At 40.0% G+C, this 72,089-nt stretch overlaps 1 protein-coding gene across 3 annotated transcripts; it reads right to left on the reverse strand.

Annotated features, from left to right (window-relative positions):
• Window positions 1–19,648: 19,648 nt before the first annotated feature.
• On the reverse strand, window positions 19,649–46,043 carry Rgmb (repulsive guidance molecule BMP co-receptor b). 3 transcript variants are annotated; one of them, XM_087180902.1, is made up of 5 exons: window positions 45,915–46,043; window positions 44,555–44,630; window positions 41,299–41,489; window positions 35,800–36,308; window positions 19,649–22,998 (listed from the first exon to the last, which is right to left on the reverse strand). In XM_087180902.1, the coding sequence occupies exons 2-5, from the start codon at window positions 44,557–44,559 to the stop codon at window positions 22,330–22,332; spliced, it is 1,374 nt and encodes a 457-aa protein (XP_087037028.1). In that variant the 5' UTR covers window positions 44,560–44,630; window positions 45,915–46,043; the 3' UTR covers window positions 19,649–22,329. The 3 variants fall into 3 exon arrangements, with proteins under 3 accessions (XP_087037028.1, XP_087037027.1, XP_004841784.1); XM_087180901.1 differs by lacking the exon at window positions 45,915–46,043 and adding an exon at window positions 45,548–45,679; XM_004841727.4 differs by lacking the exon at window positions 45,915–46,043 and having other exon boundaries at window positions 44,555–45,442.
• Between the last annotated feature and the right edge of the window lie 26,046 nt (window positions 46,044–72,089).

A 72,089-nucleotide genomic window follows, 5' to 3' on the forward strand; every position in this document is an offset into this window, starting at 1 on the left:
TTGCATATCTTCTCTGAATCTATCCTTTTTCCTCCTTTCCCAGTTTAACAAGATTCATATTTTGATGTAATCAGATGTACCAAACTTTTCTTCATGTACAGGGTGTTTGCTTCTTCTGCTCTTAATGTATTGTTTAAAAAATCTTTACTTAATTTAAGGTCACATATGAGCAAATACATTTATTCTTTCTTCTAATGTTTCAAAATTTTTCCTTTTGGCATATCTTCAAACCTCTGGTTTATGATCATGTAGAGTGAGGTAAAAATACAATGTTACATTTTGCATACCTGCAAGAGTTCAAGCACATTTTATTAAATAAGCTTTTATTTTTCCACTGATTTCAATAGTCAATTTCACCAGTGGCACCGTGCCTGTCTCGCAAGCTCAAGGTCCTGAGTTTGAGCCCCAGTACTAAAAAAAAAATCAATTTCATCATATATCAAGTATTTGTGTACATTTAACATATATAATAGTTAATATATATTCCACTAGTTTAGTTTTCTAATTCCATGGAATATGCCATTGTTTCAATTATTATGTATTATATATGTAATCAATACCTAGTGAGATGTGTTGTTTGGATATGATTTTTCTCCAATATTCTGCTCTATCTCCAATATAACATTGGCTTTTTTGTTTGGTTTGAAATGCTTCAGAGTAATATGTGTAGCAAGTGTGTAAATCTGAGTATCAGTCTAGTTCGTCATATATCTGTCTTCAGAAAAATAATTGAACAATTGTATATTGAGGACATGGTTTTGTGTAGCTTTATAAAACAGATTGATTTTACAAGAAGAGTCATGACAGATGGGATCCCCTGGGGCCATATGTCACTGCCGAGAAGTGTTTTTAACAGATATGTACCAGGAGGTGGCAGTGGATCAATTTTCCAGTGAAGTTCATTTATCTTATATTTGTCATCATACTTAGCCATCCTTCTCTTTTTGGGCTGTTTATGCAAAATCATTACACATTTAGATTTATTTGCTTCTGCTCATGCAGATTCACAGTCTATACACACTGGAGAGCTGCTCTTTATCTTCCAGTTTAATTTAAATATATTTATCTTTAATCACTCCTTTTAATCTTTAATGAACTACTTTTGAACTGTGGATATATTTTCTTTGAATTGTGATTAAAATGCAAATATAATATGGAAATATACAAATTATATGGAAATATACAATCAAGTATGTAAAAAATGCAAATATAACCATTGCAAGTGATGATATCCAATTTCCCAGAAGGTACCATGAACCAAGACAATATTGCAGTTTAGGTGAATGGTAAGCAAGAGTTTCTGATTGATGCAGCCCAATCTCTAAACACTTAGAAATTATTAGAATATAATGAAACTTTAGCAAAAATACTATTAATCTTAAATTTCTAATTTATGAGATATGTGTGAAACTGTATTGGAAGTTTTTATTATATTTATTTATTTATTTACTTATTTTTGCAGTGACAGGGATCGAACTCAGGACCTTCCGGTTGCAAGGCAGGCATGGCGCCACTGAGCTAAATCTCTGGCCCAAGGAGTTTTTAAAACATTTTTAATTGCTGAGGGTCCATCACAAACCACAAAGGAGGGACCATCCTGGGTATGAGGAAGACATTTTGAAAAACACTGTCCTAAGGCATTTACTTCCAAGCTTCACAGCTTTGTGTATCTCATGTTTCAGAGAAGTAGAACTTTAAAAATCTGATAAACGTAAGCAGACAGAAGAGCAATAAGAATCTAAAGTGTAGCCAGATCTAGATTCTGACGTTTATTACCTTCAACTTCACTCTGTTGCCCAAGAAATCCCCCATGATGTTTTATCCTACTTTCAATATGCTTTCAGCGAACATGGACATTTTTCAAAGAATAGTCTTGGGTAGGGGAAAGCAAAGAAGGGAAAGGACTAAATAGGAGAAAAGGAAAAAAATGGAAACAGTCTTTCTAAATAGGGAGGGGTGGAGGGGTTGAAGGGAAGGCAGGGTAATGGGGAAAAAATAAGAACCAAGATACATCATGTAAAGGTACAGATTCCCAATAATGAATATCATCATATTGTATATATTAAAAAAAAAGATTAGCCTTGGTTCGTTGTTGTTGTTGTTTGCTTGTTTGTTTGTTTTTGCACTGCTGGGGATTGAATCCAAACCCTTGTACTGAGCTACATCTCTAGCAATATTTATCTATTTTGGTACTGGGGATCGAACTTGGGACCTTGTGCTTATGAAGAAGCTGCCAGAACCACTGAGCTAAATCCCCCATGAGACAGATTCTCTTTTATGACTTGAAATGTTTGTGTAGATGTTTTCATCATATTTTTAATCTTTCAAAATAATTCTGCTTTCGGTTTTAAAAATTTAAAGTACTGAGAGACTTTTTAAAAAACTCACACAGTTCTCCTGACTCTTTCATTTGAATCTTACTTCCCAAAAGGAACCACTTTAAACTTTGGGCTTTTGTTCCCCTGTGTTTTACTTTCATATAAATGTAAATATAAATGTAAATGTAAATATAAATATACACACTTTGAGTGTTTGTTCCCTTGCAATGGAAGATATTTCAAAAAGTATTTTAATGGGCCAGGGATTTAGCTCAGTGGTTCTGCCGCCTGCTTTGCAAGTGCGAGGTCCAGAGTTTGATCCCTGGTAACCAAAAAAAAAGTATTTTAATCACTTAACAGTTTACCCTGAGTGTCACTCAGGCAGTATGTTTGTTTAGGTACTGACTATTCTGAGCATCACCTGGGCAGGTGTCATTTCAACTGGTCAATTCTTATATTGAATAAATTTGATAAAATTGTCATTTTTATATTTTCTGTGATATTATCCTATAAAAATTAATGAAAAATGTATGCAATTTTTTGTCATCTGGTATTTAAATAATTGGACTGGTAAGTGGTTAAATTAATTTTTGTGAAAGCAGATAACTTTTGCATTCTCATATTCTCCCTCTACTTCTTTTTCCAAATATGGTGTTAACACAGTTTTAATTACATTCATATGGCATTCTCATTGGCATTGTATATTCAAGTATTTCTCTTCAATAGACCAAGTAATGCACTACAACTTTTCTTACACAACTTTTTCAATTAATTATCTCATATTTTTATTTGCTTGACATTCTTCAGATATCTTCCTGTAGACTTTTTAGAAGTTTAGATTCTCTGTAATTATTAAGTCAGTATTCATGTCCAAGCTTGATACTGTACTGTAAATTTTAAAAATGGTAATTTCATTGCTGGGATGAGATGCCTGACACTCACAAGTTAAAGAAGGAAAGGTTTCTTCTTAGGTAAGCTCAGTTTATAGAAATTTCAGTCCATAGTCAGCTGGTTCCAAGGCAGGGCAGCATGGCAGAGGGGCATTGCAGAGAAGAAATAGTTCATGGCATGGCAGGCAGAAGGAAGTGAGGAGTGAGCCTCCCTTTCCCTTTTATCCCATCCAGGCTATAAGCCTATTGGATGGTACCACCCACACTAAGGTGGGCCTTCTCATTATCCAGACCTAGAACTATGCTAAACCAATCAGAGGACTAGTTTAGTTACTACACAACCTTAGTCCATATTCACACACCCTAAATCCAACCAACTCCAAAAAGCCCTACCTATGAACGAATGAGGCTTTGGGGGAACATCTAGCTAAAAGCCATAACAAATAACAAAACCTATTTTCTCCCATTGTCTATCACTGTACTGATACCTTGGAGATTTCCTTCTTTTCCTATCCTTCTAGCGAGATGTGTAATTCTGTTATCATATATTTTTAATTTCCAAGAGTTCCTTATTCATTCTTAGCATTTAGAAGAAAAATAGTATTCCCTAATTCCTTGGTTGTGGACTATCTTTCGTCTTTTAAGATGGCCCCTTCTCCCACATCGTCTCTATTTGCATTCTCTTTTTCAGTGGGGAGAGCTGTGGGTTTGTCTCATTCATGCAGGGTATCCTTTGATTTGCTAGTGATCTTAGGTTGCCTGTTCAAGTTTAGGACCCTCAGAGACGCACTGAAAACTCCATGTGCCTGGTGGATCTTACTGACCAGGGAAATGAGCTTTATGGGAAATCCCTAAGGAATTCAGTTGTCATCTTTATTGGTCTCCCCAAACTGCAATAGGTTGCTTCTCTGGGCCCGTTTTTAAAGTTGAGATTGGGAATCTTATTGTTTTATGCACAATTTTCCTATATGCAATTATCAGAATCACTCAAGTCTTCCTTGGCGTCTGATTCTTTCTGTTCCTGAGCCTTTCAGAAGTGTGTTGGGGAAAAATGACACACTCCTTACTTATTCTGGTAGGTGAATGACCATTTTCCTACTTACATGCATGGAATTTAGGGAACATGATTTCCTTTAGTGCCATCAAAATTTGATTTCCTACTTCTTTTCTGTTCTCATTTTTGAGGCTAGTTAAAAATGAATTTCCTTTGCCATTTTGTACCTGACTGTGAAATTAGTCTTGTTTGAACTGATGATGTCTCTCATTCAGCCTCTGAATTTTCAAGAGACAAACTCAAGGCTGAAATATCAACTCGAGAAGAGCATTGGGCTCTGCAAGAAAAGGACTTATTTGAGTTTACTCAGCTAATTTACCCAGTTATTCCATGATTTCCAGTAATTCAAGAAATGATTTACAGAATGCTGCACTAAAAAACCTGAAAAACAATCCTTGAAACAATCATGAAAAAAGTGTTTTATGCTAATTCTTAGGTGCTCAGGAGTTTTTAGAGACTTGGCGTACTTATTCTCAGTCAGCTGCCAGTACTGTTAACTAGTAGGATGAACAACTGGGCCATTCAAAAAGTGGTAGTTCACTCATTACATCACACAATGGAAAAGTGGACATGAACACTGGTGCTAGGGCCTGGACAGAACTACAAACAGCTCAATAAAGGTGTGAGAATCATCCCTCAGAACATCAGGAGGAAGCTTACTGTGTAGTACCAAATCATTTCAGTGATTATCCATCCAGGTGCTTTTGGTTAGGTCACAGGGCATCTTAAAGTAGTTTAAGAATGAGAAAAATACTTCCAAATCATTTAAATTTTAGCACACACCAAAATACCCTGATATAGTTGACACTGTTGGCAAATGAGGATATACATATAAGTAAAATACAATTTTTCCTACAGATGTTAAGAGAAATAAATCAGAACCAAAAGCCTAAATATCACATAACTTCTCTTACATAAAACCCCCAAAATATAAATAATTAACAAATAATAAAACCTAGACAATAGGAAAGAGGGAGACAAATCTTTTGCAAATATGAAGAGGATCCAGAGACAGAGGGAATGGGGAGGCAGAAGAGGAGAATGGGGAATAAAAATACAACAATATGTTAAGTACATGTACCTACCTTCTAAGATGAATGTAAACAGTATATATACTGCAAACATGTACTAATAAAAAAGCAGATTGCTTATCTTCCAGGCCCTCATTATCTAAAATTAAAAACAAAAGGCAGGTTGTGGATATTGAGTTTATCAAGTAATAAGAACTCAATATTTATTTAATAAATGAACAAATGAAATTCTTCATTTCAGCCATTTTTATTGATAAGATTTACAGCACAATAATACATCTTCTGGGTTCTAATTTGGTGAATTAAAAAAATAATTAAACCTTTTCTTGATGACATAATTCCATTATAAGAAACCTCTCTGATAGCCTTCAGGGATGTTGAGATGCGGGAGCCTGTTTGCTTCTGCACTCCAGCTTTAGAATGCTGTGTCTTGTCTTCTGATGTGCATTTGAAGTCCTTTGTTCTGCATCCAAAGCCATTGTCAGGTTTATTTTTGATTCTTGATTCTATTACCAAAGTGTTCCTCCTACCAGCCTCCTTTTTTCTGTCCGCGTGCTTATTGCTTTTCCTCTGGTAGAATGGGATGTTGTTTGAATAAGAATTAGTTCATTAAGCATGTAAACATTATATCTAAAACAAAGTAAATAAGTCCTAAATAATAGCCAAGGAAGATTCTCCTGTAATATTCTGTAAGAAACTTTTCAATCTTCCTGTTTGCTATTGGATATATTCTGGATAGTTCAGTTTTTTAGATAACTCATCTTGGGACAGATGCATTATTTATTGACACATTATATAATATGCTGAGTTATACATCAAAGGCAGAACTTTCATGCAAAATACCTCAGGAGAGGTTGCAGAAGTGTTTCTGGGAAATTCGTCTTGTTATATGCAATAGACTAGTTCAGCAAGAGTTCTAGTTGAAGAGGCACTAGATAAACCAGACTATAGAAATGAGTCATCCAAGGCTGGGTGACAGAGGTGTTGGAGACCCCAACCTGGAAGGTCTTAGGCCCTCATCTGAAACATCACCCATTTGCCGTTAGAGCCTGGGTTTAGGGGTTAGTCAATGCCTTTATTATATTCACATTCCAAGAGTGAAGGGAAAAGAACATGTTTTCCTTTGAGTATGGTGCCTCAAATTTTTGTTCAGTAATTTTGTTATTTATACTAAACATTTTAAGTACTTAGAAATACTTGGAAATGGCAGAATAGAAGGCTACAGACAAGAACAACTCAGGTCATTTTAACTTTTTAGTGTGTTGGTTTACTGTGTTGGTTTAGCTTAGGAAATACAATAAAAGATTCTCAACAAAACAAGGAATATGGAGTCTGTGAAGAAAAAGCAAATCCTTGAGATTTTATTTTTCTGGAAAAAATACACAGCAATATAGTCCAAAAAGAATGTATTAAGAATATTTTTAAATGAGCATAAAGACAATACTGAGGACTTCCAGGAAGATGGTAGAGTGGTGAACAACAGAGAAACAGCCTCTCAGAGTTTTGGTGTACAGACCCTGGAATATAGCATGGTGAGGAAGAGAAAGTGGGAAGAAAGGATCTGAGGTGAGAATTGAAGGCCATGGGGAGATTAAAGAGCGTGATCTCAATACAGAAGAAGGGGGTGGCAAGCGGCACTTTCTCCCTGAGCCCTGACTCACTCTGTAGGAGGGACAGCTCTAATCTGCAGAAGCATGATGACTACTAACAACCCCAGAGGCCTCCACAGAGAAATGCACCAGTGGAAGGGAGCAGTGGACACAGCAGACAGCAGTGGCTGGTGAGTTGTTCGGATTAAGACATCTCCCAGGAGAGGGCAACTGGCTAGTAGCCATCTAGGAGAGGAGTCAACTGAGCTCAACTTAGAGCAGTGTGAGCTGGCTTGATCTAGAGGTTCCCAGTGTCAGGGTGAAGTGGAATCAAGTTCAAGTTGGCAGGAGGTCAAGGAGCTGAGTTGAAGCTAGCAGGAGGCACATAGAGAAGTGCAACTGAACAAATCGGGTTCCAGCCTCACAGCCAGAAACCAGCATGAACTTCAGTGAAACTAAAGGTGCAGATAATCCCTTGCTGGGGTTATCTACTACCCTGCTGTGAATCTATGGAAGGCTTGTGAAATTATTAATCAACATGAATCTAGGCTCTGTCTTCTCATTCTACCAGTGATGGCAGAGACACACCCTGAAATGAACATTTTTCTTTCTTCTTTTCTTGTTGTTTTTCTTTGTTGTCTTGTTTTGTTTCGCTTAGTTTTGTTTTCTTATTTTCTTGATTGTATTTTCTTATTTTTATATGATTGTGAACATTGTTTCTAGTTTTCTTGTTATTGTTTTATTCTACTCCTGCTTTTTAAAATTAATTTTATTGGTACATTTAAGGTATACAATATAATGACATTCATCAATGGAAATTTGGACCTTTACATAATCCAACTTGGTTCTTATTTTTTCCCCATTCTTCTGCCCTCCCTTCAACCCCTCCACCCTTCCCTATCTACAAAGACTTTGTTTCCATTTTTTCATTTTCTCATATTAATTCCATTCCCTTCTTTCTTTTCCCCTACTCCTCCCATTTCCCCTTCCACTTTGCCCCTTTTCTTCCTATTTCACATTATCTATTATATCTTTTAGTTCTTATTTACACTTTCACTTCCTCACACTAGAGAAACTATTCGGTATTTACACATGTGTGTCCTATTTTTTGCACTTCAGAGTATTGCCTCAATGTGCATCCATTTAGTTATAAAATGTCTCTAGCTTCTCATTCTTTATGGCTGAGTAGTACTCCATTTTATAAAAAAACCACATTTTCTTTATCCAATCTCCAGTTGATGGGCATTTGGGCTATTTCCAAGTTTTAGCTATTACAAACTGTGCTGCTATGAACATGGGTGCACAAATATCACTGTGGTATGATTCTTTTAACTCTTTGGGGAAGATCCCCAGCAGGGGAATAGGTGGGTTAAATGGGACTTCCGGTCCTAGTTCTTTGAGGTATCTCCATATTGATTTCCACCATGGTTGTACCAATCTACACTCTAACCAGCAGTGGGATAGGGTTCCTCTTTCCCCGCAGGCATGACAGCATCTGTTATTGGTTGATTTCATGATGGCAGCCATTTTTCTGGGGTGAGGTGAAATCTCAGCTTTGTTTTCATTTGCATCTCTCAAATGACCAGTGATGTTAAACATTTTTTCATATTGTTTATTTGCCATTTCTACTTCTTGTGCGAGAAATGTCTGTTCCTTTCAGATGCCCATTTTTGGAATGGGTCTTTAAATTTGGGAGGTCTGGTTTTTTTAAAGTTCTATATATCCAAGATAATAGAACTTTGTCTGAGGAACAGCAGGTGAAGATTTTTTCCCACATTATGGGTTGGCTCTTCACACTGTTGGTGGTTTCTCTTGCTGTGCAGAAGCATTTTAGTAAGAAGAGGTCCTACTTGTTTATTGTTTGTGCTGGTTCACAGGCAACTGAGGTTTTGTTCATAAAATCTTTTCCTACACCCATGTCTTCAATAGTTCTTCCTAGCCTCTCTTCCAGCCGATTTAGTGTTCTGTTCTAATATTTAAATCTTTAATCCATTTTGATTTTAGTTTAGTGCATGGTGAGAGATATAGGTCTAGTTTTAGTTTTTGACAAGTTGAAACCCAATTTCTCCAGCACCATTTATTAAAGAGACTATCTTTCCTCCAGTTAGGGCATTTGGCTCCTTGGTCAAAGATGAGGTGGCTGAGTGTGTCTGGAGTTGTTTCTGCATCTTCTAATCTGTTCCACTGGTCTACAGGTCTGTTTCTTTGCCAGTACCATGCTGTTTTTAACACAGTAGCTTTGTAGTATAGTTTCAAGTTGGGGGTTGTGATACCCCCTGCCACGTCTCTTTTGCCTAGAATTGCTTTTGCTATTCCTGGTCTCTTCTTTTTCCAAGTGAATTTTTGGATTGTTTTCTCCAGGTCTGTGAAGTATGCTACTGGGATTTCAACTGGGGTTGCATTGAATCTATATAGTAGTTTTGGCAGTATGGACATTTTCACTATATTGATTCTTCCTACCCAGGAGCAAGGGATGTCTTTCCATTTTCTGATATTGTCTTCAATCTCTTTTTTCAGAGTGGTATAGTTTTCAGAGAAGAGGTCTTTGATTTCTTTTGTTAGGTTGAGTCCTAGGTATTTCAATTTTTTGGATGCTATTGTGAAAGGAATTGATTGCACCATTTCTCTCTCAGTGAGACTGTTTTTCATGTAGAGGAAAGCTATTGATTTTTGTGTGTTGACCTTGTAACCAGCTACTTGACTGAATTTGGTTATTAAGTCTAGAAGACATTTGGTGGGGTTCTTGGGGTCGTCTATGTAGAGTATCATGTCATTTGCAAATAATGACAGTTTGACTTCTTCTTTTCCTATCTTTATTCCTTTCATTCTTTCTATTGTCTAGTTGCCATGGCTAATGTTTCCAGAACTATATTGAACAAGAGTGGTGATAGTGGACATCCTTGTCTTGTTCCTGATTTTAGTGTGAAAGATTTCAGTTTTTGACCATTTAGTATGATATTGGCTGTTGGTTTTTCATAGATGGCTTTTATCAGATTGAGGTAGAATCCATCTATTCCAATTTTTTGTAGGGATTTTATCATAAATGCATGTTGGATTTTGTCAAATGCTTTTTCTGCATCTATGGAGATGATCACATGGTTTTGTCCCTGGCTCTATTCATATAGTGTATTACATTGATTGATTTGCGTATGTTGCACCATTCCTGCATCATTGGGATGAATCCCACTTGGTCAGGGTGTATGATCTTCTTGATGATCTTCTACATTCTATTTGCCAGGATCTTATGAAGTATTTTTGCATTTATGTTTACTAGTGAGAATGGCCTATAGTTCTCTTATTTGGTTGGGTCTTTCTCTGGTTTGGGGATCAAGGTGATGCTTGCTTCCAGGAATGAATTCGGAAGTATTGTGCCCCTTTCAATTTCATTGAAGAGTTTAAACAGTAGTGGCAGTAGTTCCTCTCTAAATGTCTTGTAAAATTCAGCAGTGAAGCCATCAGGACCCGGGCTTTTCTTAGTTGATAAGTTTTTAATTACATTTTCAATTTCACTGATTGATATTGGGTTGTTTAGAATTTTTAGGTCATCTTCGTTCAACTTTGGTAATTCACACTCATCTAGGAATCTGTCCATTCCTTCTGTATTTTCCATCTTATTGGCATATAGTTTCTTGAAGTAGGTATTGATGATCCTCTGGATTTCTACTGGTTCTGTTGTAATTTCACACTTTTCATTCCTAATTGTATGGATTTGGGCCTTTTCTTTCCTTTTTCTGATAAGGTTAGATAAGGGTTTGTCAATTTTGTTTATTCTTTTGAAGAACCAACTCTTGGCTTCATTGATTTTTTGTATTGTTCTCTTAGTCTCCAGTGCATTGATTTCTCCCTGATCTTTATAATTTCCTCCCTTCTATGGGCTTTGGGTTTGTCCTACTCTTCTTTTTCTAGAAGCTTGAGGTTCAGCATCAGGTTGTGTAATTGAGTTCGCTGTTTCCCTAATGTGAGTATTCACTGCTATAATTTCCCTCATAAGACTGCTTTCATTGTGTCCCATAGAGTCCAACATGTTGTATTTGGCATTGTCATTTAGTTGTAGGAACTGCCTGATTTCTTTAATTTCCTCTGTTACTCATTGGTTATTCAGACATGTGTTGTGCAGTTTCCATTTATTTATGAAATTCTTGCAATTTCTTTTGCTCTTGGTTTCCAATTTCATCGCACTATGGTCTGATAATATACAGGGGATAACTTCAATTCCTTTGCACTTACTTAAACATGTTCTGTGAGTAAGTGGTCTATTTTAGAGAATGACCCATGTGTAGCTGAAAACAATGTGTATTCTGATTTTGTGGGTGTGTCCAAGCCTCTGGGGTCAAGGCCGAGCCCCAGCTGGGATCCTCCTGCAGCTGCACTGTTCTGGGTGGCACACCTGATCCCCGGCTTTTGCTCGCACTTAGCGATGGAGCCCTAGTGCCCCTGCAGTTCCTCTCTTGGCAGGCTTCTGGCCTGGGGTGTGTGCCTGAGCCCCTGGTGTCTGGGCGGACCCCCGGCTGGGATCCTCTGCAGCTGTGATGGTCTGGGCCACACAGCTGCTCCCTGGGCTCTGCAAGCACTCACCGATGGAATGGTGGGCCTCTGGCGGGAGCCCACATGCCCTTACAGCTCCTCTCTTTCTACTCCTGTTTTTTTTTTTATTATTATTGTTCTTTTATTGGTACATTGTAGGTGTACAACACAATTACATTTCTCATTGGGAATTGTACCTTTACATGATGCATCTTGGTTCTTGTTTTCCCCCCATTCCTAGCCCTCCCTTCACCCCCTCCACCCTTCCCTATTTACAAAGATTTATTTCCATTTTATCCATTTCTCATCATTTTTCCTTTCCCTTCTTTCCTTTCCCCTGCCCCTCCCACTACCTCTACCCCTTTGGACCTTTTCTTCCTATTTTTCATTATCGATTATTCATTCTAATCATTGGTACATTTTAGGTATACAATATAATGACATTCATCATTGGAAATTTGCACCTTTACATAGTCTCTCTTGGTTCTTATTTTTCACCCTTGCCCAGCCCTCCCTTCAACCCCTCCATTCCTCCCTATTTACAAAGATTTTGTTCCTATTTTTCCATTTTCTCATATTAATCCCATTCCCTTCTATCCTTTCCCCTAGCCCTTCCACTTCCTTCCCCTTTGCCCCTTTTCTTCCTATTTCACATTACCTATTATATATTTAGTCCTTATTTACACTTTCAGTTTCTCACACCAGAGAAACTATTCGGAATTTATTCACATGTGTCCTATTTATTTCACTTAAGAGTATCGCCTCAATGTGCATCCACTTAGGTATAAATGTCTCTAATTTCTCATTTTTTATGGCAGAGTAGTACTCCATTTTATAAAAAAACCCACGTTTTCTTCATCCAGTCTCCAGTTGATGGGCATTTGGGCTGTTTCCAAGTTTTAGCTATTACAAACTAGTACACTGTCTTTTTAAGAAGGCTAAAAACACATGGAGAGCTAGAAAATGTTATAGACATTGAAGAATATTGGGGGTTGGGGTTTCCAAGCCTACCTTATGGCCCTATTCAAATATGGAGAATTACCAAGTTTCTCACATTAGTTTATATTTGTTAGTATAAAAATTATTCAAAGTGCTCTTTTATGTGGGGCAATAGGGAAAACGTAGACTTTCGAAGTGTTTCTTTTTCTATTGATGGGCAGGAGATGCTAGGCACTGTTTCTAAAGAAATGGAGATTAAAGGGTAGGATATTCATAGCTGATTTTTTATCTTGTGCACCTTATTCTGGTAGCCATATTTTGAGAGGGTGGGGCTACTCAATAATAAAAGTGTCACTTGTAAATGGTAATCTTGAAGGGTTAATATTTCTCTGCCCTTTGGGATAGGTTGTAAGTTCCAAAAAAGACCTGATTTCTGGCTTGTATATAGCTGAAAACACTTAGCAATGCCATTTGTATGGTTTTTTATAGATTAATTTTGTTGAACTGATAACAAACTGAAAGGATATAACCACCCTGAGATAAGCATTGGATTTATCATCACTAAATACTGTTTGGACTTATTATCTTGCACTGGATGTTAAAAACTTGTTTCTATACTATAAAGAGTGTGGGTGGGTGTTGTGTACAAGTTGGACTTGAACTAGTACTTGTACTACCATTTGAGGGGATTTCCTTTCCAACTGAGAGATTTTTTTCCATAAGAAAGTGTAGATAAGATCATCTCATTTGCTAGATAAGAGGTGATTTATTGCATCTAAAAGTTTTAGTACTAGGTTATAATTTGATGTAAAATATTGTTGAAAAGTTACTTTTTTTTGGTGCTGGGGATCGAACTCGGGTCCTTGAGCTTGGGCAGCAGGTGGTGAAACCACTGAGCTAAATCCTCGGCCCTAAAACTGAGTTTTTAATCTGTGGATGATGGTGTTTTCCAAAGATGTCTAAAGATACTTCTAATTCTATTTCTTTTTGCAATGTGACCTGAATACATCCCCCCTCATCAAGAAGTAGATTTTATTGTCTTGATTTTTGACTGTGGATAAACTTTACTTTAATCAATAGAACATAGTAGAAACACAAAATATAAATAAAGAGCAAAATAGATAGATTATGGGAAGTAGAAAGATAGATATTTCTCAAATGGGAAGGAGGTCAAGGGATGGAGAGGGGAAACAAAGGGAGGGAAAGGAGATTTTAAAGAAGGAATTGAGATGTGTTATGTATGTGTAGCAACTCCCCACAAGGAATTTAAATATTATGTACTGCAAACGTACTTAAAAATGAAAAAAGAACATAGTAGAAGTGACACTATACTCATTGTTGGTATAGCCCTTATCTACCTTTATTATCTCCCTTGTTCCTTAATAAACTGCTTCTGCTTCATGCTCACTCTCAATATGCTCCCTCTCAGAGCCACCATGCTATGAGAAGCCCAAGTCAAAGTCATACTGAAGATCCAACATAGGTACCCCAGTTCATGGCCCAAGCTGACTTCCAGTGGAGTCACCATTGGCTGACAGGCATGGCAGTGGCCCGTCCTGAATGTCCAGCCCAGTAGAGCCTTCAGATCCCTGCTGCCCCAGGTACTTCTGATAACCACCGCATGAGAGATCCTAAGGAAGAACCACTCAAATGAGCCCAGCCGTGCACAAACCATGAAATAAAGTAACTCATTTTGTTAGAGTTGTTGGTAGACATTATGGAGAATTACACTTGATGTATGCAGACTGCATTAACCCGTTTAAAAATATTTCAAAGTTGAGCACTGAAGGTAGAACATAATACTTGTTTTTGCTAGATAAAGCAATATGGTGCCTGTAAGCCCAGCTACTCAGGAAACTGAGGCAAGAGGATTGAGAGTTTGAGATCAATGTCGGGTAACATAGTGAGAACTAAGCTTCAATATACAAACAAACAACAAAAAGGGAAAAGGAAATGTAGTTATTCTGTATTGAATCAGTACGTGCTCAATAAATATTTGTTAAATGAATGCCTCTTCCTTTTCTTGTTAATCTCAGCCCAATTTTCCTACTCACTGAAATCCTTGTTCAAATGCAGTGAGTTATTTTATAAATTGAATTCATAAATCTATCTCATGATTGCCAAAGAATGTGGTTTTGATGAATGGACAGGTTACAGCACATTCTTATGATGGGATTAAAATGCTGAAACTTACATGAAGCTTTATCAACATTGTATATACACATAGGGGTGTATACAGAGGCTTACACACAAAATAGACTAAATAACATGTAGGGGTTTCCCAGATTTATTTAGTATAACCGACAAATAAAATCATATATTCAGGTACAAAACATGATGTTTTTAGATACAAATATGTTGTGAAATAATTACTACAGTCTTAACTAATTAGTACATCCATCAGTTCGCATACTTACAGCAATTTTTAATTTCATCTGTTTAAATATTTTATACTGCCCAAGTCAAAGAGAAAAATGTGCTCAGCACCTCACATCCGGACAGACTGACCTAAGTGAACATGATTTTTTGATATCCATATGTATAAATGCACCTTTGAATATAAAAAAATTGGCATGCCCTATTCACTGTTTCTTAATGCTGTTTCATTTAATAGAGTATAGTGGGCACATTTTCATCTTAATAAATTCATGTCAATACCATTATAACTTAATGATATAATAACTCTTCTTTCCTTCCCCAAAGAATCTCCCTTACACCCCTTTCCTTGCCCCCCTTATTTGCTCACTGTTATCATTTTTTAGATTCCACATATCAAGGAAAATATATGATACTTGTCTTTCTGAGTCTGGCTTATTTTGTGAAATATAATGGTCTCCAGTTCCATCCATTTTCCTGCAAAGGACATAATTTTAATTTTCTTTACTGCTGAATAATACTCCACATTTTCTTTACCATTCATCCTTTAATGGGGACCTAGGCTGGTTCCATATGTTGGCTGTACTGACTTTAATTCATTTGTGTGTATACCAAGGAATGATAATAGCTGCATCATATACCCATTCAATTTTAGTGTTTTGAGGAACCTCCATTCTGATTTCCATAGTAGCTATATTTACATTTCCACCAGCAGTGTAGAAGGGTTCCTTTGCCCTTGCATCCTAGCCAGTATTTATTTATTTATTTTTGATGACAGAATCTCAATATAGTTTTAATTTGCATTTCCCTGATGGCTAAAGATGTTGAACTTTTTATATATATTTACTGGTCATTTGTATTTCTTTTTTCCATTAAGTTTATTGGTACATTTTAGGTACACAATACAGTTACATTCATCATTGGGATCTTGCACCTTTACATGATATATCTTGGTTCTTATTTTTCCCCCTTCCCCTGCCCTCCCTTCACCCCCTCCACCCTTCCCTATTTACAAAGACTTTGTTTCCATTTTTTCCTTTTCTCATATTTTTTCTTTTCTCTTCTTTCTTTTTCCCTCATTTGTACTTCTTTTAAGAAGCATCTGTTCAATTCATTTGGCCATTAATTGACTGGACATTTTGATGTTTTGGGTGTTAAATTTTTTGAGTTCTTTATATATTCTGGATATTAACCCTCCATTGAAAGAGTAGCTGGCAAAGACTTTCTCCCATTCTGTAGGCTGTCTCTTCACTGTGTTGGTTGTTTCCCTTGCTATGCAGAAGAGTTTTAAGTTAATGCAGTCCCATTTGTTGATTCGTCCTGTGATTTCCTGTGATGATCGAGTCCTACTCAAGAGGACTTTGGCTGTGCACATGGGTTCAAATATTTCCCCTATGTTTTCTAGCAGTTTCAAAGTTTCAGGTTTATGCCTTAAGTCTTTGATCCATTTTGAATTAATTTTTTTTTCATTTACAAGGTAAGAGATAGGGATGCAGTTTCAGTCTTCTCCATATGGATATGCAGTTTTCCAGCACCATTTGTTAAAGAGGCTAACATAAACTTTGCCTCTTTGGAATCAGATGGCAGTAGTTGTGTGGGTTTGTTTCTATGTTCTCTACTCTATTCCCATTGGTCTCTGTCTATTTTTGTGTCAGTCTCATGCTGCCTTTTTTTTTTTTTTTGGTACCAGGAATCCCCAGTCCTCATGCTGGTTTTGTTATTATGGTTTTGTAGTATCATTTGAAACTACGTATGGTATTGTGATGCCTCCGGGTTTGCTCTTTTTGCTTAGGATTGCTTTGGCTATTCTGAGACTTTTGTGTTTTCATATAAGTTTTAGAATTATTTTTCCTAATTCTATGAAGAATGTCACTGGCATTTTGCTGGAGACTGCGTTGAAATCTGTAGGTCACTTTAAGTAATATTGCCATTTTAATAATATTAGTTCTTGTGGTCCATGAACATGAGAGGTCTTTCAATCTCCTGGTGTCTTCAATATCTTTTTTCACTATTCTGCAATTTTCAGTGTGGAGGTCTTTCACCTCCTTGACTAGGCTCATTCATATATATAGTATATAACTACACTATATATAGGCCTGCTGCCTATTTTGTTATGCTGTTTTATCTAGCCTAAACTGAGCCAGGGAGAGTCTGCCCAATGACTATGAACTGTCTGAGGTAGATAGAACCTGGCCAGGTTCCGCCCAGAGTGCTTGTGAGGCAGAGAAACTGGCCTGCAGAGTGAGAAAGAAAATGTTTAGAGAGTAAGAAAACCCTAACAGCTTCCCAGACTTGGTTCCCAGCTTCGTGAAATCCTCCTTTCTGTTGCCACCCTTCCTCTCAGCTTCTAAAAAAACCTTCCCCTCTTTCATCAGAAGGAAAATGAGTATTCACGAGGAGACTGAGGCCCAGAGGGGGTCTCCCCAACTTTGCATTAGAGCCAGCTAATCAGTAAGTATCCCCTCGGTCCTCACTGCACTGATGACCAACAGTGCACTGATGGCATCAGAATCTAGCAGCTCAGGAGGTATCACTAGAAAATAAATTTGTTCTCCCACTTGTTCTCCCCCTTCAGTGAATCCTACTTTACTACTTCCTGTTAGAAGGCTTTGGAGGCACTCTGAGTTGTCAAAATAGCACAACTTTTCTTACGGTTAATTATTGATTGAAATGATTATTTAAAAAATGTTAGACTGGTGAGACACTGAAAGTGTAAATAAGGATTAAAATGATTAAAATGAATAATTGATAATTTGAAATAGTAAAAGGTCCAAAGGTGTAGGAATGGTGGGAGGGGAAGGGGAAAGGGAAGAAGGGAAAGGGAAAACTATGAGAAAAGAAAAAAATTGGAAATGAAATCTATGTAAATGGGGAGGAAATATTATGAGAAAAGAAAATAAAAGGAAACAAAGTCTATGTAAATAGGGAAGGGTGGAGGGGGTGAAGGGCGCACAGTTAATGGGGGAAAAATAAGAACCAAGATACATCATGTACAGGTACAAGCACCCAATGATAAATGTAAACATATTGTATACCTAAAATGTACCAATAAAAGAAGCTTTTAAAAAATGTTAGACTGGTGTAATTCTACTTGGTTAATTATCTGTGGTTGGTCTTGTGTAGTCAATAATCTGGTAGCAAATGCTTAAATTCCCTTGGAGTTGGCACTTTCATTATTGAAGTAAAAGACGGATCACAGGAAATATCAACCATGAAAAATGCTCAATTAGAATACACTGTCCACTGCTTTCTTCCTGTGGAAGTTTGATGGACCTACTTTAATACACTCTAGTTGACAGTTGGCTTCATTGTTTGAACATCATTTTGTTGTTGCTTTATTTTTTTGAGACAGTGTCTATGTAGTTCAGGCTGGCTCTAAAGTCACTATATACCCAAGGCTGGCCTCAAACTCAAAGTGATTCTCTTGCCTTAGCTTCTCAAAGGCTGGGATTACAGGCATGCACCACCACACCTGGTTTGAACATCATTCTGATGAGGCTGAAGTTGTAGATGGTGGCTCTGAAGAATGCTAGTGTGTCATCCTGAGTCTTTGACAACCCTATCCCTATAATCTGCACTCTTTAGAAGAGAAATGAGCCACAAAGACATCACCACTCCAAGCACATGACTTTGCAGTTTGGTACAAAGACTGGTGTTTTATTTCACCATTTAGTTAATACTGCAAACATCTTGTTTATTCCAGGTACTTGGGGGAAGAACAGTAAGTTCAAAGGAAAATAACATCTAACTAATAATGGTAGGAATATGACTTGTCCATTTAGATGACATACAGAGAAGGGATGGAAGCTGAAAATAAACAATATGAAGTAATACAGAATTGTGAGCGGGAAGGATATGTTCCTCAGTCCACACACAAATAGAGGTTTATGGAAACAGGAAAGAGCTGCAGCAAGGTAGCTGCTCAGAAAGTATAGCAGCAGCCTGACAGTTTTGTCCTGGCTGAATTCAGACAATCAAATACTGCCAATGCTGTGTCTACCAAAAAAACCCCCCAAAACAAAAAAACAAAAAACAAAAGAAAAAAGCAGATAACTAAGATTCTTAGGGTTAATGTCATTTGCTGTTTAAGAAAATGATCTCCCTTAGGTTTTTGGAGTTGGTCGTTTCAATCCTTGAAAACCTGGAGGTCTGGGCAGGGGTAGAGTTATGTTGAATAACTATTTTTGACTTTCAAGCACAGACCTCATAGCGACACAGACAGACATGGGCACCAGGTGCTCAGTGACTCCGTCAGTCTCCTGTTTTGTGTGGTTCAGCTCAAATGACTTTCCCTTTACTTGTTCTGAATTGCTACACAAACACAAGGTGCAACTGCTCAGGCTTCTATTTAAGAACTATGGGTGTACTTTACCTGCACTCAGCATCCACTCCATTCGGGATTCTACCCAGGAACAGCAACAGTGCTTCTTTGAGCCTTTAGTTTGGGCCTAATTTTCCCACACTTTTCTACCCTTTGGCATTTTTGAATAAAGATCAACTTACGATTTTTGTCCCTTTTTAGAACCCTCCAAAAGTGAGAGTTTACAAATTTCCAAATCCAGAAAATCCAGCCCCCAGAGTGCTCCCCACCACGAGTAAGCTGCTGCAGTCCACACTGGCTCAAAAAGAACTCGGGGGTAGCGGGCTGGGGCCGCAGGTTGCTTACCTTCAAGGGAGCGAGCTGTTACGGAAGATGGACTTTTGGGACAACATCGGCGGAGCACTCTCACAGATACTGGCTTATCTATAATTGCTCCGATTTTATAAAAGGAAAAACTATAGTAGTAGTAAAGCAAATTAGTGGGCAGGTGGTAAAACTTACTGTCAGTACTTGTTAGGGATTGTGTAAACCCCTCCCTCTTCCGCAGCTGTTCCTCAGCTCTTCCAGCAGGTGTCACTGTAACCACAGAACAAACATTCCACAGCATGGTATGTAACTTTTATTTTTCTAGCATAATAATTTAAAGTATTTACACACTGCACACTCACTGTTGTACACAGAATCTTATTCATATATCTATGGACCACATCGAAAGGTTTCTTTGTAAAGACCCCATACACTGGGCTGGGCGGGGGGGCGGTGGCTTCCAAGCACGAGAGGACAAAAATGTTGAGTCTTTCAGACAGCCATGTGGAGCATCTGTGAAAACCAGTGTTTCTCCCCAAGTTTAAGCTCCCCCAGGAGACCCGTGAACAGGTACAGCCTATCCACATGTTGGTATGACCTGAAAGTCTCGATGGACTTTATGAACCAACATGTGCAAGCAGCATTCTCTCTAGAAACCCTCAAGAAAATAAATCTTCCTAGACATACAAGCATCATCTGGTGATACTTGCACTGTGTTTGTAAAGATTTTACAGGGACACTGATTAAAAACGGAGAGTAAGGGAACACACTGGTACCAATACTAGCGACACTGGGTGTTTTAAGCGTCCTTTCCAGCTAACTGACGTGGCAAAACCACCGGGTTTTTTCCCAACTTAGTAGAATAGCCGTTTTGTTTTCCCTGAAAAGGACGAAGGTACATTAATCATACACGCTCTAAACCCACATACTGTAGAAACTTCTATTATTGCTTTGACTTCACTTTTATACTATTTGCACAAAAATAGTGGTCAAAAGTATCTTTAGTATTGTTTCTTCCATGTTCTACTCAATTACAAAATTACAATAGTTTCTGAAATTGGCACACGGCTCGAGATGAACAGAAGCAGCCATGGCTCAGAGGGGATGGTAGGTAGGTACCTAGTCCAGCTTGTACAACAGGATGACAGAATAAGGTTTCATCCTGGAGTTGAATTCCTGAAAGTAGCAGGGGGCCTTCATTATTGACCTACGCTGCCCAGGATTATTCTTTCATACACCAGAAGCAGAGAGGTTTGCCACTCCTGAATGAACGCACAACTGAACCCTATAACTGGTTGGTACCTCAGTGCATTAACAACTTCACAAAATGACATCTTTCGTTGCCAGTCTGGGTCTCTGGCAGAGCCACTGGTCAGTAGGACATAGTAAAAGCTACCATGTGGCCAACTAAAACTAAGCATAAGCTTGGCCTAAATTACAATGGTATTTCAACTTTATCTTTTATTCTCAATTATTTAAACTTGAATTATTAAAGTACAAGTTATCAGTTCTTAGAACCAAAATTTATATTGAATATAATATAACCTGATCTATCTTGGATCTAACTTTCTCCATTACTATTCTTGCCTTTTGTTGCAGCTGTTTTTCCTTTTCCAAAGGCTACCAAGAATGGATTGGAAGAAGCAAGGAGAGAGATCACTTTTATTATAGAGACTTCACCAAGTTACACGAGCAATTACTATTCAACTACAGGTGTTAAGAGGGAGAGTATCTGAATTAAAAGAGAGTACTTGGGCAGCACAACATTCAGTGAATATTTGGTCTCATCAGCAGCCACTGTCAAGCGTATACTGAGTCAGGCCAATGAAGCTCTTCCGCCATTAACACCCTACTCCCTTTCATTATGCATAAAGTCACAGTGAGAACTGTGAAGACCAGGGAGTGGAGGGCAGGGAAGAATGGAGAATTTCTGTGGTAGGACCTGGGTCTCATTATCAAAGACTGACTCTTAACTCTCGGATTCATTAGGTGAGGCTGAGGACAGTCAACTGTGGTGAGACAGGGAGTTGTTTCTGGGTCCAAAGAGCCAAGAAAGAGAAAGCTAAGAACGTGGGCTTCCAGAAATTACACAAAGAACAGGTCATGATTATTACTGTTTGTGGTTTCATGTTTTAATGAACTGAGTTAAAAGAGAAAACTTACAACTTAAACTGGGGCATGGGATGAGAAAAAGCAGAGCTACTAAAATCTAGCAAGATGCCTGGTATTTATCTATGAAGCTGCCATCACTAGACCCCTTTTACCTCCAGAAAGCAGTTTTCTCAGGTCCAACCTAGCACACCAGGTGTTCAAATATGGCAACCGGAAGCAGGGGTGCTAAGAACTGTAGCAATACTCTTCACCTTCCAAAGAAGTGACAGCTATTATTAACGAGAGGGCTGATTATTTAGATCAGTGTGCAGGAGAGTTGAAAGAGCCTGTAAGGGAGGAAGGAGCTGTCTTTTCAAATTGAGTGAAGGCAGGAAGATGCGTGAGGGCATACTCCCAAGCAAAGAGGCAGCCCCACCAGGGTGTGGCCAGTGAAAACTGCACACTGTGGCAAGTGGGAAAGGGCAGGAAGGGACAGCCAAGAATAGCTACTACTGGTCACTTTCGAGGAGAACATTGAGTATGGTGTCTGTGTATATGCACTATACATATTAACCAGGTACACACATAAATATTTAATATATAAAAAATAAAGTGCTTTCTAACAGGTCCCCAGCAGGGACGTTATAAAACATTTCACAAAACTGCAAAACAAAATTGATACAATCAAAGAACACTACATCCAATGCATGTGAAAACAGCCAAGCACAATATGTACAATCTGGTGGTAACCCAGGACAAACATCCTGTCATATACATGGTATATACATATATACTCTTTTTACTCAATATATTATGACAATATATATTTTAAAATTTTGTTATAGACAAAAAAATTAAAAACAAAACAAAACAAAAACAAAAGACAAGCCCTAGAAAAACACAGCAAGGATCAAGGCCGCGAGTCCCAGGCTGAGGGCCAGACTGCCGTCCCCTCTCGGAGGCCAGGCTCCACTGCTGGGGAAGATGTGCCAGCGCTCCTTCCTTGGGTGCAGTGCCTCCACGTCGTCCAAGGCACTGTGGGCTGCAGCAGTGAAATTGGCATCACCAGTGGTGAGCAGGTCGAAGACACAGGAGTGGAAGTAGATGTCCTTCACTGGCATCTTCTCGTGGCACTGAGTGTTGGCAGCTGCCAGTGTGTAGCCCGGCCAGGCCTGCACCGAGGAGGTGCGAGGCAGGCTGTGCCCCAGGATGGCAGACACCTGGCCCTGTGTGTCGTCGATGCGCTCGCTCAAGGGGCAGCCATTCACACACAGCTGCAGGTCCTGGCTTTCCTCGTAGGACATGGCCAGCTCCTCAGGCATGCGGATGGCGAGGGTCAGGTAGCGACCCAGCTGCCGCACGAACACTGTTGTGCCTATGTAGTGAGCGTGCATCTCCACACAGCGGCCGCTCTCCCTTTCCACGATGCGCAGGCTCTTGGCGTCACCGTCCCCGCCGCTGGTGGTGCCATCCACAAAAGCAGCTGGCAGGTCATCTGCCACGGCTTGGTACACTTTCTGATCTGTACACTCATGGTGCGCTTTGAAGATGATCGTGACCTGTGGGAAGCAACGCGACCACAGCTTAACACAAGGGCAAGGGAGTAGAGCAGTGGAGCAGAACGGCTTGGGACAGACTCCAGACTCACCATGTCTTGCCCACAAATGAGCGGTAAAAATAAAGTACCATGCACTAGGAATTAAAATTTAATATAATCCCAGGGAATGTGCATTAAAAGAACTTTCTTAACTTACTTAAGACGGAGAACAGTGTTCTTCTTGGGAAAAAGGCAATTTTATTGATAGTGTACATCTGTGTTCTTCCAAAAATGGAAAAGGGAAGGTACAGCTCCGAAACAAAAACAAAAGTTCCTTTCTAAGTTTCTATCTAGAAACTTGTAGGGGCTTAATTAGTAATATATCTATTAGAACTTTGCTTTCTGAAAAGATTCTTCATTGGACCATCAGCATATATTCCACGACTCTCACTACAAACGTAATGTAAATGCTGAGAGACAAAGCAAAGTCCAGAGGGAACCCCAGCAACAGCTACCAGTCATGTGCCTCAGGAAAGATCTAAATCTTCACCAAATGTTACACATGACTGGCTATTCCGGCAGGGAAAACAAGTACAGCTCCCAAGCACTGGCAAAGAGGTATCTACCCCAACCTAGTTACAGCACACATTTTCACACCACACCACTCCACACCACAGTCCTTCAGCTTCTTAGACCTTTTCCCAGGCAACTCTCAATTCTCCAGTCCAGCACACACACAGTTCAGGGAGAAAAAAATACATAAATAAATATAAATATAAATAATATAAATATAAATGTAAATATAAATATAAAAGCCTCCCTTTGGTAAACCCATTTTCTCCCTGTAAAATCTTTTAATTAGAGCACACACACACACACACACACGCACGCACGCACCGTATGTATCAGTCAATCTATCTACCTCCATCCTGAACCTTCAAACAATGTGGCCTCTGACATACGGTGCAAGTGGAAGAAGAAAGGTAACTATGAAGAGATGGGGTTCTGTCCTGCATAAGATAGGAAAGCTGCTGCAAAGAAAAAAGGGCCACATTTTAAGATCTGTATTACTGTCAATAACTCAGGTATAACAGCTTATTCTTTCTTTCCTTTTGAGAAAAAAAAAAAAAAGTATCAGGTGACTTCAGTCAAGGAAGAGGGCAGATAAGCCAAGCACTCTGAGAGCTGCTCTGGACAAAGGGAACCTTCCAATTGCAAGGAAACTAATCAAAACAACAGACCCTTGTTAGAAGGCCAGAAAATGGCCCCAAGCCCTCACCCTAACCTCAAGTTTACGCCTGAAGTTTCCCCACCTCAGCCACCTTTTGCTCACGTTACTTAATTCCGCGGGTTCCCACTCGTGTTACCTTACTGGCATTTTCCAGCCATTTCATTTTACTGCAGCCAGTTATTAAGCCAGATCTGAACCAGCTGCACTACAGCAACTGGTTAAATTCATATCTGTTGTTTGCAGCTGCAACTAAAATCAGACAATGTGCTATGAAAATGCTGGGCTTTCTCCCCTCCTAATTACCTAGAGCCACAATTTGATTTCACTACCAGGCTTCTCACATTTCAACACCCTCTTAACAACCCGAATGAGGTATACCAGAGATGATTTCAGGAAACGCACTGTGCATCCAAGCAGAGGGCCTTCCAGAGTGAGTGGGAGTTCTGAGCTAGATATCTAATAGCACCATAAAAGAGATTTATTTGGTGGCTCTAACATCAGTTTGACAAGTGCTTTTTTAAGGCATGCTAGGATTCCTTGGAGGTGAAAGATCAATTCAAGTAAATTCTGAGCCTGAAAAGGCTGAAAGTTAACAATACAGATGGCTAAAATAAGCCAGTAATAGACTTTTTGTATAATCACTATTCATTTTCAACTATAACATTCACACTCAAGGATTAAACAAACTTCCACAACAGCTATGTAATTTGTTTTTCCAGACTAACAAACCTCAAGTGTAAGACAACTTGGCATTATATGCAAGAACTATGTATCTTTTTGTTCACATTATGAAAAGCAAAGAGGAACTACTTTTGTTAAGACAAAAAAGTGGAAGTATCTAATTCCAAGCAAGTTTCCAAAAAGGCAAGTAAGGGTCAATATTAGGATGAATACAATAGTTCCATATGTCCCACAAGTTTGTTTTTTCATTAAGCACATCAATTCCAACTCAAAACTCAGGAGTCATTTCAAACATGATGCATGTTCTCTTCCTCATTATGACTATGACACTCACTCCACATATCTAGATCAATAAAAGTTTGATTTTCTTAGTATGTACACCTATAAAATATTCCCATCTCACAGATTTTTGTCTATTCTATTTGCTAGAAGTGGTTTTATTTATGAGAAAATTATGGTGATATTGCTCTTTCTTTCCCCTGTGAGGTGAGATAATTCTGAAGTGATGAACTGATCCTAAAGCATGAGTGAGATTTCCTGAGAGGTCCTCTGGAGTTTAAATCCATATTTAATAGGTACTCAGATATATAATCAATGTAAATGTAGAAAATTGGGTAGTCCCATGGCTTGAGCTTTGGAATGCAATTCACTCCTCAGAACCATTTTAACACGATCTCTTAAAAAGCAAGTACTCAGCTGTGAAGGGCAACAAATTCATTTTCAGATTGTCTTCCTCTTCTGTAAAGTAAAATTTCTTCATCCTTAATAATTCTTCCTTCAAAGATATTCGCAATTTAATTAAGAGTTTTTAGAAATTCCAAAGTTTTGATGGGGATATAGCTCAGTGGTATAGCACTTGCCTAGCATGTGGAAGGTCCTAGGTTTGATCCCTAGAGTAACAGGAGAAAAAAAAAAAATCTCTATCAAATAAATCTCAGCTTAAAAATAGAATTCAAAATTGTGTTCAAAAGCTTTCACACAGCATCAGAAGCACCAGACATGCTTCCTCCCCCCGCCTCCACAAACTGATTCATCTGCTGCAGTAACTCACTTTGGCACATTTGCTCTATGCCAGGCCATGTATTATTGATGCATGGCATTTCTGTGCATTTAAAACATTGATGTCTTTTGTTAAGCCTCTCCCATCTAGTCCCTCTCAACCCACCTTAGACAAACTACTCTAGTTCTCCTCATTCATTTTTAATGTTTCACTCCCTAAGATCTTTACCACCCACAAGGTCTATTAGGAAGAGAAAGATAGCAGCTACAAATCAACCCGTCCACACCTAAAAGGAATCAAGAACCTAAGATGGCTTGTTGTGAAGTATAAAAATTAGTAAGAGCTACCTGCCTCTCCTTTTCACTAGGAAAAAACCCCCCAAAACTGAACTAGCCCAGAATGAGGAACTCAGGCACTGCCTAGCCAAGAAGTAGAAAGCTATCTTCCCAAGGCATACCAGTCTCACAAATGCTGCACTCAGCTTTTCAAACAGCAGAATTCCCCAAAGGCTGTGGGCTTAACTATTTGTGCATACTGTATTTTGGAAGAAACATTTATCAGCGTTGAATTAGGCCACATGACACTGCAAATGCAGGACCTTTCTAGAACCCTCAAATACCAGAATTGGGCTTTTCTAGATGGAGGAATTCATAGCTCTTGGCTTAAGGTGCGTCTGGAAACTAAATGGTTGGTCACAGAAATTAGCTTGAAGCATATGAATATATGATTTTGATAAGTGTCTGGTTAAAATTCTGCTTAAGTCAAAGGAATAAAGAGAACTTCATTTAAAATAATTATGTGATATACCTACTTGTCACATCCTTTAGGTAGAATTACAGATTTAAAAAGCAGTAGACTCCAAAGGACAATAAAACTGTTTTCACAGCCCCTTTCACTCTTTTTTTTTGGTACCGGGGATCGGGATCAAACTCAGGTCCTTGCGCTTTCAAGGCAGGCGATGGAACCACTGAGCTAAATCCCCGGCCCCTGTCACTCTTAATATATGAGTGGCATACAGCCTGGATGATCAGTCCTCTACAGAGAAAATGAAGCCATTCCAACAACAGCACATGATTCAAAGAAGAAAAAAATATACATACTTTATCCCTAACACAGCCAAATTCTACTTCTGTGAGTCATCTGCGCGGGGGGGGGGGGGGCAGTACTAGGGATTGAACCCAGTCCTTTGCACTGACCTATACTCTCAGCCCTTCCTATTTTTCAGTTTTAGACAGGGTGTCCCTAAGGCACTAAATTGCCTAGAGTGGGTTCAAATTGTGATCTTCCTGCCCCAGCCTCCCAGAGTCCTGGGATTGCAGTTAGGCAGAGAATCAGAGCCTAGGAGCTCTGAAGCTCCAAAGGAAGCATCGGCTTTTCAAGGGGCCCTACTTGCCAATCCTCTCCGGCCCCACCTTGCAGGGAAACCAGGAGTACAGACGTCAGCTGGAGTGGAGCGTACACTGGGAGGCAAATAGCTCTCAGTTACAAAAACCGGGGAAGAGCTCCGTCTTCTTTTGTGGAGCAGTAACAAAAACAACAAAGCACATTAATTTAAAATAACTTACTGTCTGAACAATTTCATGCAAAATCCAGCAGTTTTTAAATATACCATACCTAAGGAAAAAAAAAGTTAGGTCTGAAATATGTGATGTCACTGACAATTTCCCTACAAAAATTAGGGAAGACAGTCTGTTAGCAAACTCTGATCTCAATGAACTGAAATGTAATTTTACAATCAGCCTATATATCAAGAATCTTACACACAGAAAGCTGAACTTAAAACTTAGGAAAGGAGAACTTGTTAAATAATTTTGTTGGACGGGGAATATAGTAACAGCTAAGATAGTGTGTCTGTTTATAAGGTCAGTGGTAGATTAAAAAAATCTTACCCTAAACTCAAATGCAACAAAGAAACTACCACCTTAAACACAGGCATTAGAATGTAGGTTTCTAGTCTGTTTCCACAGAGCTGTATGCTTGGAGCACTTACAGGATGCAGAGAAATGGAAAGGGTCACACCTCTCCAGCGTTGCCCTAGGTAATAAATATATGCAGGAACAGGGGCTGTCTTGGCTGCTGGAGGGGTATTTGGCAGCACATGGAGAAAGAAGCAGCCAAACCAGAAGGGAAGGACACCCACAGCTGAGGCTGCTAGGGTGGTCTGGGGAAGCATCAAATTCAGTGGCTAGAAAGAGCACTCGAGAATGGAAGGGAAGCTGGCCCAGTGATGACACATGAACAGAAAAGGCATAAAAATGCTGACTTTTAAAAGGTAATTTCTATGCACTTAAAACAAGGGAAGGCTGGAAACATAAACAGGCGCAGAGACAGGGAAACCAGCCAGCTTTCTTCTGTACACCAGAGCAATGCTATGCTGAGCACGAGGAGGAAAGGCTTACAAGCCGGAAAGTCTCAGCTCGTCCAGACACTCGGGTTCTCGGCTTGTCTCTTGTGTTCAGACTTTGCCCTATAAGGAGGCGGGTGTGCACAGGAGCTCACCTCTGCCTGAGATGCAAAGGTAATAAGCATGTGGACAGCAGTACAGGCCTCAGGTGTGTTTCACACCAGAGGCTAAGTATTTTGAAAGGTGAGCACCTAGGCTGGAGGGGTAACTCTAGGCTGGCCAGAATCCGCCCCAACAGGCCTGGCCTTCAGGCTCCCCTCCTGATGGGGTGAGGCCAGGCCACTGCTCCTACAGTCTGCATGGGAACGTGGGGCAAATGCTCAGGGTTCAGGAAAGCTGTTACCCAAACTGATGGGGAACAGGAAAATCACTTTTTGGGAAGTGAGCAAAAAAGTAAAATGGCTTGAAGGTCTTCCCAATATACTCAACACAGAGCTCAATTCAAGTTCAATTTCAAGTTCCCTGGGCTACCAAAAAACCAAAAATGTGGCCATGAATTTCAAGAAGCCAATTAGCTGGAAAGTAATGCCATATCCTTCTGTCTACTTTCCCTGGACAGGGAGAGAGAGAGACATCAGCACCTCATGCATGCACACACCTTAAATGCTGTGTTTGTTGGGTTAAACCCCAACCCCCGTTTCAGAAGCACGTGCGGAGCAGATGAGAAGGCACTGTTTAAATGCTGTCAGATCAACTCTACCATGGTATACCATGCTCCACCCACATCAAAGAACCCTACCAGAATCAGCCAACAGCGTCTCTGGCTCCAACTCCGAGTAACCAGCCAGGTGGAGCATACAGAACTCCCTCCTCCCTTCAGTTTCACCTAAAGTCCTACCTGGACCCAACAGCACCATGTTTTTACAGGAAGGCTGTCCTGGGAAGGTCAGTAGCCTCTTAGAGGCAGGTCAGCAACTCCGGTTACTTATCACTGACAAGTGGAGCAGTTTGAAAGTCCTTAAGTCACCCCATCTAGGAGAACACAGAAGTCCCAGCAGTGGAAGAGCGAGTTCCACTGCAGTCAAAACAAACAAAGGCAAAGTGGGTAAGGTCGAAGCTTCCATTGTTCAACACTGTAGGTAACTCTTTTTACATGCCACATTCTGTACAGGCAGAAACTGATTAGCATTAATTGAAGCCAACAACAACAAAAAAGAAAATACCAGCCATCCAGTGTTTCCCTCTTGCCCCTTTCCCTCAAAACGTTGACTCTAAGAAAATTTAACAGGGCAGAGAGAGACACTTGGAAATGTGACAGGAAAACAAGTTCTAACTCTCAGCTGTGTATCAGACTTGGCCTCCTGCCTCTGGTCTCAACTACGGAGGAGTGCGGATTTGTTTTAAAGTGGCAGAGGCCCACACCACCCTCAATCAAATCCTGCCTGAATCCTGCCTGGCTAGTGGGGAGCCTCAGGTTAATTTCACTTACAAATGGAAGGATTCTAAAGGTCACCCACTACTTCTTCCAAACCACACTGGGAGCCAAGGGAGTGGTACAGTCAGGAAGATCAGAAAGATGTAAGACTCCTTACCCAGGTTATTTTAAAGCTTATGGAAAATATAAAGGTACCTCTTGTTTGAAAAGTATAAAGAACAACCAAGGAAAGCCCACTGATCTTACACAAAGGATCTTTTACACTTGCAGGTTTATCATAACAGTGAGTAATGTCTCCTTTCCCTTTCTTTCTCCACATGTATTTAGAAATCTTTTTTTTTACCCCCAGGTACTTTACCGAAACTACATGAACTAAAAGTTGAGTAGTTCCTGGGCCTAAAACCTTATAATCCAGTACAAACACAGTTATGCAGGAAATAGAAAAGGACAAATAAGAACACTGCCACCTGGAATTACAGCTCATTTTTGCTCTTCTAAAACCTATTTTTTAATGTTTCAGAATTGTTTCTACGATAAATAAAGCAAGGAATGTCTAACACATGATCTCATTACAGTTGTAAAGATGACATGGAACCCTGAAAAATGAATTTAACTAAGAACAGATGACTACAAAAATACAGATGCAGGTGAGTCTGCCCTGATTGTGGGAAAAGCAAAGAGAAACGGTGCCAAATCCCAGAAGGAAAAACTGTGACTTGTGAAGGCAACCAAGGCAGGGATGGGTGTGCCTTGGGTAATGGCGTGGGACCAGCAGCCGACCTCTCTATTCTCTTTGCCCTTCTAGACACGTGTCAACTTGCTAAGTCATCTCTCAGAACCAGCTTACAAATGCAGTTCACCAATGTTCTACAAAGAAACATTGAAAATAGCTGGGTTTATGCACAAAGTCCACACTTTTCCACAGATTGCTGAAAATTTGTTATGTGCTTATGCTAAGGCAGAAGCTACATCCACCCCTGTATCTCCCACATATAGTTGGTCCTTTAATACTCAGGTCTACTAATGCCACACCAAATTAATCACACATCTCTTCAGAGAAATAATACTGAGCAGGGAGCTTTAACTGCAAATTCCTTTCCACCTGTGCCCAGTACACTTCCACCAGTCTTAGAACTTCTTAGCATCCCTGTAAGGCAGAGGATCACGATAAGGAATAAATCTCAAAGAGATGGCAAGAATGATCCACATAACATATATAATCATAATACAAATAAAAGTGTCAGATTTTAAGGATTAGCTACAATATATCTGCAAGACAGTTTGTGGTCTCTGAAACGAAAATATATTCCCCCCCAAAATACCATGTGTCCTCCTATAACACCACATGCAAGAACAGTGCCCACACATTCAAGGCATCATTCTGCCAGTGGGAAGAGGAAGCACCTTAGTCTCTCAAATAAAAGGGATCACTACCGTGTAGCTCACATGGTCTCCGCAGAGACACTAAAAACATGTGTTGCAAAAACTTGGCTGTAAAAATGTCCCAGGCCCCTGGTCAAGAGAGGACAGGTTTCCAAACCTTGATCCAGAGGTATATTTAAAATGACAGTCGAAAGTCTTTGCAATGCAGGCTTGTCTAGCTCTGATTTAGTAATCAAAAGAGAATGACCCAGAACATTGGTTTACATGCCCATATGCTGTTGTGGAAAAATACCTACAAGCTAAGGGGCATCAGAAAGAAGCAGAACCACCTCCTACCCCAAGAGCCTAGGAAACAGTGCTGAATTACAATGGAAAACTTTGTGTTCTACAGTTCCAAGAAGACTTTAACCGAAAATGGATAAAACTGAAATTCTCCACATTTCTAGTGAATAGTTTCAGGAAGTGCCTAGAAAGTCACTATAAACCTTGAGACTCTAGGATGATTATACCATCATCCACTCCACCCCCACCACGGGTAGGGCTGCCTTCCGTCTGCTGGACAGGCACTGGGTGCTGCCCATGGGATCACAAGCGCTGGTGGGCCAGGCAGGAGCGAGAGCACCGGGCCCCTCCGTCCACTCACATCACTCGCCAACAGGCATCGGGTTTAGGTTGGCACCACAGCACGCCCCTTCCCCAAACGGGAACTGCTCTGTGGTAAACCCTTTTACTCAACAGTGAAGCATGGGAAGATGTGTAGCACAAGACATTCAACAGGATCTGCTGTCATCTTTCCATCTTTCCTCCCACTTAATTTGTTTTATTGAGATCAAGAGCAATATAAGAAAGCTAGAAATACAGCAAAAGATATGATTACATTAAAACTAAAGGAAAAATAAAGTGAAACCATTAATTGCTTGGGGAAATCACTAAAAATACTGCCAATATTTGGGTGTACAATTTAATAATTTCTGAAATTAAAAAAAGGAATAATTTAAAATATACTTGGGAGACACTTTTTTCCCTTGTGGTGTTGGGAGATCCATCTAACCCAGGGCCTTGTGCATGGTGGGTAAGCACTGTACCATTAAGCTATACCCCTAGCCCTGGCAATCTAAATATATGCTACTAGGAATGCACTGGTAAAGTACAGAATCATTCTCTAAACTGAAGAATGCAGTACTCCCCAAAGAAACACCTTCTATGATCATGGCATATAGTTCCTTACTGAGCACCTTTGTTTACACAGAGATACACAGAGTGAATTCAAGTCGAGACTGGACAGGTGGCAGACAATGTGGAAGAGGAGGAAGCCAGCCACCGTCACACACAGGTGAACTGGGTCCTCTTCAGTGTGTAAGGCACAGTGGCCACTGACCTGCGTCCTCTCTGGAATCCTAGTTTGGGCTCTTCCAACCCTCTCCTGCCACCCCCCAAAAGAAAAATGTGCTTTTCCTCCTAGTGTAGCTAAGTCTGCCAGTTCCAAGGCTGCTCCTCTCATCTTTCCCCAGTGCCTGCATGCCTGCAGCCGCCCTCACAGCTCAAGGTGGGGAAGATGGCCCAGAGCTGATGTGGATGGCAGCCGAAGTGTGTAGGAGTGCCAGAAACCCCTGCAGCCCCGAGGGGAGAGATGAAAACCCAACCCAGCTTCCCCTTCCGAAGCACGTCTACCCGGAGCACTGGCCAACTGATGCAGACTCCTCCAAAGAGCGGGAGCACAGCAGGCTCGGGAGGCCCGAGCAGGCACCCAGTCCACACCAGGACCACGTGGAACACAAGCTGTGCCTTTCCCAGGGAGGGGGCAGAGAACAGCAGACGGGAGACAGGCAACATCACAACGCAGGCCACTCTGCCTGAAACTCACGGCCTGTCAGAATAAAAAAGGCAGCTCAACTAATAAATGGCCTGTGAGTACAGATGGATTTTGGTTTCTTTTATTGTTTAGATTTTTTCCCCCATCATATCTTTTTGTGATGAGAGAAGAGGGGGTACTTAGGGGCAGGTAGAGACCCCCAAGTTAAGCCTGAAGAGCACTTGCTTTACAGAAGCTAGGCTCCCAGAACTGAGTCATCTTAGTGACCTCTTTGAGCAAAATTCTCCAGTCCTAGCTAGTCCTGCAGTGCAGAGCGGAAGGCAGTAAAATGAATGAATGTTTAAACATTGCGACTTCTGTAACAGAGCTGGCCAGCCCGCCTCCAGTGTGCAAGTTCTTACTGAGGCTGAACTTAACTTTGACAACCTTTGTTTTTGTTGTTTTTTTTAAAAAGAAACCATAGTGGTAGTAAAAAAAAAAATCAGTTCTTGTCTGAAAACTTGTTTTGTGAGTACTTTTTGCCTCATATTGTTTTTATTTTCATTACTACCATTTTTTCATATTTAGGGTTGAGAAAGGTTTTGTTTTGGCCCTGGGTGGGTGAAAGGAGATCGTTCTGCAAGACTTTAGGCCTTTGCTTGGTCTCACTAGCCTTGGTCATACCAGACTTGAAATAGACCAAGAATAACCTTCCAGATTCTTTCGGGGGCTCTGGGGAGTTACACAATGAAAGGGAAAAAAACAAAAAACAAAAACCCCAACAACTACGAAAGGTTGTGAAACCACTGAGTAATTTGCTGCTGAGCAGCATGGTGACCAGATGCAGCAAAATGCTTTCCAACAGGGCAATTAAAATCCACGCGCTCTCCTCGTCCACCTAATTGATGTCAGAGGACTGCTTTCTTCCCTGCCTTCTTGGAATGGGTAAAACCTTTGACCCTCACCAAACAGGGAGAAAATAAAGTTGCACTTTTTGTTTGCTACATATTATGGGAGTAATTAACTGGAATCGAATGATTTTAACTTCGGTGTACACTACTTATATAATATTAGTACTCATCAGGTTAATGGTTATCCCCCTAATATTTTCATCACAATCAGTAAAATGAATGGGATTTTGAAAAGTTGAGTAACAAAACAGAAATGATGACTGGACGGAAGACATAGAAACTTTGCGCTTGTGAAGAGAACCACTATCTTCCCATGTACACAGCTCTGCTTAGCCTCTGTGGTCCTGCGAGAAGGGGACCCCTCAGAGTCCTCCATGACTGCAGTAACTGATGCTGGCTTTCTCTATGCCCATGAGACCGCTCTCCTGCATTTTCAGTTAGTCAGTGATAATCCTCAGGCTGTAGGGACCCCATGACCGGACCAGTGAGTCACAGCTGCATTTAACTTAACAGCAAGCAGATAGTCGGAGGTCCACGTGGGAAAAAATTATTTGCATACATATGAAAACCAGAAGAAGAAATGTTTATTTTAAGATGAAGGCAAAAGGCAAGCTTGCACTTTTACTGGGAGTTGAAATGAAAACATTTCAGCAATCCCCTAAGATGTCTAGACCTGTGTAACAGTCTTCTCTGTTCAGAGCAATCATTTCTAATCTTAAGATTTGTGACACTCCTGGGTGTCTCCAGATATCTCGAGGCACTGTAAAATTCCCTCCACAAAATGCCAAGTTAAATAACGTGGCATGTTAAATAACTTAAATTCATTTAAAATATAACACACATGTTTGGTGGCAAGGGAGGCTGTCCTGAAATCAAAGAACAGTCATAATTATTTCAAAAGCTTGACCCCTGTCAGTTGTATTTTGGCCTAAACCAACTTATAAAGATATAAATACAGAAAATTAAAGCAGGATGCGATAGACTGCATGTATGGTTTTGTGACTGGAGATGATGGTTAAGGAGGTGGTTTACTAGGGACACAGTTTTAGTTTAAAATTTTTTTTGACTTTATTACTGCTAAGTGAATTAGTGCTGCCTGGCAAGAGGAAATCCAGTGGCTCATTCTTCCACAACACTCCACGGCAGGCAGTGGAAGCATAACTTAATTTTGCCAGCTCTTCTCTTAGTTTCAGACTTAAAACTATTAACCCGAGGGCCTGATGCTAAAGGAGAGGTTACAGGAAAGAAGGGAATGGAATTAACATGAGTAAATGAAAAAATGGAAACAAAGTCTTCGTAAATAGGGAGGAGTGGAGGGGTTGAAGGGAGGGCAGGGGAAGGGGGCAAAAATAAGAACCAAGGTATACCATGTAAAGGTGCAAATCTCCAATGATGAATGTCATCATATTGTATACCTAAAATGTACCAATATAATTAATTTTTAAAAAGTAAGTTTGAAATGTCAGATCCTAAAAAGAGGGGTTATATCCGATTCTTAATTTCCTTGGTCACCAAGAGGTTAGTAACTAACATACCACGATGAATTTGTCCTTCAGGAGCTTGGTTTATGACCATTATTTTTACTATAGCTTCCAAATCTCCAATAAAATGTTTTCTGATGGCTCACTGCCTCAGGCCCAACAACTTGCTTTATTCAGAACACCCACTTTGGTCACCTGGTGAATCTGAATGCGGATTTCTTCAAGACACACACACACACACTCTCAAAAGACAAGGCTGAAAAAAAAAATCACCCATTTTTTCATTCAACAGGCCTACCTTTCTACCTGGAGAACTCAATTTTACTGGTTACTTTCTATTCTTCATATCATTGCCTATTTAAATTTAAACTCATATTTTATGTAGCAGAGCAAGTAGCTCAAAAAATAATTTTTATTTGACCCTTTATCAATTGTTATTGCTTTCCAAGAAGACAAAAAGAGATTCCTCTACACTATGCCTCTGGTACCACATTTCAAAAATTGTCTGAAGAATCAAACTTCTGAGAGTTACGAGTAGAAGGAGGAAAAAAGAAAATACACTTGCCTTATTTGTAGCAGTAGCACTGGATCCAGGGACCACGGGCACGTTCGTCACTTGAACCGAAAGATAATTGTTATCTATGAGTGGCCAGGCCCCTTCCACTTTGCATGTTTGAAAGTGATCCTTGAAAGTTCTAAGGTGAGGATCTCCAAACAAGCCACAAAAAAGGTAACTGGGAGGGCTGTGGGCTCCTCCCCTGTGTTCTCTGGCACCTGCGTGGCTGTGATAGTTGCAAGGGTTGTGGGTCACTTCAGGGTTAGTAGAGGACGTGGGTCCATCCTTGGAGCAGTTCCTCTGGCTCATGAGGTCACTGATGCCCAACACAGCAGAATGGTACACCAGGTTGCCACGGCAGGCCTTTGAAGTCTGCTGGGTGCAGCCAGCATAGGCTCGCAGCGCCTTGCAGAACTCAGAGTCAAAGCCATCAATGGCAGAGTTCAAGTGCGAAGTCAGGGCCACAAAGTCCGTGGTACATTTCTGGATTCGACACTGGGCCGGCTGTTGGCAGTCACCTGTGGGAAAGAAGATAAGGCCAAACATATAGTGCTTCATAACTTCCTGAGTTAAGTGAGAAAATGACACTTGCCTCTGAGAACTGTTGGCTCTATTTCATATACTCCTATTTTAAGAAGCCTTCAGAAATAGGGTTGCATTGTGCTCCCGGATGTTTCTCAAATTAAGCCACTAGGAAGAAGCACTGTGCCATTGGTTAAATTAAAACTTCAAAGCATGAGCCACTGTGCGTGAACATGGCAAAATTGCATGGGAACAGTAAGTGAAATAGTTTGTCAAGGTTGCTATTTGGTTATAGATTTTAAGAAAGATTGTTCTGCTCTAAAGCAAAGCCACAGATATGAACTTTGTTTTGATTTTGAAAACTGCATGAGTAATTTGTTTTTGGAAAGCACTTTATGAGGAGCAGTGTGCACAAAACCAAGATTAAAGCTTCCATACCCGAGGCAGGGGTAAAAATCCTAAATTACAGCATGATTAGTTAAAACACGTTTACCTGATTTTAGTATGACTACAGGGTAATAGTATCACAAAATCATCCGGGTACTAAGTTATTCTACCCTTCCTGAGGCAAGCTATACATAAACAGACACAATATCCTATTTTCTACAAAATGTAGAAGCTGTTAACTTACTTGACTGAACAACAAATTTACTTCTCCCTTAATAGCCATCTGTTGCCCTAAGGATGCCAGCTTTCAAACAGACTGGAAAGGACAAGTACCCGAAATAATGAAAGTACACAATGCTGAAATTATGCTGGAGAGAGAGATGATCCCAGTCACGTTTCTTTCAGAAAGAAAATCAGAACTATAAAGCATAGAATTCCTTAAGAGTACATAAAACTTTACTTTCCCCCTTAAACCAACAATTCATATGCATCTAATGATTTAAACAAAGCTAAAATGAAGTAATGAACAGTCAAGTATTACTGCCTTGTATTTAAAAAATCAATTTTCAAATTCTCCTTTTTGCCACTAGGTTCTCAAATGATAATTTATAAAATCTCTCAAAGCTCACATACACACACCTCAGTAAGAACTGGCAATGCTAGGTTGGTTATGTGTGTCAATCAACTTGCTCATCTGTTCCATTAAAGTGGGAATAAAAGACTTGCTGAAAAGAAATGCTCTTTTATCAATCTCAAAATCTGCAGAAATGAACTGTAACATCTTGGTGTTAAAGTTCTCTATGGGTCTGTGAAAGCTGTGCAGGAAGTATCAGTCTCTTTAAGTCCCTGGTTTCTCCTCTGAGAAATGAAGCGTTTGTTCTAAGATGAGCTTTGTGATGACCTTTTCAGGTTGTCTTATTTGTACTCCAGAAGAGCTGTCCTCAGCCCCACCCTCCTTTCTAATTCTGAGACAGGGTCTCATTACAGCCACTCAACTGCCCAGGCTCGGTTCAAACTTGAGGTGCTTCTGCCTCAGCTTCCCAGAGGGCTGGGATTACAGGCATGAGTCACCATATCTGACTAATTATTCTTTTCTTTTTTTTTTTCTTGGTACCGGGGATCGAATTCAGGACCTTGCACTTTCGAGGCAGCCAGCGGCACAACTGAGCTAAATCCCCAGCCCTCTGACTAATTATTCTTAAAAATGCAATTATTTCAAGTTGTGGACCCAACACATTTCAGGGAAATCAAGATTTAGTACTTCATCTGATAAAGACACAAGATATTAATCCTAACACTGTTTTAGAAAGATGGTTTCATAATTTTAGTAAAGTGCTTTTAAATATGAATTAAATAGACTGTAATCTCTGTGACTCTACTTGGGAGAGAAAAGGGGGAAGTGACAACCTCTAATGACAACTGTGTTACCATTGTTACATTTCAGACCAAAGGAGGAAGAATAATGTAGTCTATGCTGTGTATTCATTTTAACCTGAGTGAGATCATTAAAATTATTTTAGAGCTATGGATTTACAGCAGTCACTAAATAAATTTTCAAAACCCCCACAAAACCATCTTCACGTGTTTGGCCTACTTTATGCTTGCTCAGTCCACCCTTAAAAGCCACTTTAATATTTATAAGGTTCTGCTCTCCAAACCAGGTTAAGTCATTTTTTCAGCTATTTTTTGCAGCAAAAACCAACCAAACAAAAACCAAACAAAATTCCAAAAGGCCTTAAAGCCATTTTACAGATGGGAAAATCAAAGCAAAGAGCTATCCGAGGCCTTGTCTGGGTTGCATCTTAAGCCAGGACACGGTGACTTTCCTCAAATCTTATTTCTTTTCCACTGCAGGTCCTGTCTCTCTCAAATTCCTGGCTCTGGAACACTACTAGTTGATGGCTGAAGAAAAGACTTGGATAACTATTGTACTGCTTTTCTTTTAAAATCAGATTCACAGCAAGTAGAAAGCAAGAAGAGAAAATAGGGCCATGATCAGCCAGGAATGAACAGTTCTTAAGACTACAAATAAATGACAGCACAAGAACTTTCCACTAAGCTCAAAGTGCCTACTTGTCCTTTTTACGGTCTATAAAATCTATCCAAGCATATATTTACTTATAATTATTTCAAATAGTCATAAAATACCAAAAGTAAGAACAGCATGGTAACACAGACATGACCACTCAGAGGGGAGGGAAGCAAAATTGAGACTCCTAGCCTTTTCCACTTCCCTCTACTTTTCCATTTTCATAGCAGTAGGTGCTGACTGCTGTGAGAAATCACTCAAAAACCCAACAGAGTTCTTTTGCTTCCGGCAGGGTTCTAACAGCCTTCTGCTATGAAGATGATGGGGAGGAGGGGGAACTACAGAGAAAGTGCTTTTGGGTCAGCAATTTCCGCTCCATAATGACTAATTTGTAGCATACACCCAGAAATATCTAGGCTTTATAGTTCATGACAGTGCACACTTTCCCTGCTACAGGCAGTAAAGTGCGGCTCCTGTCTGAGCACCAGGAAATACGCAGAGCAGAAACACCTCAGGGTGTAGCCATGAAGCACATGAGCAGGCCAGTAACTCCCGAACTAGCTCTCTGTACAGAAACTGCAGGGGTCTGCTTTAATACACAAAAACCCCAGTAAATATATGTATGTTTACATAAATAAACAAAAGCCTTTTCCCAGGGGCAGAATTCAAAATCTGCAGTTACAGATTTCTCTATTTCAGGGCCTGATAATCTATAACGGTATGTCAGTATTTTCATGCCAGTTATTGAAAGTGCTGAAGGATTGATGAATCTAGAGCTTTCATTTCATCATCTTTTTAATGAATCAGACATAAAGGTCTCACCATTCAAGACAGTTTTCTCAACACCAGGCCTGCATGTGCAAATTTGCAGCACAATTACCAGTTTACAATAATAGAAACGAGATATGCTGAAGCTGAATTGGGTGAAGTGCAGAGCCATATGGGTGCTGAGGCAAACGATATGGATCCGGACGTAAAACACATGGCATACCATCTGCAAAGAGCACTTGCTAGGCACACCTCTCCGAGAACAACCCCTGCAACTCAATAGCACCGCTCTTCAAAGCGACCTCTCTCACCAGGAGCCTCTTTCCTTTATAAGATCCACTGCTCCATTCCTACAAGTGGACGACCCCAGAAATCAAACCCCACAGCGCTTCTGGGCTGCACTTAACGGTGACATTACCATGGACACACTGAGATACAGAGAGTAGCTCCACGTTCCAAATTCTTAAACTGAGGCAGCTTTTTTCTAAATCTTTAAACCAATTTCTTAATGCCTCTCTTGGGCAAAGAAATCTTCAAGGCCACATTCCAATCTTGTCATGAGACCCTGTGGCCACCCCGGGGAAACAATATCCAACCAGCCAAGGGGGACACAGTCAAGCTTAGCACTTCCAATTTCCATTCTATCAAACACACACTTTGGAAACACAAGTGCTTCACACAAAACACTTTCGACTACATCTTTTGGCGTGTGAGGAAAAGTTTTCCATTCAACTGAACGTAGATTGATACTTTCTAAGGTTTTAAAGCTACTAATTTAAAGTCTTAATCATCCTAAAACTTACTACTACACTTCCTGTCTGTTTTCCCAAGTGACAATGTTAAATGCAGCTGTTACACCACAACGTTAGAACTAAATTAAGTCGTCTCCTCAAATATCAGACTTCCCACATTACTTAAACGACCTCCATGTTTACTACAGCTCCTACGACCTTGTATTTACTAAATAATATGTGAAAATTTCTCCGCACAGCTGTGTGGCAATAGTTTTGGATACTCCAGTTCAGAGCTTTGTGACTGCTGTCGCGTAAACACAGAATAGTGAGCATCTCAATTAAAAAAAAAAGTCACCTAATGCTCTCGCTGTTCTCACACTGAAAGATTAACTCCCCTTTCCAACTTGGCATTACAAAAAGTCTTTCTCTTGGCGAACTCTTAAAACTAAGTGACACTTTATTTGAAAAGAGGATCCTGGATTGCAGTGAACTGTTTATTAAAGAAAAGCTGGTAACGCTGGTTAGCAGGCTCCCTTTGCCCCGCACCCCTCCTCGGCGGGGGCTCTGTGGGGCCAGAAAACTCTCGGCTGCCCCCAGGCCCGGGCTCCGGGGGAGGCTGAGCTTTGAATTAAAACCTGCCCAGGCCTCACCGAGAAAACCCCGCTCCAACAAGCCAAGTTCCTGTGAGATGAACCCCCAGGTTTATCACCTGGGGAAAGACCTTTCCCTCTGGTGCGACGCCCTCGCCTCGCCGCCGCCCAGCGCCCGGGGAGCAGCCAGGCTCAGTCTCCCTCCGAGGCGGCGGCGACCCGACCCGCGCTGCCTTCCAGTAAACACCACGGCGGGGAGCAATGAAACTCCCGGAACATTTGTCTCGGGAGCGTGGCCCCCGCCCGGGCATCTTTGATAAGCGGCAGGGGTGGGGGACTTCATCAACGGTCCGCCGCGAGGGCGGGAGGAGGGGCGCGTTCCCGCCACCGCCCGCCGCGCGAGGTGCGAGTCGCCGCCCCGGGAGGCCTCTCCCGCCGCGCTTCCGCCCCGGGAACAAAGCCCGCGCGCGGCCCGTACCTGCGTGGAGCAGCCCGAGGCTGAGCAGCAGCAGGAGCAGCGGCGGCGGCGGCAGGCCGAGCCGGGGGCGCCGGCGCTGCTCAGCCCCAGCGGCGGCGGCGGCGGCGGTGGCGGCGCAGGAAGGTGCTGCTCTCAAGCCCATGCCCGTCCATGCAGGTCTCGCGGTTGCGCCTCGCTTCCTCTTCTTCCTCCTTCAGGCCAGCGCAGGAGACCGGCGTCCGCCACCGCCGTACCGAGCGGTGCGCCGCGGGCGGAGCGAGGAGGCGGCGGCCACGGGGCGCGGAGGCATCGCAGCGGGCGGGAGAGAGGGGCAGGAAAGAAGACACAAGACAGTGAGCGAGGGCCGAGAGGACCCCCGAGCGCGCGGACGCCCCGGCCCCGACCCCGGCCCGCGTGGGCCCTCAGCAGCTTTGTAGCCGAAGCAAGCAGCCGCCGGGCCCGGATCTCTCTGCGGGGCGGCCCCACGGTCAATCTCAGCCCCGCACTGCCGCCCCGCCTCCTCCCGCGCCCACCAACCCGCGACGCCGCTACCCACGGCCGCACCCCCTCTGGCACTTCCCATTGGCTGCGAGCGCGCCACCGCGTCCCGCCCCTCGGGGGGCTCCTAGCGCCGGGCTCCTAGCGCCAGTCTCCGCGCCGCCTCCGCCTCCCGTCTGCGAACTGTAATTCGAGTTCCGCGTCCGCGGGCTGCGGCTTCTTTTGCAGCGCTTGGGCCAGGCCTCCCTCCCTCTTCCGCGATTTACTGTTTCCTCGCACCCAATAGAAATCGGCGACGGCAACTCTCACTCTCGCCGGCCGCTCTGAGGACCGGCCTTTAACCTTTCCTTGGATGAACGCGATCGGATTCGGCGTCTTCCAAATTTTGTTCGCAGTCGCCCCTCCCCTCCGGCCTACCCCTCCGTTCAGCTCGCCGGAGGACGCCGGCGCTGCTCCCGAGCCGGTCCTGCCAAGCAGCGGGACCCCTCACGGCCAATCGCTCGTGCCGAACCCTGCAGCGAGCTGCTGGCTCCAGCTTAGGGACGCGACCCCGCGGCTCCGAGCAGCTCGGAGGGGCTGGAGGCACCTGCGGGCCCCCGGCGGGGTAGACCCGCAGCTGCAGGAGGGGCTCAGAGGTTCTGGTTTCTTTGACATTTCCTCGCCAGTGGCAGTGGCGAGGAGGGGTCTGAGAGTGGGCGAACTTCAACGTGTTCGGTTACAGCGTAATTATAGTAATGAGTGGGGAGTTTTTATGCAAGATAATTACGCCACGATTTGTTGTTGTTCAGCGGCGTTTGCACAAATTTCCACAGTCTATTAGGTTAATTCAATGATAGATCGTTTTCTACTTTTGAGATTGGAGGGGTCCAAAACTGAGGAAAACACCAATGTCTGCCAGGGAAAAGACTAGCCAGTGGAGATGGAGAAAGCAGTTGTGAGACTGATGATAGGTTGCAATTTGTTATCACTAAGTGTGAAGTGGTATCTCCTTAAGGCCAGGACCACTTCATACTTTTCTGGTGTCTGTAGTTGCACCAACCGCTCAGGGCTGCCATGTTAAATCCACTTACTCCATCCAAATTGCAGTCTGCAGCTCGGTCCGCTGTATTAGTCATAGTCTGGTTAGGAATTTCGTATCAACCACCGACATGTGAATATTCCACATTACAGCGTGCTAATCAATGGACCAGGATAATTGGGCGCAAAGCTTAGGTCTTACCAGCTTACTCATTAGACACACTGTAAATTGCTCAAACCACAGGGTCCCTAATGAAGGACACATATCTGTTTTTACTGTAACTTTTCATTACTTCATACTATGATGACTCAAGTGGTAAACACACCTTTCACTATCCTCGATATAATCCACACCTTGTGTCTATCTTTAATATGCTTAATAACAGCTCAGAGTTGCCCGGAGAAATGACTTTTGAGGGCAGGGTGGGCGTGGGTGGGGATATCTGATATTTTTAGATATCGTGGTGGCCTAAATACTGAAGCAAAAATTTACTATTGCAATTGCTAGATGTCATTCATAAAGTTCATACAGTATTACTGTCTTTTTAAAAAGCAATCATGAGATTGGGCTTTTAAAAAATGTTTAGGTGACAGACTAACAGCAAATTGTAGAGGCTTTTTCTCCTCTTGATTTCGATCCCTATGAAAAAGCATCCCACTTTATTAATCATACTTCAAAACATAACCCTAAATTAAGGATCAATAAATTCAATTTGGTTTAGATCTTTCTGCTAGTAACTTTTTAATTTTTCTTTCCCTTCGCCGCCTCAACCTGTTCCTTACAGAGGCACTCCAGTTTTTTTTTTTTTGTAATCAGCAGAGGGCGGCCTCGAGTCACTGTAAATCCTGGTGTCAAGAAACAGAGCTGTTCTTCAGAGGAAAAACTTCATCTCCTCTAAGGTGCTTTATTGCTCTGCTGTTGTAAAATTTGACAAGCTCAAGATTTATAAGCCTAACAATTCACTTTTTTATTGCTGCTTAAGTGTTCAGCCGCTAGAGGAAAATGCTAATTTTCACAATTAAACCGCAAGGTGGTTCCTATTTTCATGACATTAAGCCAGTTGACACACTTGCGGGTAAATTTGGACTGCTGGCAAGATCTGGGATCAGCTCCGAAATCAAGAGCTTGCTGAATGGTCGTTTATAGTTCAGCTGCTCCCTCAAGCTTGTGGTCTGCAAGTTAAGGAGGATTTTGGATGCTACAAATAAAAGTCTGGTAGGGAAGCTAGGACACAAACATAAAATTGATAACTTGTAAAGGTTTTACATTTTAATCAGAAAAAAACTCCCATAATGTGATACAACTTGTACAACTCACAAATCCACCCTGCTTCTTGTCACTTGTATTCTTTCTTCCCTCCTCTTTGTTTTCAGGAAGGAAAGCAAGACCAGAACAGTACACTTAAGGGACCCAGCAAAGCATACCACCGTATGATCATGCCAGTGGATAGAATTAAGACACATGCCAGAGACATTAATGGATTCTCAACAAGATGTGGTTTCATTTCCTGAACCCGTACGCGATGTCTTAACCGTTCCCCAGTTATTATGTCTCCGTTTACAGAAATCTAACACGAGGATCCCTGCCTGCTTAACATCACCTAGGGCAGGCACTGCAGGCAGGAATCAGACCCAGGGTTGCGATTACAGCCCATTGTAGTCAGGGCTCGCCGGCTGCTCCCCAGTCTGGTGAGTAAAGCAGGGTCTGATACAGCCCAGAGTCCGACTTCCCAGCGGCCAGTACCGAGTGATTTGTACTTACATCATTCTTAACCCTTCCGCTCCTGCAGGGGGTCCGTCGGGATCAGGGGGCCCCCAAGCTCCGGAACTCGCAGGACCTGGGTGTAAGAGAGGAGCCCCAGGGTTCGGCGTGAGAGCTGAGCCCCCGGAGGAGGAGAGCCAGGGGCGCGCGAGGGGCGCACGGCCACGCGCACTCGTCCGGCCCCCGAGCTCCCTGCGGGCTGTGCCGCGGCTCGCACGGCTCCGAGCGGCAGGTGCAAAAAGCATTTAGGAGCCGCTTGCCAGCGAACGGAGGTAATGCGCTTCCTGTCCATTTATCTCAGAAACCAGCGCAGCCTTCCCTTCGAAACAAAATTAACCTTTCATTAGCCAGCCACTCATTCCCAGGAAGGCCTTAAAAGCTTTACCAGCTCACTAATGTATTTAGGCTTTTCTTCCAGGCCAACGCGGCCGCGCCGTGAGACTAACAGCATAGCCCGGGGGGTTTCTCTGGGCTCCCCTAGGAGCCAACCGCCCACTATGTTTCAGCCTGAAGTCTGGGAACCTCCAGCCGACCCGGGACCCCAGTGTGTAGCACCAGGCGGACTCGACACCCCTGAACGAACTTCTTGCCTGAAGCCTCCAGGACGAATTTCCACTAATTGCATGGGCGCCCTTCCCACCAGAGCCTCAGCTCCACTGTGCTAAAGGAACTAGTGAGGAAAGGTCAGCGGCCAGCTGGTCCCGGGACATGGGCGCTGACCGCCCTAGGGAGTCAGCGTGGTCCGCAGCCACGATCTCGTGGGGCCCAGATGCGGGGACGCACAAGCGGTCCTAGGTCCGTAAGTGGCGCGCGCGGCGAAGGGGGCGCCGGGGCTTTCTCACCCTGGCCCCCCGCCGCCCGAGGCTGGCAGATTTATACCACACAGGTGGATGGAGACCTAAACCAAACACTCCCAGTCTCTGCCTGCCACTCGCCCCCCACCTCCCACGTTCCCCCGGCCCACCGCAAACTTCAACAAAATAAACAACTCACCACAGGCATTCCCTTGTCTGCAGCAAGACGCTTGCCAGCTGGGAAAATAAGCCGCAAGCCACGCGGCCCCGGCGCAGGAGGAAGGCAGCGCGGCACCCGCCCTCTCCCCCAGGTGGGGGGCGCCAGGGCCGGGGGCGGGAGTTGGCTCAGCCCGGGAACGCTCCCCCAGCCCCCGACTCCCGCCGCGAGCTCCCGGCTGGGGCTGCGTCCCCCCAGCCTGCGCGATCTCTCTGCCACCTAGGGGAGAGGGCGGGGAGGCAAACCTCGCAATTCTCCTCCCCACCCCCAACTTCCTCGAAACTGCTTTCGCCCCACTCCGGCCTCACCCAGAGCCTGCGCCCCCCACCCCTCGCCCCTGCCCAGAGACCTTTTCTGCGCCACTTCGCCCCCTCCCGGCGCTCCCCAGGTTGCTCCGGTGGTGCTGAGGAGTGGGCGTTGGGGACGCCCCGGAGCCCCTCCACCAGGTCCCAGCTCCTCTCTCTCTCTCCTCGCCCCGCGCCGGGTCTCGCACAAAGACGTCTTTCACGCAGCCAGCGCCACCCTCCGCGCCTCCCTGCAGCCCGCGCGCTGCCCCTGCCCACCCGCGGCACCGACAACTCGCGGGCCCCCGTGTGCCCGCTGCGTGCGAGCCGTGCCCACTCCGCGCCTCCGCCCAGGCGACAGCTCGAAGTCCCCCCTCACCCCAGCTGCTCACCAGCGCCACCGAAGGCACCCCTCCCCGCCACAAGCGATCCCCGAAGGCCTCTCTGATGTAGCTAAAGTTGGGGAGATGGCGGGAATGGTTCTCTGGACTAGTGCCGAAATCAATCCAGCTATCTTTCCTGTCTACCTGAGGTGCCGCTAGGACTTGCGCTTATAAATAAATCCAGGATAAATATGTGGGAATAACGAGGGCAGAAAGGGTAGAAAGAAACCCCCAAGGCCTAGGTGAGGAAGCGTGTAGTAAAAGAACAAGCCCACGAAATGTTCGACCGCTTGGATCAGCCTGGAAGGTGTGAAGGGCGAGCTATGCACTTCGTTGCTGAGGCTGATCTTCAGGGCGGAACACAGCCTCGCAGACCTCCAGCGGTAGCTATTTGGAGCTTTCAGGGCCGGAAGGAGCTGCTTCTCAGTCGAGGCAACGGCTCTTGACTCAGCTAACTGTGACCCTCTCCGGCGCTTCGCCTTCTCACTTTTGTCTGTAGTTTCTCCATCTAACTCTAGAGGCAGCACAGAGGAAAGAGGGTGGGAGTGGAAATCTAGAGGGTCCTGACTTTTTAGGTCTGGGTTTTAGGCAACCGTTTTAACGTCTTTGAGCCCTGGGGTCAACCACAGAAAAGAGTGAGTAAGGAGCAGTGGCCCAGATCTGTCCGGTTGTGAGATTTTACGATAGTAGACCCCTCTTCGCACCCTTTGTAGGTTCCTTTTTTGTGTTTTCCTGTCTTTATCTTCCCCAAGTGCCATTCACACTGAAAAAAAGAAAATACTGAGGATGTTTCAAGGTAAATGTAAGATACGTTGAAATATACTTTTTGCTATTGAGAATTAAAAATTAAGAAAAAAAAAAGAACCTCAGCTCCTGGGCCACAGAAACAAGGAATTTTAATATCCCTCACTGGCTTTGCCTTTGAAAAGCCACTCCAGCAATCAGTAAAGCAGAGCTTTGTTTTAGCAACTAAAGGCTAGTCTCCTGTGATTTCCCTTTACCTTCTACCAACCCAAAGACAAACTCCAATAAAATAATGATGAAAAAGAGTTCAAAGCCAGCCCAGAGGTTGTTTTCTAATGCAGCTCCAGTCGTTCACCACTCCCTGCTAAACTTGCTTTAGATCTTACATAAATTGCAGGTGAAAGCTGCCAGAATCCTTTTTTCTGACCGCCCATGTCCTCCAAATATTGGACAATGGAACCTCCATGTTAACTTGTTAATCGTCATGTAAATGACTTCATCAAATCATCATTTAATTTTTCCTTGTTCTCACGATACTCAGGATTTTCAATTCCACACCCACTTTGGAACTTTGAGCCTTAGATATCCCTGTGGCCAACCATGTCTTGTATTTTTGTAGATCCTTCTCTGAATGAGGCAAAAACAAAAGGTGAAATTTCAGAATGAAGTATTAATTTTGAAACTATAAATGCCTTGCTTCTTCAGTTTGAACAATTAAATTGCAGAACTGCTCAGCTTTCATTAGTAACGTACACTTTAAAAATTCCCTGTTAAAAGCCCAGCATGGTGGCACATGCCCACAATCCTGGCACTCTAGGGGTTGGAGGCAGGAGGATCAAGTTGGAACCCAGCTTGGGCAATTTAGCAAGACTCAGTCTCAAAAAGCAAAACATAATTTTTTAAAGGATCAAGGATGCAGCTTAGTGTGAAGGCCCTGGGTTCAATCCCCACTACCACAAAAGAAAAAAAAAGTTATCTGTTGAGAAATGACAAAACTAGAAGGTAAGCTTTTGGAGATGGGGAAAGGAGTCATGGTGGGGGGGAGAAGAAAAGAAGAGAGAGGCGATGAGATTGAAAATAATCAAGGTATGTTATATGCACATACCGCTTTCCCCAAATAAAACTCAGTGTTCTGTGTTATTAATATGTACTAATAAAAATAATTTTAAAATCTTGAAAAGTTACCCATTAAAGAGATTTTTAAATTGTATAAATTTGTAAGGTAGAGTAGGATAATTTGATACACAAATATAGTGTGTAATGATCAAATCAGGGTAGTAACATTTATATTTCTTCAAACATTTAAAATGTTTTTGATTAACATGCAATAATTATACATTTTGGGGGTACAGGATGATATTTCAATGTATGTATGCCTTATATACTTATCAAATCAACATAATTAACATTTCATTACTTTGTGTTTAAGTACCTTTTCACTGGGAAACAAAAGGTTTCAATAAATAATAGCTGTGAAAAAATATCTTGAGCTTGTTCAATTCTGTTGCTTTTATTTTAAAGTATTTGAATGGACAAATACAAAGTGTATATATGTGTTGTGACGTGATGTTTTGAAAGGTGTATACATTCTGGGATGCTAAATAAATGTATTCATTTTTTATATACCTGCCAGGTTTTGTGGTGAGAAAACTTCTAGTGATTTTTAAGAAAGCAGTCCACTATTACTGGCTACAGTCACCATGTTGTGCAGTAGTAGTCTATTGGTTTTGTTTGTATCAACCTCAGCAATCCCAGTATCCTATTCATATGTCCTGGAACATTCATATGTCTAATTAGACCTTGGATGTTCCATTAATAAAAGGACATTTCTTTTTTTTCCTTCCAAATTCTTTATCTTGCTCAGAGTTACACAATTTTCCTCTCTTATCTCATTTTGATCTTTCTTTTTTTTCTTACCCCACCTCAAACCCAAGATGGAAATATCAGAGACAAGAGGTACTTTTTGGTAAAATTCACTTACCCTTTCTCTATTCAGTGTCAAGAAACTTCTTGCTGGTATAATACACACGTGCATCATCTTTCCAGTCCACTTACAGAAGACAAAACGAGTTTTCAACAATCATCAGTGAATGTACACATCCAGTTCTTGAGTTGGCAAGGTCATAGCTTCATGGCTTGTTTACTTTTTTTTTGGTGCTAGGGATAGAACTCAGGACCTTGTGCTTTCAAGGCAGGTGTGGTGCACCTGAGCTAAATCCCTGGCCCCCATAGCTTGTTTAGTTTTGTTGTTTCTAAGTTTACCCTTTTGCAAACTGTGGGAATGATATCAGTTATCAAGAAACACATGGATCCATTTTCTAGTCTTTCTTGTTCTGCTTTTCTTGCATGTTTTGTTGAAATTCTTTTCTAAACCAGTGTTAGACAAATGCTCAACTTAATAACTCATTATAATGTTTCAGAATTATTATTGCTAGTAAATTACAATATTCTAAATATTAGTGGTTCTAATAACAGCAAGTAATAGAATATTTATAAAATAATACTAGGAGAAAATGCTGCTTTAAATGTGTAGTATTTTATTTGGTTAAATCTCACTGAAAGCCATCAAATTCTTTTTTGTTTTATGGAAATAGTGATAAAATGAAAAGGTATAAGACTTATTTCTACTTTTAAAACAGAGAGGGTTTGCTTTGCTTTTTTCCCCTCTACAAGGACAAAAGACAGCTGTCTTCAACCATCACTTCATGTTATGGTTAAGGTAAAGAATCCTGGTAAATTGTAAATGTTAAAAAAGAAACATCTGGACACACAGCCAATGAACAAAGGAAAATTTTTAAAATTTTAGAAGGTGAAAATTTTGCATCCTATTAGCAATATAAGCCTGGTTTTCAAGAAATATCCTAAAATTCTGAGATTCCTATATAGGTATTATATATAGGTGTATAGTAAAATAGCTAAATAAATGCATATCAAATTAGGAAAGTCAGTATTCATATAGAAATATGAGTAAAAAGGAAAATTGACTATAATCTCCTTGAAGTGCCAGAAGAAAATCCAATTTTAAAAAATTCTACTTACTGTTAGCTATTTAGCACTGTATAAATCAGTGCAATATAAAACTGCTAAGGTTCCCCATTTCCCTATTGTGTTTGTATATTACAGTTGGAGTAATTATAGGCACACTCACACACAATATTTTTTAGCTCTTATAGGTCTTAAGAGACTACATATATTTTAAAGATATTCATGTTTACATTATATTTTCTCTATCAAAATGAACTTTAACAATTGGTAAAGAATCTTTTTAGAGAAGTAAGTAACTGTGAAGGTGCTTATCTGTGAACTAATTTAGACCTATTATCATAATTTGTAGTTTCACAGACAAGAGGTAAGTTTCCCCACACTCACCTGTATCCACAATGGCAAGAACATTACAACAATATAGCAAACCAAGATACATTACAATCCTTTGACATGAAATCTAAGACAAGTGGAAAATTAATTGGATACCCTCTAACAGCGAATACTACCAATTAAGGGTTTGAATTAAGAAAACGTTGGATATATCCCAATAAACAGATTAAATATATTTATATTTAACAAATACTAACAAAACCTCCAGAAAGGTATATTTTAGGTCAACTTGGTATATTAAAGCAACAACAAGGCCAAAGAAATGAGGTTCAAATTATTACAAGTACAAGAATATTCAACATTCTCCTGTTGCTTCTCGTATCTCACCATTGCACTTTTGTCAAGTTTGTCTGGGTCACACAGTCTCATAGCCACATAGGGTCAAGGAACCAAGGTTGGACTCAGCTCTGAGAAAGAACCCAGTGATGAAAACTGCGTGTTCGTGAGACATTCACATGAAAGCACTCTGGGTGAACTCAGGAGTGGGGCTTGTTTCAAAAGAATACAGCTTGAGAGAAAGAAGGATTCTTAGAGGTCTGGGCTTTTGCTATTGAGTTGTTAATGTGCTCGTCAGCTGTCCCAGCTGGGACTGTCCATCAATGAAGAACGTGAGGAATGCAGGACTGGTGGAGGCATCCCTGTGAAATACTGTAGACAAGTTTACTTTTCCTCTGCCTCTTGGGGCTGGGGGTTGGCAGAGGCGATGCGGATGCATGTCCCCAAACCTCTGGATAAGCAATCAATATTCTTCTTAGTAGCTCCCTCCCTGTGAAGAAAAGATCTGACACACATCCATATAGAAATCCTTCACATTTTTTCATTAAGCAGTGTTCTTTGAGCGCCCACAGATGAACCTGGCAGTATTGTAAGTCTTTGGGATATTGCTGCAAACAATTGGAAGAAAGCTCTTATGAATGTACATTTTGGTGGTGGGAGTATAAATGGGTAAATAAGTCAATAAATAAAGTAACTTTGATAATGGCATAGTGTAAGGAAAAGAGAGTCATAGAGAGTAACAAGAGGTAAGAAAGGACCACCACTCGGGGAAAGGACTTTTTTGAAATATCACACTAAGGTGTGAATACAATATAGACATATGATGAAAGAGGGGAAAGAGTACTAGGTGGAGACCGAGGTCTCAAGGTAGGAATAAGTTTGGGTATTCCAGGAAAAAACAAACACAGGGCCACAAAGAACCACACACAGGAGAACTTTTAGAAATTTAAAGCAGAGACGTTTGATTTCCAATGGATATTTCAATGAGAGAGGTTTCTTGGTTGTTTCCAAACTTTGTGGAAATGAAGAAAAAAAGTAGCATTTATTTCATTACTATCTGGAGCTCCATCTGGCTGGCTCTTGAGGATTTAATTGCACAAATCCTCACATCTTCTCTCTGAGGCACAGGTCAAAAATTTTAAGAACTCTACTGACTTAAAGACACACATGTAGACCAATGGAACAGAAAAAGGAGCCTAGAGATAAATCCAGAAATATAGGCTTAACAAATCTTTGAGAAGAGGGCCAAGAATACATAACAGGGAAAGGATAGTCTCTTCAACAAATGGTGTTGGGAAAATAGAATATCTATGTACAAAGGATGAAATTGCACTTTAATCTCATTCTACCACGTACATAAAATCAACTCACGATCAGGAAGTATAATTTCTGAAACTATAAAATTACTAGAAGAAAATGTAGGGAGAAAGCCTCATGACATTGGTATTGGCAGTGATTTCATGGACATGACATAAAAAGCACAGGCAACAAGAGCAATAATAAGTGAGAATGATTATAATCAAACTAAGAAGCTTCTGAACAGCAAAGGAAACAGTAAAGAAGCAAATGATGCAATTGGAGAGCACATTTTCAAACAGGTTAAGGGGTTAATTTTCAAAATATTTAGAGAACTCTTATGATTCAATAATGAAAAACCTTAATAACCCAATTTCAAAATGATCTAAAGACCAAACAGAGAAGACACACAGACAGCAAATATACATATGAAAAGATGCTGAATGTCACTAATCCAATGCAAATTAAAATTACCATGATCTATCACCTCATGCCTGTCAGGATGACAGTTGCAAAGAAAAAACAGTCAACGTATATTGGCCAGGATGTGGAAAACTTGGGACTTTGTACACTGTTGATGGCAACACAAACTGGTACAGCTGCTGTGGGAAATAATATACAGGTTCCTCAAAAAATTAAAAATAGGACTGCCATATGATGCAGGAATCCTTCTGAATTTTTATCTACAGAAGTGATGGCAGAAAACTTCCCAGCACGGGAAAAGAATTTGACATACGGATAAGCGAGGCATATAGGACTCCAACTAGCTTTGATAAAAAAAAAAAATCTACACATAGGCATATAATTAAGATTCCAGAAACCCAACAGAAGAACAAAATTCTACAAGTAGTTCGAGAAAAGAAACAAATCACATACAAAGGAAAGCCCATCAGAATCACAGCAGACTTCTCAGTGCAAACCCTCAAGGCAAGAAGAGCTTGGAGTGATGTGTTTCAAGCCCTAAAGGAAAACAACCTCCAAACCAGATTGATGTACCCTGCAAAACTATCGTTCAAAATTCATGGTGAAATAAGATACTTTCATGACAAAGAGCACCCTAGGAACTTCATGAATACCAAACCAACACTCCAAAAAATTTTAGACAAAGTCCTAGGAAAAGACAATGAGGATCACAACCCCAAGAAGCCCAGCAGAATGAATCTGCCAGGCATGACAAGAAATAAAAAGCAAAGGGGGAGGATCAAACAAAAAGAAAAAGTCATGACAATGATAACTAAAAACATATCAGTTATGACCATCAATGTTAATGGTCTCAACTCACAAATCAAAAGAAATAGACTGGCAGAATGGGTCAAGAAGCAAGATCCAACAATAGGTTGCATACAAGAAACACTTAATTCAAAAAGAAATTCATAGACTGAAAGTTAAAGGGTGGAAAACAATACTCCATGTAACAGGAAGCCCCCAAAAAGCAGGAGTAGTTATCCTCTTTGCAGACCAAGTGGATTTCAAACCCACACTGATTAAGAGAGACAAAGAAGCACACTATATCCTTGTAAATGGAACAATCCAAGAGGAAGAGATGACAATCATAAATATCTATGCACCAAACACTAGTGCACCCAACTATATAAAGCAAATACTAATGGACATGAAAAACCATATAAGCACTAATACAATAGTAATGGGGGGCCTCAATACCCCATTGTCACAAATAGATAGATCAACTAGACAAAAAACAAGCAATGAAGTACTAGAACTCAATCAAACTACTGAAGATATGAACCTAACAGATGTTTACAGAGTGTTTCACTGCACAAAATCAGAATGCATGTTCTTTTCCACTGCACACTGGTCATTCTCCAAAATAGATCACATACTTGCTCATAGAATATATTTAGGTAAGTGCAAAGGAACTGAAGTTATCCCCTGTATATTATCAGACTGTAGTGCAATGAAATTGGAGATCAACAGCAAAAGAAACTGCAAAAACTTCATAAACACATGGAAATTGAACAACACACTTCTGAATAACCAGTGGGTCACAGAGGAAATTAAAGAAATCAGACAGCTCTTTCAAATAAATGACAATGACAATACAACATATCGGAATCTATGGAACACAATGAAAGCAGTTTTATGAGGGAAATTTATAGCAGTGAATAATCATATTAGGAAAACAGAGTGAGCCCAATTAAACAACCTGATGCTGAATATCAAGGTTTTAGAAAGAGAAGAGCAGGATAAACCCAAAGATCATAAAAGGGAGGAAAATACAAAGATCAGGGCAGAAATCAATGCAATGGAGACTAAGAAAACAATACAAAAAAATCAATGAAGCCAAGAGTTGGTTCTTCAAAAGAATAAACAAAATTGACAAACCCTTAGCCAACCTTATAAGAAAAAGGAAAGAAAAGGCCCAAATCCATGCAATTAGGAATGAAAAGGGAGAAATTACAATAGACCCAGCAGAAATCCAAGAATCATTAATACCTACTTCCAGAACCTATATGCCAATAAGATGGAAAACACAGAAGAAATGGACAGATTTCTAGACACATATGAATTACCAAAATTGAATGAAGAAGACCTAAAAATTATAAACACCCAATATCAGCCAATGAAATTGAAAACATAATTAAAAACTTACCAACCAAGTAAAGCCCGGGTCCTGATGGCTTCACTGTTGAATTCTTTAAGACATTTAGAGAGGAACTGCTGCCACTACTGTTTAAACTCTTCAACGAAATTGAAAGGGAACCAATACTCCCAAAATTATTCCTGGAAGCAAACATCACCTTGATCCCCAAAGCAGAGAAAGCCCACTTGAAAAAGAGAACTGTAGGCTAATGTCACTAATGAACATAGATGCAAAAATCCTTAATAAGATCCTGGCAAATAGAATGCAGAAGATCATCAAGAAGATCATACACCCTGACCAAGTGGGATTCATCCCAGGAATGCAGGGATGGCTCAACATATGCAAATCAATCAATGAAATACACTATATCAATAGAGCCAGGGACAAAAATCATACGATCATCTCAATAGATGCAGAAAAAGCATTTGACAAAATCCAACATGCATTTATGATAAAAACCCTACAAAAAAATTGGAATAGACAGTCTCTACCTCAATCTGATAAAAGCCATCTATGAAAAACCAACAGCCAATGTCATACTAAAGGGTTAAAAACCAAAATCCTTCAAACTAAAATCAGGAACAAGACAAGGATGTCCACTATCACCACTCTTGTTCAATATAGTTTTGGAAACATTAGCCACAGCAATTAGAGAAGAGAAAGAAATAAAATGAATAAAGAGAGGAAATGAAGAAATCAAACTGTCATTATTCGCAGATGCCATGATACTCTACAAAGAAGACCCCAAGAATTCCACCAAAAGTCTTCTAGACTTAATAACCAAATTCAGTAGAGCAGCTGCATACAAGGTCAACACAAAAACATCAATAGCTTTCCTGTACACAAACAACAGACTCACTGAAAAAGGACTGGAGAAATGACTACCTTCACAGTAGCATCCAAAAAACTGAAATACCTAGGAATTAACCTAATGAAAGAAATCAAAGGCCTCTACTCTGAAAGCATAGCACTCTGAAAAAAGACATCAAAGAGGATATCAGAAAATGGAAAGACATCCCTTGCTCCTGGGTGGAAAGAATGAATATAGTGAAAATGACCATACTTCCAAAACTGCTCTATAGATTCAATGCCATCCCAATTGAAAGTCCAACAGCATACTTCACAAACCTTGAGAAAATAATCCAAAAATTCATTTGGAACAAGAAGAGACCTAGAACAGCAAGAGCAATTCTAGGCAAAAGAGACGTGGCAGGGGGTATTACAACTCCCAACTTGAAAGTATACTACAAAGCTACTGTGATAAAAATAGCATGGTACTATCAAAGAAACAGACCTGAAGACTAGTGGAACAGATTAGAAGATGCAGAAACAACTCTAGACATACTCAGCCACCTCATCTTTGACAAAGGAGGCAAACATCCTCACTGGAGGAAAGATAGTCTCTTTCATAAATGGTGCTGGAGAAATTGAGTTTCAACTTGCCAAAGACTAAAACTAGACCTATATCTCTCACCATGCACTAATCTAAAATCAAAATGGATTAAAGATCTAAATATAAAAAGAGAAATGCTGAACCGGCTGGAACAGAGGTTAGGTAGAACTCTTGAAGACATCGGTGTAGGAAAAGATTTTATGAACAAAACCTCTGCTGCCAATGAACTAGCAGAAACAATCAACAAGTGGGGTCTATTTTCACTAAAAAGCTTCTGCACAGCAAGAGAAGCCAGCAGCAGTGTGAAGAGACAACCCACAATGTGGGAAAAATTTTTCACCAGCGGTCCCTCAGACAAAGGTCTACTATCTCGAATCTGTAAAGAACTTAAAAAATCAGACCTCCCAAATTTAAAGACCCAATCCAAAAATGGGCATCTGAAATGAACAGACATTTCTCAGACAAAGAAGTAGACATGGCCAATAAACATATGAAAAAATGTTCAACATCACTGGTCATTCACAAGATGCAAATGAAAACATCGCTGAGATTCCACCTCACCCCAGAAAGAATGGCTGCTATCATGAAATCAACCAATAACAAATGCTGGTGGGGCTGTGGGGAAAGAGGAACACTGCTCCATGGCTGGTGGGAGTGTAGACTGGTGCAACCAGTGTGGAAATCAGTATGGAGATACCTCAAAGAACTAGGACTGGAAGTCCCATTTGACCCAGCTATTCCACTGCTGGGGATCTTCCCCAAAGAATTAAAAGAATCATACCACAGTGATATATGTGCACCCATGTTCATAGAAGCACAGTTTGTAATAGCTAAAACTTGGAAACGGCCCAAATGCCCATCAACTGGAGACTGAATCAAGAAAATGTGGGGTTTTTTTAATAAAATGGATTACTACTCAGCCACAAAAAATGAGAAATTAGAGACATTTATTGCTAAATGGATCCACATTGAGGCGATACTCTTAAGTGAAATAAATAGGAAACACATGTAAATACCGAATAGTTTCTCTGGTGTGAGAAACTGAAAGTGTAAATAAGGACTAAAGGTATAATAGGTAATGTGAAATAGGAAGAAAAGGGGCAAAGGGGAAGGAAGTGGGAGGGCTAGGGAATGGATAGAAGGGAATGGGATTAATATGAGAAAATGGAAATATAGGAACAAAATCTTTGTAAATAGGGAGGAATGGAGGGGTTGAGGGGAGGGCTGGGTAAGGGTGAAAAATAAGAACCAACAGAGACTATGTAAAGGTGCAAATTTCCAATGATGAATGTCATTATGTTGTATACCTAAAATGTACCAGTTATTAGAATGAATAATCGATAATGTAAAATAGGAAGAAAAGGTCCAAAGGGGTAGAGGTAGTGGGAGGGGCAGGGGAAAGGAAAGAAGGGAAAGGAAACATGATGAGAAGTGGAAAAAATGGAAATAAAGTCTTTGTAAATAGGGAAAGGTGGAGGGCGTGAAGGAAGGGCTAGGAATGGGGAAAAAATAAGAACCAAGATACATTATGTAAAGGTACAATTCCCAATGAGAAATGTAATTGTGTTGTATACCTACAATGTACCAATAAAAGAATTTAATACAAAAAAAATTTATCAGATGAATAGCAGTAGTTTAGTTTTGAATTGATAACTGTAATCCTAGCACTCTGAGAGGTAAGCTGAGGCAGGAGGATCACAGATCAACCCTGAGACACTGTCTCAAAAAAAAAAAAAATTGACAAAAGGGCTGGAAATGTAGCTTGTTGCCAAGGCCGAAACTCTAGTACCAGGGAAAAAAGAAAAAGGATTACTGTTAGGTTTTTCTGCTGAAAATTCCTTAAATATTCTCTTGCCTGATGTCAAGATGTTTGTTATGTTCATCTCTGAATTCTTGCACTGCAGTATTTAAAAAGATGTGATTTGAATAATCAAATTTATTTCACTTTAGAAGAAGAGGAAACGTCCATGAATTTTTTATATAAATAGTTCCATTTTTAATAGCCTCCATGCTACTAAGGGATCTATTTCTATAAAATTGGGGCCTTCATCTGACACATGAGGCATCTTATATGTCTGTGGTAGGGTACGTGAGTCACTACAGACTGCTAGGTACTTGAAATGATTGAGTCCATATTCACACCTTCCCATGTATATCATACATTCTTTCCTTTTTTAGGCAGTCGGATGTGCAATAGATTACAAAAACTGTATCTTTCTTTATTAAATTCTTCTAGAGGTACCAGAAAACCTTTTTAGTAACTATGTACAATAAAATACATAAAATGGTGAGTTTATTATAGATTACAGACCCTTCTAGATTTTCCTCCTAAAATACCTCATGGAGTACCTCATATTTCATACGGCATTCTTGATAGGTAAAGTTTGATCAAAGTGGTCAGAAAAGTGATAAGAGAAATGGACCTTTAAAGAAAGAGACTGGAAAGAGATCATTGTAAAAAATATGTATGTGGAATGAGAAAGGGTAAGGATACAGAGGGTTTGGTAGGAAACAACATGTTGAGTCAGAAATCTCCAAAGCTAAATTTTAGGCATAAATGATATGAATACTGAGTAAACTATAGTTGAAGGAGAAATGGCACTCACGAAATGTAATAGATATTGCAAACAACTTTTGTTCTGTAGGTTTGTGTATCTCAATCAGGCCATTCTCCTTATTTGGAGAGAAAAGATGACTTGGTTTAAAAATAATCCATAGTCGGTTTCTATCCTAGTATCGCCTCTTTGGGTCTATAAAAGCATCATTTTAACTAAATTCATTTAATAAGGAAATGAGATTGATAAACCTGTGCAAACTTTGTACTAAATAGATCATCTAATTCTCACAGCAATCCTGCCATCCTTGGCAGGATTTTCTGAATTCTACAAATGCAGAAATTTAGAGAGTTGAGATTATTTAAGAAATTATGCCCTTATTTTCTGTGGATAGTAAGAGGTTGAGGTAGAATTCAAATCCATGTCTGACTCTGAAAAGTCCCTTACCCATTTTATTTCGTACTTCTTGCCATTTATATATTAGTTGTGTTATTTCATTTCCTCTTTGCCTTCTTTTCTTCTGGTCTAACACATTTCTGTAACTTTTGCATGGAAGGTATTTCTTAATCTTTTATTAATTCTTCTATTTTTTTCTGAGTGATGTAATTTGTCTGTCTCTTCTATTACATAATATTGCCAGAGTGAACTTCAAATTACATTTGGTATTAAATCAAAGTGATACAAATAAATTCACTCAGTTGCATTAAATATTATGCTAATGAAGAATAAATGTAATATGACATTTTTATAGTAATGACACATTGTTGACTTCTTTCACTTTTCTCCGTATGTCTTGGTTTTCTGTTCTTGTCAGTATTTTGTAACATCCACTATTTTCTAAGTGAACTATTTCACATATTTCCTTTTTCTAAATGAACCATTTTTTATTATTTTATTTAACAGATTTATCCAACTTCACAAGTTTATATATTATTTTAGGCCTAATTTTTAAAAAATATAATTCTCCCAATCATGTATAAATTTGATTAGTATCGGCATCTTCATTCAAAGCTTTTAATGAAAATGTTGAGTGTTACTATTTCCTGAAGCACCTCTGAGGAGCTTTAAATAGCATTTTGTCCCAATCAGGATATTTTACATTTATGTTTACTTTTCGGGTTTGATTTTTTTGGCAAATGGCATGCTACTTTATAGCAATATTATCAAAGCAATAGTTTAATTTGTTTCTCCTATTTCTGGCATCTAAGACACAGAATAAAATTATGCATGCTTAGTATTAGGTTTAATTGTGATTTCTATGTAAAATTATTAGGGATACAATTGTGTTTGGTCATTTTGCCTTCTGAGTTTCCAACATTTTAGTTATCTCCAACAGTTATTCTTAAGGACAAACTCATTCAGAAACAAACAAACAAATAAACAAACCAGACTGTGCCTGCAATACTCATAGCCTGGGACTTAGGGGCTGCATTTCCGGCCTTAGCCCTGCAGCTGGTCAATACTGGGTAACCCTAGGAAGTGGGCCAATAAAGAAAACAAGAAGTCAATGTAATATTGAACTCACTGCCCACAATTAGCTTTCTAACATTTATCACATGGAATCTGATACTTGGTTTATTTCTTAGTTTTTCTATACTTTGCAAGGCACTTTATGTTCACTCTTTACGTATAATTTATTGATTTCCTTAAACTGTCAAGACCCGTATCAAGCAAGATATCAATCAAATCTCATTTTCTGATGTGAAACTTCTAATTTCTGTTTGGGTTTCTACTGAGGTGGATTTATTATAAGTAAGTCTTCAAGTCAATCCTTTGCTTCTATTTTCTTAAAAATAACAAGCTGGGTGTGGTGCCACACACCTGTAATCTCAGCATTTGGAAGACTGAGGCAGGAAGATTGCTGTGAGTCCGAGGCCAGCCCGGGGCTACACAGTGAGTTTAAGGCCAGTCTGCACTACAGAGCAAAACCCTGCAACAAAACAAAACAAAACAAAACAAAACAAAACAAAACACCCTACTCAACAAAATGCAACTTGAATGGACTTTTTCTGCTAAAATTAGGAGGATGTTTTTAATCAGGAGAGTTAAATAGTGATAAGAGTTTAGGAGAAAGAACTGTTTTATATTGTCTGAAGGTACTTTTTATTACTGCTCTTTGTTCTGAGATTAACAGTTAATTAATAGAGCGCTTGAGTTTTCCACCTTTCAGTCTCTGATTTGACAAGTGTGCAGTTAGCATCATACCATAATTTAGAGCTGTAAAAAATTCATGCTAATTTGAAATGAATTGTGTCATAATAGTTTCAGTTTTTTTTAAGTCTTTGATTATATCATAGCTGCATGAATTCTTAAGAATGTTGGGTAGTTTTTAATATCAACTTTCTAGATAATTTATTAAACATTATTTAGGAGATTTTAGACATTGACAAAAACTAATCATTTGTTGAATAAATAAGCTTTTCTTTGGTGGTTCTGGGAATCAAACCAAGGATCTTTCACATGCTAGGCAAGGACTCTACCAGTGAGTTATATTCTGAGCCCCAAAATAAGCATATAGGAAAAATAGAGACTTCCCAGCTTGTTATTTTAAACATATTTTATTTTTTGTATTGGTGATTGAACTCAGGGTTTTATGCCTGCTAAGTGTGTGCTTTATCTCTGACTCATGTCCACAGGCCCTTATCTTTAAATACATTTTATTAATAAAATAATTTAAAACATTGTTCTAGAATAATATACAGAAAAGGAAAATGAGCAGTCACATGAGAAATATATAATACATAACATATACCTGTCACCTTTTTCATATGTAGATGAGCTTGATGGCAAATATTATTTAGGAAATGCTTACTGATAAACACTTGGTGCTGGAAGAACAATTCACTTAATTTCCTATTTATCATACTCAACTCTTCGCACTTCAGTAGCATATATTTTTATTAGTGTGCATTGTATGTAAATTCACAAGAAAGAGACACAAAGCTGCAAAAGAACAAAGCAAACAAGAAAGTAGGTAGGATGACACACAATGGAAATAAAAGACCTCAAAATATTAAAATTTTTATTAAGTAGGAAAACTGTTGCTAAAAATCCACAAAAAAGCGATGCTTTGAATTTAGCACAATCTTCTCAGTGATAAGACATTGCAGCCCTCTCTTTTGTGTTGTGGGCTTATTTTTCTCTCATCCAAAGCACGTTAGCTGGTCTGTCATTGTCGCATTTCTCCTTCCCAAAGTAAAATGCCATTTAGCTGCTCTTTTCTTGTGGCGAATATACAATAACAGTCTGCCTAGATGGAATTCAGGCAGGAAGGAAGAGATGAAAAGTCTTCTGTGTAATGAAAGTCAGGTTATGAAGTCTGTGTTCCAAGCGTGTCTCTTCCCCACTGAGTAGCCTCACTGAATTTCAGTGGTCTCCTGACCAACAATGTTATCATGGCAGAGAACTGGCTAGAAATGCAAATTTTCAGGTTTCAGCCCATACCTTCTGACTCAATCTCTGAAGGAGGAGTCCAGGATTCTGTGTATAAATAACATCCCCTCCCTGGTGATTCTGGAGCATGCTATGAAAACCTTAGGGTAGGCCTCTTATATTAGAAGTTCACTTTTTTTTTTGTACTGGGGATCAAACTCAGGTCCTTGTGGTTTCAAGGCAGGCAGCAGCACCACTGAGCTAAATCCTCGGCAGAAATTTGCTTTTTAAACCAGCTACAGTGCTTTCTCCTGAAAGCTACTTAGAAATTCAGGCTCTTGGCCCATGCTCTAGATCCACTGAATCAGAATATGCCTTTTGATGGGTGTTTAATATTTAGACTGAGAAATCAGTCTGGATTTTTCATGAAGTCATTGGCCCCTGTCTGGCAGGACTAGAATGTGCCCCTCATGCATGTCCTAAGCAGAGACTTGCCATAGCTGAGTGGAGAGGGCTTCCCTTGTAGTTCAGTGGCTCTGCTGTCTGAGGCAGGAAGACAAGAGGAGAATGTGCTGAGCAACCACGTGCCAGGACTTTGCAAGTCATACTCCAGTGTTATCTCAGTGAACTCTCACTCCCGCCCCATGATGGAGGCATCTGCAGTTCACAGATGAGAATGCTGAGGCTTAGAAAGGTTATAGTTCATTGAAGAGTTCACAAGTCTCATAAAAAGAAACATTGAAGGGCTGGGGATTTAGCTCAATGGCACCACGCCTTCCTTGAAAGTGCAAGGTCCTGAGTTCGATCTCTGGTACTGGAAAAGAAAGAAAGAAAGAAAAAAGAAACACTGAAAAACCACAAAAATTAAAATAGAAAAATAATAAAGTCCACAAGTGTCAAAGTCAGGGTAAAAATCTAGGTCTTCTGTTTTTCCTACTCACTGTAATGAGTTCTTCCTTTGACTCAGCCTGTCTCTGAGAAGAATTTCACTGTTAACCTCATGTCCCGTGCTTTGTCCTGGTCCCCCGGAGGAAAGCAGTCAGGTAATGGAAGGTGTTCTACAAAGATCAGAAGGGGACCTGGAAATCTTTCCTCTGATTGGGACAGGGGAGGGAATGAGAGATGGTGAATAAAGGCAGGCTGGATTCCATAACTGTATGCCATATGCATGTGGGGAAATATCACCCTGAGCCTCATTAATATGTGTCATTAGTGCATGTCAATAAAAAAAAAGACAAAAAATTCCTTCTGAAGCAGCAAATATGACCTTAGAAATCCTTGTCCAAAGAAACACTGAGGCAGAGCAGTGTGCGCTGAGCCCAGCACACTCTCCCTAGGCAGCACGGTGCTAGTACTGGTAGTGCACGATTCTCTTGGGGAGGGGTCAGCGCAGGCCTTCAATTCCCTACCGGTTCTGGCTCACTTTCACTTCCCCAAAAGGGCCATCCCCCAAGGTCACAGGTTCATGCCAAGGGAGACCCCTTCCTTGAGCCCTGGCAGTAGTAAACTAGCTGTGATACTGCTCCTGTGCATGCTTTACCTGATGCTCACAGCACTTACAGCTGCATTGACTCCTTTTAGCATCCAGGCAAAGCTCCTCCTCCAGGAAGTCCTCAGCCAAGCTTGGAGCTTTGGGGGGAGGCTGGGCCTCCATAAAGTACTTGGAAAAGGCTGAGGCCCAGGGGAGTGTCTGTCACCTGGTTTAGCTCCCCATCTGGTTCGGTCCTTTTACCGGAAGTGCTTTTGAACAAGATCCTGAACCCAACTTCTGATCTTCCCTCAGCTAAAGTTTGTGAAGCACAAACCTAGCCATTCTGTCCCGGTTGTTTGATCTTGGGGTGCATAATGAAATACCATAGGGTGCTTGATAAAATCACCTGGGGATCTTTTAAAGCATCCACTCAGAGATTCCAGTTTAGTTGTTCTGGAAAAGTGTCTGGGCCCTAGGAATTTTAAAAAAGCTTCCCAGGTGTTTTATTGTTGGGCAAGGAAGACAGAGCATCACTGCTTTAAGCCATCAAACAACATTTATTTACTTTGGTTCCTAAGAAGCTTCTCTATTTGGTTTCTAACCTTGGAAACCCTGAACGAAATCTGACTCTTCAACTGCATTAAATGAAGATGAACATCACAGGCAAGAGGTGACTATTTCAACTTCCTGTAGATGATTAGATCACTCTCAAAGTGTTTTCTTCAGTTTTTGGCTCCTTTCTGTAGAAGAATGTAAAAACAACAGAGCAGGAGTTAAAAATGCAATCTCTCTTGTAAGAAATGGTTATGGGCATGTGTAATATTTAGTCAGCAAAATCATTTAAAAATGATTTCACCACTCTCATGTCTAACACTTGCCTTTTAACCAAGTCCCTACCTGCCTCTCCCACATCATCGCAGGGCCTTCAACCCTCCTATGTCTCACCTCTCCAGCTATAATTCTGTTCTTTAATGGTCCTTGATCATTTTGAGAGTTTTTTAACCCAAGGGTGAATTTCCTTTTTTTCTTTTTCCCCCACCTAAAGGGCTTTTCTCTTGGTTTCCCCCCTGGGTGGAGCTTCAGCTTTCAGGTCTCTACTCAGAGAGCCTATATATTACTTTCTCCTAGTACTTTTCTGAAACATGCTTTTTGATAACTGTAGATTATGTTGATACTCTATAGTTATCTTGTTTGCTCACTGGATATCTTATTTATTATCTTCCTGAACAGAATGTAAGTTTGATGAAGGCAAGGACCTTATCAAGCTTATTTGTTGCTTTATTCCCAGTATCTAGAGTAATGCCCAGCACAAAGTAGGGACTTAACAATGATTCACTGAGTTTTCACATGAAGGAAAAGAGATGATTTGGGGTACACAACAGTTATTTTCCGATATTTGAAGAGTGGAAATTGGAAAGAGATTTAAATGTAAATGTCTTCAAATGTTAGCACTAAAATCAAAAGATGAACATGTAAAGGGACAGATTTTGATTTGCTATAGATAACAAATTCACACAACTGAAAGGACCAATAGGCAGCCAGAAGAAGTGAGCTGTCAAAAGTGAACGGGCACAAGTTTCAGCTGGATGGTATCTTGGCAGGGTTGTCAATCAAGTGACTGGAGCATTCAGAAGGTGATTTGTCTACACTATTTGAGTGATGTTTGAGTATACACTGTATAAATAAATCATCATTTAGGAAACTGATCTTGTAGTAAAATCTTTGGGTACTTTTATGATCACACCGTGAAATAAATTCTTAGTAAAAAATATTGTCAGAGGGAGTTCAAACATTTAAAGCTTTAATAATGATTATTTATAATGATAAACGAGCAATTAATATTCTTCATTGAAGGAATCAGGTAAGTGATTTATTTTAGAAAGAAGTCCATCCAAGAAAATTAGAATAAAAGAATGTAGATATGTTAAATTATAAAGTCAACTTTCCAAAAAAGGCAGCATTCCAGAAGTATCCATTCATCAAGGAACCAAAAGGCAGTATTCTGTCTAAATCTATATACGTGAATCATGTGAGTCCAATAGAGATATGTTTAGAACTGTAATCTACAAATGATCTCATTGATCTTTGTTGGCCCTACCCACACTGTGTGGAAAGGCATTGTGATAGCAAGATCAATGGGCTAAGGTACATCACTCATTGATCTGTCATATCTATGCGTTACATGGTGTTTCACCCCTCACCTCACTTTGAAGTTTAGATCTATTCTTGGTGTTTTGGGTCAGCATATCTTATCATAAGTCTTCAGTGGAAATTTTATAGGAAAGCCTGGGACCTCAGGTAATTGGTGAGAAAATGATAAGAACTTAGTACAAAGGTAATTTCCACATTGCATTGGGTATGCAACAGTTTCTTTTGCCCTATGCTGGGTGCTGTCATTTAACTGTTTATCAATAAGCTCAATGCTGACAACTAATTTGGGCAATTACTTACTGGTGTGGCAGATGGGGCCTCTGAGGAATTAGAATTTGATTAATAAACAAGTTCACAGTAGTTACATTATAGTTACATTGTTAGAACTTTGGACAGGCATATTGCAATAAGCTGATAACATGGCTTGTGCTTATTTTCCAGGCTGGAAATCATCACTGTTTTTCCTACACCCCCAAATCTTCTAGGTAACATTTAATTTTCTGGACTTTTCACACCTTTGCCAAAATTTGTTGTGTGGACATTCACAATATCTTCTAAATTTGGTCTGCTTTTTTTCACTTGTAACTATAGCCCTCTATCCTATCTACATTACCTCTAACTTGATTTAACAAATTAGGCAATATTTGTTAGGGATGGGATTGAAAAAAATTAAAATTATTGTGGTCTTTATTTGAGCTAGGCATCATATAGGTATGTTTCATAATGACTGAATTTTCCTAGGAGTCATGGACTAATTGTTCTTATGACTATTTTACATATGGGGCTATCAAGGTGCAGCGATGTCCTGTAACAAACAGCCACTTTGAACCTCCACATGCTTGCTTCACAGTCCTCCCCACAGCACTGCACTGGCCCCACAGTTAGTGAACATACCTTTTACTTTATATATATATGCCCGCACTATTAGGGGCATACAACTTAATGGGCATTATATGTCCTTAGGGGATTGTTCATTTTATTATTTTATAGAGTTTTTCTGTGTCTTGATAAATGGCTTTTGACCTTACTTTGGCTGATATTAATATTGTTATGAAAGCCATTTGCAAGATTAATATTTTGGATAGTATCTCAATTCTGTCTCTTTATGTCCACTGTTTCAGTTTAATTTGCTTTAGTTAGGTTTTGGAAAGCAGATTATAGGCTAGAATACAGAAAAAAAAATCAATTAAAATATCTCTACTTTGAACTATTGCAGTTTTTGTGACCATACACATTTGGACCTACTTATCTCTTATTTTGTATTTTTTGTTTATTCTGTCACCTTCCTTGCTTTTTGTTGAATTGCTAAAATTTTCTTGGTTTTGCTAATTGGAACCTATAAATTATGGTTTGTTTGTTTATTTTTGTGGTACTGGGGATCGAACTCAGGACCTTGAGCTTGCAAGGCAGGCTCATTGCCACTTAGGTAAATCCCTGCCCCAGTTATGTTTTTATTTAATGTTATTATTACAACAGTAAGATACAATTTTAAATACAGTATACTGTTTTTAAAAGAGGGCTTCTATTTTTCAGTTTTTCCATAATTTTCCTAAATATGACAAGGTATTAGTATATTTTAAATGCACATTGTGCATTGTTCCTTAGTGTTATTTTATAATAGTGTTACTGTTTTATAAAACTTTATTTTTACCATTTAAAACAAATTTATTTTCATTTTGATATAATAGCTAATATTTTATCAGTTTCTGTTGTTTATATTTCTTTTGGTTGTCAATATGCTTTAATAATTCTTTTAGCAGGAAACTTTCATAGTCTTTGTTTGATTATGAAAACACTATGATAACACTAAGAGTGCTATCTTCACTCCAAAATGATGATTTTATATGTAAAAAATTATCAGCTGATATTTATTTTTCTCACCTTATTAAAAAAATACTATATTTTCTTCTGGATTTATTTTTCTGTTTGTTTCTTTAAATATTAAGTCTGGACATGGTCGGTGGTGGTGTATGGCTGTATTTGTGAATTCAAGGCCAACCTGGATTGCATAGTGAGTCCCATCTCAAAAGTCCAGTCAATAAATGTTAATCAGATTTGGGTGTTTGATAATATTAAGCCAATCAACTACCACTTCTCTGTTTTTTTGTCCAGTTTTGTTATCATTTGCTATGAGGGGTATTGAGTCTCCAACTAAGATGGTATACTTTTCTATTTTTCCTTTCATCTCTCAATTCTTGTTTTTTGTATGTGGAAGGACTATTGTTATATGTATTTTCCTTATGCAGGAAGACCTTCATTGTCATGAAATTTCCTTTCCTCTTTGTCTTTTTTTCCCCCTGGTACCGGGGATGGAACTCAGGACCTTGCGCTTGCCAGGCAGGCACAGCACTACTGAGCTACATCCCCGACCCATGCTCTTTCCCTTTTATAATCATTTTTTCTTGACTTCACTTTTATCTGATAATAATAGAGTTGCTTCACCTTTTCTTGCCCACTGTTTGCATAATATAGTACATCCTTTTTGATTTAACTTTTTATTATTTATTATCTGGTTCAACATATACTTCTTTAGGCTGCATATCTTTATTTTATCCCTTCTGGACATTTTTTCTTTTTATTAAACTGATTAATAGACATTAATATTTAGTGAAATTATTGCCATGGTTGGATTGAAGTTTGTCATTTTATTATATGGGGTTTTTGGGTCATTCTTTTATGTTTGTTTTTTAATCTTTTTTTTGTGCTTTTTTGGAATTGTTTGAAAACTTTTAGATTTCCATCAAAATTTATTTTTTCTGTATCTTTTTATATTACTTCTTCTAATTGTTGCTCTATAATACTTTTACTGTGTACTTAGATTTAATATTGTAACATTTCATGTGAAACAAAAACACTTTTCAATAGTATAGGTCCATTTACTCCTGTGCTTTATTTTGTGGTTGTTATATATATTCCCTTGTACTTTTGAACTCCACAAGATAATGCTGCAATTTTTATTTTAAGAAAATTGAAAGGAAAATGCTACTCATGTACTTACCCAGATGTTTACATTTTTTATTTTCTTTATTCTTACATGAAGAGACAAGTTTCCATCAGTTAATATTTTCCATCTGCTGAAGGAAATTTTGTGTTGGAATTTTTTTTTTTTGCTTTGCTTAAAAATGTCCTTATTTTGCCTTCACACTTAAAAAATATTTTCACTGAATCTTAAATCATACAAAGTTAACAACCTTATTCTTTTTAGCACTTTAAATATGTTGTTTCAGTATCTTTGAGTCTTCAGAATTTTTATGTTTTTATATATAAACATTATATATATATGTAACCAATGTATGTCTGTCGTGCATGATAGTCACAATTGCATTGGGAAATTGGTACATGTATACAGCGTGTCTTGATCATTTTTTTTCCAGTACTGGGGATCAAACTCAGGACCTAACACTTGCCAGGCAGATGCTGTACTGCTGAGCTACATGCCTGTTCCCTGTCTCGACCATTTTCTGTCCTTTCATCCCTCTCTCCTGTTCCCTCCTGTCTCTATCCTCCTTCCTAGCTTTCAGAAATTTGGATAAGGAGCAGGTAATGGTGGCTCAAATCGTTGTTTGCTTGCACTTAATGTGTCCCTTTCCCCTGGCTGGTTTGAAGATCTGCTTGTCTTCTGTCGCTCGCAGCAGCTTCACTGTTATGTACTTCGCCATAGCTTTCTTCATGGTTGCTTTGTCTGGAGACCTCTAAGATTTCTGAATATGTAAGCTTTTATTCTTAAGACACTTGGGAAATTTTCAGCCGTGTTTTGAAACATTTTTTTTCTGATTTATTATTTCCTCTGCTGCTATGTCTTTGTTTACATATATGTTAGATATTGTCTTATTGAAGGTGAATTTCTTTTTCAATTTTGTTTTTTGCTCTTCAGATTGAATAATTTCTTTTCTTTTTTCTTCAGCACTGGGGATCAAACTCAGTACCTTGCACTTGCAAGACAGGTGATGTGCCACTGAGCTAAATCTCGGCCGAAGGCTGAATAATTTCTGTTGGCCTAACTTCAGGTGCACTGACTTTCTCCTGTCACCTCCATTCTCCTATTGAATTCATCAGGTATTTTAAAAAGTTTCTGATATTGGGTTTTGTGTTTCTAGAATTTCCATTTTCTAATACATTCTGTTTTTCTGCTGAAATTCATTTATTGTGTACATATTTTCCCTTATGTATTTGAGTATAGTTATAGCACTACTTTAAAATCTTTACCTGCTACTTTAAAATCTTCTATGCCACTTCTAAAAAATAGATAATTTCAGATTGACCTCTTTTTATTGTATTTTTTGTTTTCTTGACAAGGGATCATAGGGTTTTGGTTGAGTAATTTGTGTTTATCCTAGCCAGTGTAAAATATTATATTGTGGAAACTTTGTTATATTTCTCCAGAGTGTTGATTTTTATATTTTAGTAGTCAGTTAATGTGGTTGAATGAAGTGATAAATTCCATCTTCATCAGCAGCTCAAATCTTAATTCAGTTCTTGTATCTTCAGGTGGAGTCTCTCCAACACATGTGTGGTTCAGCGAGTACCCAGAAGAACCTACAGAATTTGAGGCTTTCTTTTTTTTCCCCATAATTTCGCTCCTCCCCACTTTTCCATGTTTGTGATTATTCTAAACAAGTCTCCTCTGGTTCTTTAGGCCAGAAAGACTCTGGTTTTTCTATTGCAGTTTTGGCCACCTTGGTGGCACTAACTTCTATCTTCCAGGCCAGGTTCTAGAAAGAAGACAAAGAAAAGAGAGCAGTTTTATTTTCTTACTTGTGTTTAAATGTGGTCTATCTTTCTTGATCATTCTCAGGCCTGACTAATAGTTATAATTACCTACTGAGAGATGAAGATCACAAAAAGGGGAAAACCAACATATTGTATATAGCAGTACTTATGTGAAAAATTATGTTAGAATATTTTAGAAACATTATTGATATTTAATCCTCTAAGTAACCAATGGAGGTAGCCACTACTCACACTTCACAGTAAAAGGCTGGAGCTCAAACAGCTTATTTGCCAAAAATGACACTGTCAATAAGTGGAGACAGTGCTGAAGCTGTACCCCAAACCAAGACAGAAGTGTGGCATCCATAGGTCTGGGGAGCAAGCGGAGGGCAGCATGCTCTGAGCCCCTGTAGAAATTTCAGTCACTCTTTTTATAGAATCACATGTGTAGCACAATTATTCATGTCCTTGTTCTTTTTCTTCAACTCACTCCCTTCGTGGAACAGGGAAAGTTTTTGTTCATTGAAAACTCATATTTTTAAAGCTGTTGACCTAGAATTGTCATCTCATTTTTCCTAGTTCAAATGTTCTGAGTGGTAAGATAAATATATTCTCTGTCATGTTACTGCTAAGCATTTTGACCCTTCAAACAAAAGAAAAGAGCTAACTCATTAAAAATAATATGTAATAAGTATGTTGTGATATACTTGCCTCCATGGTAGAAGTTATCGTCTTAAAATAATACATGAATTGGAGTATCTCCACTCTAGAGTAGAAGTATCTTTTAGGAAAAGGTAGGCTTCTAAAAACCAAACCAAACCAAACCAAATCAAACCAAACCAGAGAGTAACAAATAGCCTGAAATAAAATGGGTAAGGAGGCAACACATAAGCAGCTTGATTTAAGAGAAATCTCCCTTCTGACATTTTCAAGAAATCTTAGAAGAAAAGATCCAGCAGAGAGGTCATCTTTATGCTTATGCATGGAGCCATTTCTTTAGCCAAGGCTGGAGTAGCCACGAGGAGGGAAAATTTGGCTTCAAAACAGGCATTAGTTTTGGAGAATTCAAACAAATGGGATTTCTCTGTGCAGAATAAAAAAAATTCTCTTTTTAAAAACAAGTTTAAAAGTAAAGCACAATGACCCAAGGTTTTAGTATAAAAACCCTACAGCAAATTGGAATAGAAGATCTTTATCTTAACCTGATTAAGGCTATCTATGAAAAACCAACAGCCAACATCATACTAAATGGTCAAAAACTGAAAACTTTCACGCTCAAATCAGGAACAAGACAAGGATGCCCACTATCACCACTCCTGTTCAATATAGTTCTGGAAACATTAGCCACAGCAACTAGAAAAGAGAAAGAAATAAAAGGAATAAAGATAGGAAAAGAAGAAGTTAAACTGTCATTATTTGCTGACGATATATTTTACATAGAAGACCCAAAAAACTCCGCCAAAAGACTTCTAGACTTAATTGACAGATTCAGTAGAGTAGCTGGATACAAGGTCAACACTCAAAAAACAATAGCCTTCTTGTACACAAATAACAGACTCACTGAGAGAGAAATTAGGGAAACAATTCCTTTTACAATAACATCCAAAAAAATGAACTACCTAGGAATCAATCTAACAAAGGAAGCAAAAGACCTCTACACTGAAAACTACAGCACTCTGAAAAAAGAGATCAAAGAGGATACAAGAAAATGGAAAGACATCCTTTGCTCCTGGGTAGGAAGAACCAATATAGTGAAAATGGCCATACTTCCAAAACTACTATATAGATTCAATGTAATGCCAATTGAAATTCCAACAATATACTTCACAGAATTAGAGAAAACAATCCAAAAATTCATTTGGAACCATAAGAGACCTAGAATAGCTAAAGCAATTCTAGGCAACAGAGACAT

Source organism: Heterocephalus glaber, unplaced genomic scaffold (assembly GCF_053883595.1).
Source record: "Heterocephalus glaber isolate CG9 unplaced genomic scaffold, H.glaber_assembly_v1.0 deba00001465, whole genome shotgun sequence".
In the NCBI taxonomy this organism is placed as follows: Eukaryota; Metazoa; Chordata; class Mammalia; order Rodentia; family Bathyergidae; genus Heterocephalus; species Heterocephalus glaber.

What these genes read in the sequence shown, in the direction of transcription:
- Rgmb (XM_004841727.4), bottom strand. Translation starts at nt 44,799, where the DNA reads ATGCTTTTTGCACCTGCCGCTCGGAGCCGTGCGAGCCGCGGCACAGCC. An exon ending in GCGGAAGGGTTAAGAATGAT is followed by an intron (nt 41,490 to 44,554) that starts GTAAGTACAAAT and finishes GCTGGCCTGAAG; the next exon opens with GAGGAAGAAGAGGAAGCGAG. An exon ending in CCTCGGGCTGCTCCACGCAG is followed by an intron (nt 36,309 to 41,298) that starts GTACGGGCCGCG and finishes TCTTTCCCACAG; the next exon opens with GTGACTGCCAACAGCCGGCC.